The sequence below is a fragment of the Oncorhynchus nerka genome, linkage group LG3 (genome assembly GCF_034236695.1).
Source record: "Oncorhynchus nerka isolate Pitt River linkage group LG3, Oner_Uvic_2.0, whole genome shotgun sequence".
Taxonomy (NCBI): Eukaryota; Metazoa; Chordata; class Actinopteri; order Salmoniformes; family Salmonidae; genus Oncorhynchus; species Oncorhynchus nerka.
Window position 1 is genome coordinate 40,611,489 of NC_088398.1, and position 72,089 is coordinate 40,683,577.

Below are 72,089 nucleotides of genomic sequence, written 5' to 3' on the forward strand. Positions count from 1 at the left end.
CGGGCAGGTTGTTGGGCGGCCGGCCGTCACAAGACGCGAGATTTCATCTGGAGAGAGAGGGGAGAAAGAGGTCAGAGCACAGGGTAGGGCAGTGTGAGCAGAACCAGCGGTGTCGTTTGACTTAGCAAACGAGGATCGGATGTCGTCGACCTTCTTTTCAAAATGGTTGACGAAGTCATCTGCAGAGAGGGAGGAGGAGGGGGGAGGGGGAGGAGGATTCAGGAGGGAGGAGAAGGTGGCAAAGAGCTTCCTAGGGTTAGAGGCAGATGCTTGGACTTTAGAGTGGTAGAAAGTGGCTTTAGCAGCAGAGACAGAAGAGGAAAATGTAGAGAGGAGGGAGTGAAAGGATGCCAGGTCCGCAGGGAGGCAAGTACATAACGATAATATTTTATTTGAATGGTGAGATGGTATCTCTTGATAAAATAGGTAACTCAAGATGGCATAGACCTACTCAGAATACAAGTGAATGCATATCAGTGGAGGCTCCTCAGAAGGAAGGAAGGGAGGAAATTCCTACTCAGTGAATTTCAGAAAAAATGTTAGACATTTAAAAAAAAATTTTTTAGATAAAATAATGCTAAATTTCACATCACCAAATACCTGATTAAAACACACAATTTTGCGATGAAGGTCAACAGTAGTCTCAATAGCACCTTCTAAAGGTAGCCCCGGGAATTGCTGACTTTGAAAGTTGAGGTGCAAAAAATAATTTGAATTTAAAAAGAAAATTCCTGCAATTCTACACTGTTTTTTCAAGGGGAATCCATATTTATTAACAGAACACACCAAAAAAATTGTGTGTTTAAAAGAAAAACCTTTCTATCGCTGGAATAGAATTTGCAACCCTCGGAATCAGAGGCGGACGATTACACCCATCCACAACACCCTCACTGTTGACGCTTGTGACTGGTTTCCATGTCATCTCCCGATGTCCTCAAACATTGATGGACGTCGAATATTGACTTGTATCACTGGTGACCTGGCTGAGAAGTCAGAGTGCACAAGCACTTTACAACAAACAATTTCACACAGAGACATGGGGTGAACAGAGGGTTAAATACACGACAAGTAATGAGGGAATGTAAACCAGGTATGTGGGAAAACAAGACAAAACAAATGGAAAATGAAAGGTGGATCGGCAATGTCTAGAAGACCAGTGAAGTCGACCACCGAACGCCGCCTGAACAATGACAGGAACCGACTTCAGCGGAAGTCGTGACAGATATGTTATGTTTCATATTGTATGTATTAATTTGTGGATCTCCAGCACCCATTTCAGATGATATGTTACATATTACCGTTTGTATTATATGTTACAAATGAGAAAAATTTACAATAATTAAAGATTTTGCAAAAGGTACATTGTTACGAATTAGCAAAAACGTAAATCATTTAAGGATTTTGAAAATGTATGATATGTTACGAGTTATAGCTAGTCGGCTAGGTGGTTAACATTAGCTATCTGGCCAACGTTAGCTAGACTAGGGGTTATGGTTAAGTTTAGGAGTTAGGTTAACACAGAGTCTTATCAAAACTATGAAATAACACATGGAATCATGTAGTAAAACATATTGTTTCCACCGGTCTAATGTCCAGTGCTCACGTTTCTTGATCCAAGCAAGTCTCTTCTTCTTATTGGTGTCCTTTAGTAGTGGTTTCTTTGCTGCAATTCGACTATGAAGGCCTGATTCATGCAGTCTCCTCTGAACAGTTGATGTTGAGATGTGTCTGTTACTTGAAGTCTGTGAAGCATTTATTTGGGCTGCAATTTCTGAAGCTGGCAATTCTAATGAATCTTCTGCAGCAGAAGTAACTCTGGGTATTCCTTTCCTGTGGCGTTCCTCATGAGAGCCAGTTTCATCATAGCGCTTGATGATTTTTGCGACTGCACTTGAAGAAACTTTAAAAGTTCTTGAAATGTTCCACATTTAATAATGGACTGTCGTTTCTCTTTTGTTATATGAGCTGTTCTTGCCATAATATGGACTTGGTCTTTTACCAAATAGGGCTATCTTCTGTACACCAGCCCAACTGAATTGCTCAAACGCATTAAGAAGGAAAGAAATTCCACAAATTAACATTGAATGAGGCACACCTGTTAACTGAAATGCATTCCAGGTGACCACCTCATGAAGCTGGTTGAGATAATGCCAAGAGAGTGCAAAGCTGTCATCAAGGCAAAGGGTGGCTACTAAGAAGAATCTCAAATAACAAATGTATTTTGATTTGTTTAACACTTTTTTGCTTACTACATGATTCCATATGTGTTATTTCATAGTGTTGATGTCGTCACGATTATTCTACAATGTAGAAAAAAGTAAAAAATAAAGAAAAATCCTTGAATGAGTAGATGTGTCCAAACTTTTGACAGGTACTGTATGTTTTCATGTGTCTCACCTATCCACACATATGAGCGTGTAATCCAAACTGTCCGGACGCTACAGACGATTTTGTGAGAAGATCGATTTTCGGGATGTCTCATGATCTGACAAACATCGCTCTAGCTCTGTCACCTTTCACCCCAGATGTGACATCGGTGGATGCTGTAGATTGAGATTCCAATGCAAAGCAGATATCTCTGACAGATGTTTATGGGGATGTTTTATTATGCTAATTAGATTTACGCGGTGGCACGGACATTGACTCTAGGGGTTAAGGTTAGCTCACGGTTAAGGTTTTGGTTAGCTAACATGCTATGTAGTTACAAAGTAGCAAGTAGATGATAAGTTGCTAATTAGCTAAAATCCTAAAGTTGTCTGTGATGATATTTGAACTCGCAACTTTTGTGCTGATAGATGTTTGCTTTATACACCCACCCATCCACCCTGACCAAAGTATCCATTCGTCTTATTATGTTACGTTTATTATGGTTACATATCATAAGAATTACTAACTGGCGGAAACCCCACATCTCAGCCCTACTGAGATGCCTGGCTAACGACTCACGGCCCTGATTGTATTACTTTTGATGTTACCTGGAAATGTGTATATACACCCTGGCCCATCTACTGTTGCAAACCCCAATCCTGACTTGTGCTCTGATTTCTGCTTCACAGGTTTTCTGCACATTAAGCTTATTACCTAAAAATTATTAATTTAACGTGTGGGTTCACAGCTCCAATCCAGATGTGTTGGTCATTACTGAGACATGGTTAAGAAAGAGTGTTTTGAACACTGATGTTAACCTTTCTGGTTATAACCTTTTCCGGCAGACAGATCTTTCAAAGGTGGTGGAGTGGCAATGTTTACCAAGGAACACCTTCAGTGCTCTGTTGTCTCTACCAAGTCTGTCCCCAAACAATTTGATTTGCTGGTTTTAAGCATTAAACTTTCAAATAGCTTTTGGTTGACTGTTGAGAGTGTTATTGTCCACCATCAGCCCTGGCCTGTACACTACCTGCCCTAAACTCTCTCCTGGCCCCTTACACTAAGTCTGAATTTGTCCTGCTAGGTGACCTAAACTGGGACATGATTAAATCACCTGGACAGGTCCTAAAGCAATGGGATTCGCTAAATATTTCTCAGATTATTACCAATCCCACAAGGTATGACTCCAGAAAAGGCTACTCTCCTTGGTGTTATCCACACAAATAATCCTGATCGGTATCAGTCTGGTGTTTTCAGTAATGACCTTAGTGATCGCTGTTTACAGCCTGTGTTCGTAATGGCTGCTCAGTGAAACGACCTGTCCTGATTGGTCATAGACGCTTGCTAAAAGAATTCATGAGCAAGCCTTCCTTCATGACCTGGCCTCTGTAAATTGGTATAGAATCAGCTTGATCCCCTCTGTCGAAGATGCTTGGGCCTTCTTTTTAAATATCTTCAGTGGTATTGTTAACAGACATGCCCCCATAAAGAAAATGAGAATTAAAAACAGGTTCAGCCCCTGGTTCGACCGTGATCTGGCAGAGTTACTCCACCTCAAGAATTCTATTTGGCAAAAGGCTCAGCACATACATACTCAGGCTGACTGGCTGTCATTCAGGCAAATGAAAAATAAGTGTAATCAGGCTAGCTCAGTGCTGCCCCTTTTCATTGAGTAAAGTCGTCCGTCCGCATGTTTTCCAGCCGAAACAGTTCGGAAGAATTTGTGAATATACTGTATTATGACGACATTTTGTGACTTTTTTGTTTTGGATTTCAGTAAGGGTTTTTTCATCTGTACGGGCACACACATTTCATCTGTGATTGGTCAACAGAAGGAATTCATCAATAAAGTATTGTCATTCAACGAGACGACTCGTTTTCATGTACATGTTTTGGTTGAGGAATACAGCACCAAACATCTCAGTTCGATGTAAAATTGCACAACTAAGATCGCTTCTGCAACAACGTCAAAATGAATGACAGATTTATTGAGTTATCTTGGATTAATTTGGACTATTTTGAGGCTGCGGCATCTCAAAATGGAAAAACAGTAATATTGCCGCTTTTTTCTCATTTTTCAAGCGAAGGTCTTTTAAGTGAGTATTCGAGAACACTCAAATTGAAGGCCGACCGGGGTACTGCAGGCTACCAAATTATCTTTAGAACTTATTCTGTGTACGATTTTAAAATAATCGGTTCAAGGACACAGTGCATTCAGAAAGAGTTCAGATCCCTTCACTTTTTCCACATTTTGTTAGGTTACAGCCTTATTCTACAATTGATCAAATATTTTTTTCCCTCACCAATCTACACACAATACCCAAATAATGACTAAGCGGAAACACGTTCTTGCCAATGTATTACAAATAAAAAACAAATACCTTATTTACATAAGTATTCAGATCTTTTGCTATGAGACTCGATAATTGAGCTCAGGTGCATCCTGTTTCCATTGATCATCCTTGAGATGTTTCTACAACTTGATTGGAGTCCACCTGTGGTAAATTAAATTGATTGGACCTGTCTATATGAGGTCCCACAGTTGACATTGCATGTCAGAGCAAAAACCAAGTCATGAGGTCATAGAAATTGTCCGTAGAGCTCCGAGACAGGATTGTGTCGAGGCACAGATCTGGGGAAGGGTACCAACACATTTATGCAGCATTGAAGGTTTTAAGAACACCGTGGCCTCCATCATTCTTAAATGGAAGAAGTTTGGAACCACCAAAACTTCCTAGAGCTGGCTGCCCGGCCAAACTGAGACTTCAGGCCTTGGTCAGGAAGGTGGAGCTCTGTCACTCTGACAGAGCTCCAGAGATCCTCTGTGGAGATGGGAGAACCTTCCAGAAAAACAACCATCTCTGCAGCACTCCACTAATCAGGTTGTTATGGTAGAGTGGACAAAAGGAACACCTATGTGAGAATGCTATTCATGCTATTCAGACTACAACACAGTGTTCAACACCATATTGCCCTCAAAGCTCATCACTAAGTTAAAGACCCTTGGACTAAACACCTCCTTTTGCAACTGGATCCTGGACTTCCTGACGGGCCTCCCCCAGGTGTTTAGGGTAGGTAACAACACGGGGGCCCCTCAGGGGTGCGTGCTCAGTTCCCTCCTGTACTTCCTGTTCACTCATGACTCCAACACCATCATTAAGTTGCCAGATGACACAACTGGTAGGCCTGATTACCAACAACGACGAGACAGCCTATAGTGAAGAGGTCCCTTCCTAACCTTCTGCCAAACATCTGGCACATAATAACAATACAATTGCTGGAAAATATCCCAACATTATATATTTTTTAATGACTATTATTAGAGAAACATACTTTGGATCTTCTTCAAATTACTTTATTAGCTAAATCCTGTCATAGCTCGCATTAGTTAATATTTTGAGGAAAACCCTATTTTGCTTCTAACCTCTTGACAAGTTACTACGATATTCCTTCTTAATTGACTCAATAACCTTATGGAAAAAGGGTATATTGTATAACTATAGAAACTCCTCTCTTGCTTTGGGCCGTTTGTGGACTTTGGGTTAGACATTTTAGCTGGAACTGGCAACCCTGCACAGATCATTTGCAGCCGTTTACTGCTACTAGCTAGCTATGATAACTAGCTCAAAGGCAATGGCATTTGCTATCAAGCCATAAACATGCATAATATCTAACAAGGGGAGCGAGGGCAGGAAAAATTATGAAACGATGATCCACACTGAATGACTCATCTGCCCGTAGTTTGAGAAGTGCGAACGCGCGTCACCTGCTTCTGATCTGCAGCTTTATTGGTCTAATTATGTTGGTAACCAGTTTATAATAGCAAAAATGCACCCAGGGGGGTTGTGGTATATGGCCAATACGGCTAGATACAGCTGTTAATCGATAGAGAAGGGAGAGGCTAGACGGACACGCCTGGTGCCCAAATCAATGGCGTTTGTTGCGCAGCGAGTCGAGATGAACGGATGTTTCAGTCAGTCATCCTTTAGTTTATACTTGTGGCTAGAAACTTCAGCGAGAATTTGAAACGTGTCTGCCGAAACTGGGATTTGGGAGTGTTCTGAATCTTTCAGTTTTGATCAGTGATTATAATTTATTTAGTAAGAAAATTTTAAACGTTAATGCCGTAACTTTGGACATTTTCGGCGAAAAAGACAATACATCTTTGCCTACACTACCGAGCAACTTCATACTGCGGGCAAGAGGGAGCGAAAGACACTGCCCAGTGTTGTGTTGCAGGCATGCAGCTTAAACTCTCCCCATTGAGCAGTTGTAGACTATCATGGTGACATCAATGGTTACTATCAATATTACAAGTTATTTCTTGTGTAGGCTGCTATCCTAGAGATGGTGACCAATACAAGTTATTTATTCCTCTCCCATAAAAAATAAACATCACTTTATTTTACAAGTTTGAACTAGTACCATGCTGCTGTTGCTGCCAGTTGAGTCTGGGAAGGGATCTTCAGGATGACAGCCTGAACCAAATACATTAGTCTTCACACTCGACATGCATCATCAATTTGGGCACCAGGTGTGTCCATATAGTTTATCCCGATAGAAAGGGCCAAGATTATAAAAGGCCAATATCGGTCGTTCTTTTCCATCCTAATGTTAGCAGAGTCTACAGTATACCCCAAACCATACTCAATCTCAGACCCTCCTTGCTTATTGTGTAATACGTTTGTACTCTAATGAAAATAATCAAAAGGACATTCATTTCTTTTATTTAAATATAACCATTTCACTCCACAACAAAAATGACTCATTTGTGAACTGACACGGACTCAAAATATACATCATAGCTGTGAGTATGAAACAAATAGGACCATTTACACTATAAACTTTCATAAAAATACATGAAAATACTAAGCGTTCCCTAAATGGGCTTTGCAGGAAATTCAGTAAAACGTTTCCTTGTACAGTACGCCACTCAGTCTAAGACACTGCATCTCAGTGCAAGGGGAATCACTGCAGTATCTGATTCGAATCCAGCCTGTTTCACATCCGGCAGTGATTGGGAGTCCCATAGGGCGGTGCACAATTGGCCCAGCGTCGTCCGGATTTGGCCGGGGTAGGCCATCATTGTAAATAAGAATTTGTCCTTAACTGACTTGCCTAGTTAAAAAAAAAGGTTTTATATATATATATATATATTCCTTTTGGCAAGAATTAAGATTCAATTGCTCAAGCACTATATGTATCCTAATACCCTAGCAAATGCTCTTACTAAAGAAATTAGTGTTACTACACAGGTTTAAGAGCACATTATTATTTTGCAGTACAATGTTAACATGTACATTTGATGTGCTAGCTAATAATACTGATATGAAATGGATTAAAATCTGTATACAGTATTACTTGTTTACACTTGTGTAAGAAGGTAAATAACTATTTAAATGTAATAAATGTGCAGTTTGGTTCTGTATCCAATTGAAGTGACCGTTTTGGCTTCGTAAGTGAAACAAGTTCAGCACGAAAACTTTGTTATTTTCAGCATGGACAAATAAACATGTTAGTGTAAAATATTGGGTTGTTAGGGACTTAGACTGCGATCCACTTGTTTTTGTTTTTCATCTTCACATTTTCATTCATTAACCATATCGTGTATATTCTAGTGCAATTTCACCAGCATAAGTATGGCTTCATCTTATAAATCATTTTATAAATCATTGCTTATTCATCTTTTTTTTTTTTTTTTTAAATTTTTAAATCTATGTAAATTAAACTCCATAAAACATGTCATATTCACTAGGTGGGGATACGTTTTTCCCAAAAGCAATTCATATGAAATAGCAATCATGTTATGAACTCTGAAATCAAAGTAAACTATTTCCCACTAGTGTCTACAAATTGTCATCATAAAAACACGAGTGACAACTTATTCAGTTTTGCTAGATTTAGTCAATATTTTTTTTTTTTATATATACACACTAAAGGTCAAAAGTTTTAGAAAACCTACTCATTCAAAGGTTTTTCTTTAATTTACTATTTTCTACATTGTCGAATAATAGTAGACATCAATAATATGAAATAACACATACGGAATCATGTAGTAACCCAACATTTTTAAACTACTCTAAATATATTTTATATTTCGAGATTCTTCAAATAGCCACCCTTCGCCTTGATGACAGCTTTGCACACTGTTGGCATTCTCTAAACCAGCTTCATGAGGTTTAGAGAAAGGAATGAATTTCAATTAACAGGTGTGCCTTCTGAAAAGTTAATGCGTTTGAGCCAATCAGCTGTGTATACAGAAGATAGCCCTATTTGGTAAAATACCAAGTCTATATCATCGGAAGAACCTCAAATAAGCAAAGAGAAACGACAGTCCATCATGACTAAGAAATGGTCAGTCAATATGGAATATTTCAAGAACTTTAAAAGTTCTTCAAGTGCAGTCGCAAAAACCATCAAGCCCTATGAGGAACCTGGCTCTTATGGGGACCGCCACAGGAATGGAAGACCCAGAGTTACCTCTGTTGCAGAGGATAAGTTCATTCGAGTTACCAGCCTCAGAAATTGCAGCCCAAATAAAATGTTTCACAGAGTTCAAGTAACAGACATCTCAACATCAACTGTTCAGAGGAGACTGTGTGAATTAGGCCTTCATGATTGAAATGCTGCAAAGAAACCACTACTAAAGGACACCAATAAGAAGAGACTTGCTTGGCCAAGAAACACGAGCAATGGACATTAGACCGGTGGAAATTTGTCCTTTGGTCTGGAGTCCAAATTTGAGATTTTTAGTTCCAACTGCCGTGTCAGTGTGAGACTGACACAAATGACCTCAGCATGTGTATTTGTCACCGTAAAGTATGGAGGTGTTATGGTGTGGGGGTTGAAAGGGGTTCACCTAGGGGTCATGATAGGGGCTGTACCAAATGTTTGATGATGTTTTGGTCACTTTTGAATGCTGGCGGTGCTTTCACTCTAGTGGTAGCATGAGACGAAGTCTACAACCCACACAAGTGGCTCAGGTAGTGCAGCTCATCCAGGATGGCACATCAATGCGAGTTGTGGCAAGAAGGTTTGCTGTGTCTGTCAGCGTAGTGTCCAGAGCATGGAGGCGCTACCAGGAGACAGGACAGTACATCAGGAGACGTGGAGGAGGCCGTAGGAGGGCAACAACCCAGCAGCAGGACCGCTACCTCCGCCTTTGTGCAAGGAGGAGCAGGAGGAGCACTGCCAGAGCCCTGCAAAATGACCTCCAGCAGGCCACAAATGTGCATGTCTGCTCAAACAGTCAGAAACAGACTCCATGAGGGTGGTAGTATGAGGACCCGACGTCTACAGGTGGGGGTTGTGCTTACAGCCGAACACCTTGCAGGACATTTGGCATTTGCCAGAGAACACATTTACATTTACATTTAAGTCATTTAGCAGACGCTCTTATCCAGAGCGACTTACAAACACCAAGATTGGCAAATCAGTCATGGTGTGGAATTTCTTTGGGGGGGCCGCACAGCCCTCCATGTGCTCACCAGAGGTAGCCTGACTGCATTTAGGTACCGAGATGAGATCCTCAGACCCCTTGTGAGACCATAGGCTGGTGCGGTTGGCCCTGGGTTCTTCCTAATGCAAGACAATGCTAGACCTCATGTGGCTGGAGTGTGTCAGCAGTTCCTGCAAGAGGAAGGCATTGATGCTATGGACTGGCCTGCCCGTTTCCCAGACCTGAATCCAATTGAGCACATCTGGGACATCATGTCTCGCTCCCATCCACCAACACACACTGCACCACACACTGTCCAGGAGTTGGCGGATGCTTTAGTCCAGGTCTGGGAGGAGATCCCTCAGGAGACCATCCTCCACCTCATCAGGAGCATGCCCAGGTGTTGTAGGGAGGTCATACAGGCACATGGAGGCCACACACACTACTGAGCCTCATTTTGACTTGTTTTAAGGACATTACATTAAAGTTGGATCAGCCTGTAGTGTGGTTTTCCACTTTAATTTTGAGTGTGACTCCAAATCCAGACCTCCATGGGTTGATGAATTTGATTTCCATTGATCATTTTTGTGTGATTTTGTTGTCAGCACATTCAACTATGTAAAGAAAAAAGTATTTAATAAGAATATTTCATTCATTCAGATCTAGGATGTGTTATTTTAGTGTTCCCTTTATTTTTTTGAGCAGTGTACATGATTCCATAGGTGTTATTTCATAGTTTTGATGTCTTCACTATTATTCTACAATGTAGAAAATGGTTAAAAATAAATAAAAACAACAACCTTGAATGAGTATGACCGGTCGTATATATATATATATATAAAAAAATGTATCTATGAAAGTGTCATGTTACTTTTAACTTCAACGCTACTCTTTCAATGAGTGGACACAGTTCTATACTAACCCAATTTCTCAAAGCACAGTGGTGCTCGACTAGCCTGATCCCAGGCCTGTTTTTGATGTCTTGCTGACCTTGGCCAGAACGCACAAACAGATCTGGGACAAGCATAGTGGTTGACAGAAGGAAGAGTCAAAGGACTGCCATGTCTTCTGCTCGTGGCGTCCCTAGCTCCTCAGCAAACCTCAGATCTATTGCTTTGTACAGGCTTTGAAGAAGCTTCAGGTAAACAGAATTGTTAATAGACAGACATGTTAAAAAATGACAGATGTCTGTATCAAATGTGTATCAAGTAGATGTGGAGGGTATTGGCTTGGTCCATGTGCCCTTTGCTTGAAGCTGTAAAAGAACTCCAATGTCAAGCCTTAATTCCCACAACGCATATACATTGTAATGTCAAAAAACACAAAACTATACGGACCAAAAATATAAACGCAATATGTAACAATTTCAAAGATTTGACTAAGTTACAGTTCATATAAGGAAATAAGTCAATTGAAAGAAATTCATTATCCCCTAATTAATGGATTTCATATGACTGGGCAGAGTTGCAGCCATGGGTGGGACTGAGGGGGCATAGACACACCCATCGGGGAGCCTGGCCCAGCGAATCAGAATGATTCTTCCCCACAAAAAGGCTTTAATACAGACAGTAATACTTCTCAGCACCCCTCCCACCCCTCCTCAGACAATCCCGCAGGTGAAGAAGCTAGATGTGCAGGTCCTGGGCTGGCGTGGTTACACGTGTTCTGCAGTTGTGAGACTGTTTGGAACAACTGTCAAATGTTAGAGGCAGATTATGGTAGAGAAATGTACATTAAATTCTCTGGCAACAGCTCTGGTGGATATTCCTGCAGTCAGCATGCCAATTGCACGCTCCCTTAAAAGTAGAGACATTTGTGGCATTGTGTTGTGTGACAACCCTGCACATTTTAAAGTGGCTTTTTATTGTCCACAGCACAAGGTGCACCTGTGTAATAATCATGCTGTTTAATCAGCCTCTTGATATGCCACACCTGTAAGGTGGATGGAGAAATGGAGGAGAAAATAAGAAATGCACACTAACAGGGATCTAAACAAATTTGTGCATAACATTTGAGAGAACCAAGCTATTAGTTCATATGGATATTTTAATTTAATGAAACATGGGATTCAACACTATACATGTTGCGTTTATATTTTTGTTCAGTGTAGTAAAGGTGTGTCAATCACCTTAAAGTGGATGGAGCACTAGCAAAATAACATGCGTCTCTCTCCCTCCCTAGGGGGTTGAATTCGAACCCTCTCTCCCCTAACCAGTCAGTCAGTGTGGGTGTGTGTGTAAAAGTGCAGTTGAGGCCTCCATTTCGGACTTCACCAGACTAAGTAAGAACCAGGCTCACCCTGAATGCTCGGTCCTTTTTTAAGGGCGATAATCCTTTATTTGGACCTTGGCTCCCCTCATATTCGCGAGGAGAAGTTGATGCTGGTTACCATCTTCTGGATCTTGTCCTCATTCTTCAGGATGTTGGACTTGACGGCGCAGATCTTGTCCTGCTGCTCCTTGATCAACTGTTCAAGCTCGGCTAGCTCGGCCTTCAGAGGCTCCACCGCGCTGTCCGTCACTCTGGAAAAGATGTACACACGCCAAAATATAAATGTATGCCAAGTCGTGTATGTGTGAGAATGTGTGTTTTGGTGGTCTTCCAGATCTGTTGCTGCATCAGGGCCTGTGTGTGCTCCTTATTTTCCTACCTCCAGGCTTTAGTGCAGGGCTCTCCAACCCTGTTCCTGAAGAGCTACCCTCCTGTAGGTTTTCGCTCCAACCCCAGTTGTAACTAACCCGATTCAACTTATCCACCAATTAATTATTAGAATCAGGTATCTAGATTAGGATTGGAGCAAAAACCTACAGGATGGTAAATCTCCAGGAACAGGGTTGGAGTACCCTGCTTTAGTGTGTGTTTGTGTAAGATGTGTGTGTGTGTGTGTGTAGCCCGTCAAACCTCTGTTCATGCAGCAGGGCCTGCCCATGCTCCTTGTTCTCCCTCCTCCAGGTGTGCAGCTCATTCTGCATGGCGTCCATGTCCTCCTGGATGTAATCCATGATCTTGCCTAGGGGCAAGGCGCTGCGGCACACCGTCTGGATGGACGAGCGCAGCCGCTCAATCTCCTTAGACACCAGGTCCCGCTCCTTCTTCCTGGACACCTCCGACACCAGGCTCTGGGTCTGGAGAGAAGGAGGGATGATGGATAGATGGAGGGATAGAGATAAGGGGTGGATAGATGGATGGAGTAGGAGAGAAGCCAAGAAAGATTGTTACAATATAGAAAACTGGATTTTGGATGTTTGTGCTTTTCGAATTAATAATTTTCATGCTCGTGCAAGTGACTGATTGAACAAATCCTCACAATCAGTATCTGCAATTTGGCAGTTAACCCAGACCCTTGATTTAAGAACAAACAATCTCTCAGTTTCAAGGTCTCAGCTTAGAGAAGAAGCCTCGTGAGGTATTGGTCTGTCACATGCATGAACCAGTATTGGTCGGTCACATCAATGAAGCGAACGTTAATGATGAATTAATTGTGAATGATGAATAAAGCTAAATCATGCAAATATAACTTCTCTGCATTATATAAGATAACTAACGGGACTGCCCCGGTAGAGCTCCTGATGGACATGTGTATTTGGTGCATCGAGTTGGTTGGAACCTCTTCAGCACGCTGATAATAAAGAATGATTAATGTAAGATTGACTTAGAGTGTCCCTGTGTAGAATTTCCACAACAATTTGGCGTCAACGAACAGGATGATTGATTCTGCCTGCAGAGCTTTCCAGTGGGGGTCTGCGAGGATAACCGGTAGCGCAATTTTATGAAGCGTGAGGGAAATTTCAATCTGACCAAAAGACCCACCCAGACCAGATCCTTACTGTGAGCTGCCCTGGAGGAGACACATTCCCCGCGAGCAATTGAGGGACATGTCTTCTGATTTCAGTAAGTCAATTTAAATGAATTTGTAAAAAAAGAAGAAGCTTTTATTATCCAAATTTCAATCTACTTAGTAAGCAAATTTCTATCCTGTTATTATCCCAATTTCAATCATCTTAACAGTTTCCACTCTCACACAACGTTCACATCTACATTTGACTACACTCACACAATTCACATTCACTTTGTGCTGTCACTTGGAGGAGGGTACCACTAGTCCTAAGTCAAGTAACAGCACGAAGTGAATGTGAATTGTGTGAGTGTAGTGAACGTGAAAGCTTTGTGAGAGTGGAAACAATTAAGATAATTGAAAATTGGGACAATAGCAGGATAGAAATATTCCTATTAAGCAGATTTAAATTTGGATAATAAAAGCTTGAAATTTGGATATTAAGAAATCCAGTTCTGTGAGCTGAGTATTTTGATCTATAACGTTATCTACAGTTAATATAAACTCAGCAAAAAAAGAATAGTCCTCTCCCTGTCAACTACGTTTATTTTCAGCAAACTCATTTTGGATATATAATCGACAGAATTAATCGAACAAAAGGACCATTTGTGATGTTTATGGGACATATTGGAGTGCCAACAAAAGAAGCTCGTCAAAGGTAAGGCATGAATTATATTTTTATTTCTGTGTTTTGTGTCGCGCCTGCAGGGTTGAAATATGCTTTCTCTCTTTGTTTACGGAGGTGCTATCCTCAAATAATACCATTGTCTGCTTTCACCGAAAAGTCTTTTTGAAATCTGACATGGCTGGATTCACAACAAGTGTAGCTTTAATTTGGTATCTTACATGTGTGATTTCATGATAGTTTGATTTTTATAGTAATTTATTTGAATTTGGCGCTCTGCATTTTCCCTGGCTTTTGGCCAGGTGGCTAGCGTCCCACATATCCCAGAGAGGTTTTTAACGACCATCCCACAGGTGCATGTTCAATAATTGTTTATGGTTCATTGAACAAGCATGGGAAACAGTGTTTAAACCCTTTACAATGAAGATCTGTGAAGTTATTTGGATTTTTACGAATTATCTGACGAGTTTATATGTATAGAAAGTGGCGGCAAGCTAGTCTTCAGAGAAGGCTAGAGTGAGGGCAGGAGGCCCCACTGACAATTGTTGGCATTTATAAAGAGAAGTGTCTACGTGGTCTGAAAACCACTGAAGATACATATGGTAAATACCGAAGAAGTGTCTCTGTGTGTCTGCAGCCATTACTAATAGCACAGTGTTATTTTATATGTATAGGATGTTGTGGCAAAAGAACCGTTGAAGATACATATGGCATAGGATGTAACGATAGTCTACGTGGTCTGAGAACCACTGATAATCGCACAAGGTGTTACTGTCGGCATTTTGAGTCGTTGAAGATGCACATAAGTGGTGTGATGTCTGTAGGGATTCACGTTGATCTGTAACATTTTATAGGGAATCTGTGTATGTGAGAGATATGAAAGGAGAACGTACGATTCCTGAATATGCTGTTAAAGAGAACAACTAGTGTAAATATCTAAACCCCTGAAAGAATAGAACACTAGTCTAAAAGGAGGAATTGGTGAAGTATACTGGGTTACTAGAGATTTGATAAAGTAACTATGGAGAAAAATAATAAACAACTTGCACACCCACACGTAGGAGTACGTAAGTGCTGCAAAAAGTATTTTGAGAAATGTTCAGAGGGGTCCCTCTATGGATCATTTGATAAAGAAAAGGTTAAAGCATTGTAGGACTGTCTAAAGGGTCTGGGAAATAGAGTCTCAGACAAAGATTGGCGTATATCCACTTTTGGTAAAGTTACACGACTTGACTTACCCCTAACCAATAAAACTATGAATTAATGTTGAACATGATTCTGTTAACTAAACTTAAGGCTACAATTTATTGATATAAATTATGACATTCTAAATCAAATTTGTGAGTAGGAAAAACGGAAACTGCCTATTTCCCTGTCTATGCTGTCTCAGGTGCCAGTCTTATTATGGGCAGAGTGTGCCATCTACAGGGGACTGTTACAGTGCCAGCCCAGTAATTGCGAAAGTGATCCCAGAAAGAAACTAGTTGAGAGCTACCTCCAAAGTTTCTCTTCCCTCCTTATTGGCCGATGCATTTGATAAATTCAGAGCATTACATGTTAATCTTAAAATAGACTTTTAATACATTTCAGTACAAGGTCACACATATGTTGTGATGTGCTGCAAAGCAACTCTTCATAGCTTTTGGATGTCTGTAATAATGCTAAAATTCTCTACCAAATGTGAATGCACACACTCCTCAACTCTACTCAACTCTACTTAAAATGCAGGGCTGCATTTAGTGGTTTAGGATTTCAAGGCTAAAAATGTTAGGCAGGAATTATATAAACCTAGGCTGTATATATAAATATCAAACGCGTGGCTGAATTATGCTGGCTAATGTGGGGGGACTGGCTGGTGAAGGCCTCTTTATGGTATGTGGCTAGGAAGTCCTGCTCTGCCCCAGTCACCCCTCAGCCCCAGGATGGGAGGGGGGTGGAGGGCCTCCCCTTGGCACAGTGAGGGCCAGGGACGTTTACTCAGCTGGGTCTGCAGGCTGGTGTGTGTGGCACTGCAGGCGCGCGCACACACACACACACTAAATGGCACCCACCCACACTCCTGTGGAATTAAAACCCCTTGTTTATTTTAGTAACAGGCTGTGGCAGTGAAGTTATTTTACTACAGTATTCGGTAACAACTACTACAATTATGTCCCTTTCAAGTTCAACTCTTGGGCCAATGTGTCATTCTGGCCTCGAGATTGAAACACCTGCCTTCACGGGTCTGTAAAAAAAATCACATTCCCGCTACATGACAGTGTAAACTAACCAATAACGTCCCCTTCAAAACAGACCAACCATCATAGACTCAGGTATTAGGCCAGATAGGTGGGCAAAACTTCACGTTAAGCGCCACTAATCCAACTTTCATTACGAGCTAGCTTCTTATCATTTCGCTTATAAAAACAAGCCAACTCAATAATTACAGCTTAGAAACACGCTAAACTACATAAAACTAAACTGTAAAAAATGTCAACTGTCTTCCTTTCCTTCAGGAAGCCAGCAAAAATGTCTGACAAGCTGCCTCATCACCCCCCCCCCCCCCCCCCCTCCCTTCGCTCTGTGGTTTGCAAAGTGTGCGAGGATTGAAATGTCTAATCGTCGTCTGCAATGTGGGTGGCTTTCCCCTCGACCCCGTGAACACTGTGGCTACACAAACACGCCGCGGCTCAGTCAGTCCGCTGGCCACGGTGGAGCGCTGCGGAAGCTCCGCGCTGTTTTCTGTCCTCTTGCACAGCCTCAACCCCTCAGAAAACCAGTAATATAAAGAAAACCCGTCCCTGGTCTGCATGGTGCACTCTGTCCGGCCGAGCATATATCAGCACTTTATAGTCAGGCTCTACAAGTCCAGCGCACTCCTACTTTCTTCTTTTTCACCCCGACCCAAGAACATGATTTGTTTTGAGTCCGGTGGCTGGAGGAAGGGTGAGGAGGGTGTGGGGACAGGTTCTTCCATTAGCTCATGAAGTCAGTAACAGAAGCGCCGTTGGCCGTGGAGACCAGTGGAGGCTCCTCGGAGGAGGATGGGGAGGACCATCCTACTCACTGAATTTTATCAACAAAATAGTGGAACATTTTATTTGTTAAAGTTGTCCTTTTTATATAAAACTATGTAAAATGTATTTACGTCACCATTTAACCTTTATTAACTAGGCAAGTCAGTTAAGAACAGAGTCTTATTTACAATGACGGCCTACACTGGCCAAACGACACTGGGCCAATTGTGCGCCGCCCTATGGGACTCCCAATCACAGCCAGTTGTGATATAGCCTAGAATCGAACCAGGGTGTCTGTAGTGATGCCTCTAGCACTGAGATGCAGTGCCTTAGACCACTGCGCCACTCGGGAGCACAAATTAAAAACACACTGTTTTGCAATGAAGGTCTACAGTAGCCTCAACAGCACTCTGTAGGGTAGTACTATTGTGTAGCTGGAGGACAGATATATTCCGGCCTCCCCTGGGTACATTGAATTCAATACAAAACCATGAGCCTCCTAGGTTCTCACCCCCTTCCATAGACCTACACAGTAACAACTTCCATGAATCTAGTACTAAATGCATAAACTACAGCTAGTTAACACTGCAGTGCATAACATGGTGAATAGTTGACAAAGAGAGAGAAAGACAATAGTTGGACAGTTATGAACAAATTCATTTCTTTAAAAATTAAGTAGAAGCAGGACAGAGATATTTAGTTTTTAGTTTTTCCAGTTTCACTTACGCTATTAATGATATTAATGTTAGCTAGCTGGCTAAGGCTATCCAACACTTCCAATTCAAGGTAAACTTTCAATTTTATAAATGTATTGCCAGCGGGGCCTTCCAGTGTAACTGCTAAACTGCTTTCTGTACACTACTGTGGGATTGTACACATGCATTGGATTGTGGGTTTACTAATGCGTTAGTTCTAGTAGCTATGTTGACTATGTTAACTATGGTGACAACAATGCAGGTTGTGTGTAGCGGTTATGGTATGGTATGACGTTTTGGCTTGGAGAGGTATTTTCACCTGATCAGACAGCTGTTGTGTTGTGCACTGAAGTCCACAAGCGAAGGGACAACGTAATAGGAGGAAAGCACGTAGATGTGATGTTTGTATATGGCTGTTATGAAAGTGACCTGTGTGTGTGTGGGTGATAAGGGGTTCATTCCACCAATTCTGTTGCAAAACATTTTTTCAACAGAAGCAAACAGCACGAAATGGGGATGGACTACCGTTTTGCAACATTTTGGACTAATGATTACACCCTAAATCATCGAGAAGCAGGCGAGAGTGTGCAAGGCGGTATTGAACGGGTCACTGTCAGTCACCTTGATTACTCCAATTTGTCTCTCGCCCTGTGCACCTACGTTATAAACGTTCATTTGTAGGCTAGGTTGTAGCAACCTCATGATGGGTATAGGGCAAATTTGAGTATCATGTAGTGGCCTAAACCTATCGATGTTACATTGAACTGGGTGAATGGAATATGAAAGAGTCATCCGATATGCTGTAATAAGGCCATGCTCACACAAAAGAAAAAGAGGAAATCGTAAAACGGCACCGACCGCCACTGGTGGAGACCCGAGCCAATGGCACCCAGAGACAGCTGAGTGTTGAACATCAATTCCCTTTCTATCGGTCTTTCATGGTTTTTCCTAGGAGCCCCTAGTCAATCCATACAGATCAGAGCGTGTCAGGGATATGTCATTAATTGCAATCTTGCTTTTCCTTGCAGAAGAAAGTTCCCTCTGGTTTCGCATAGTAAACGATGCGTTGCTGAGTATATCAATCGAAAACGTGCACTCTTGTGTCAGAATGTTTTACCATGTCTTGTGGAAACTCTTGATGGGCATCTAGTCTCATGCCGGCGACTAAGAGCAGGATCTAAACCCCTCACAGACCTGCTAGGCCTGGCTGGCAGGGCAGGCTGCAGCGCTGCAATGTGGAATTCACCCTGAACCCTCTGATGCCTAATTTGCTTAAAGGAGGGAACACATGCAAAGCACATGATTTATGGAGCGGTAATAAGGAGCTGGTGAGAGGTGGTGGGAGAATAACTGTCAACAAAGTAATAAGGCTTTTGAAAAGAAGAATGGGTTGCCGGCGTGAAACCTGTTAAGAGACCTACCAACCTCTTGGGCGTCTTTAATTACATAATTCATTTACCCACCACTGGACCATTTCAGGGCAGAGTATTGGCTTCCAGACTGATGTAATAAGCCGCTTCATCTACCTCAATTGTGGGTCAGATGAAATGTCCGGCGACAAACATATAAACTGCACACCGCAACGGTGTAACAACATTTCCGTGGTGAATGGTATGACACACTTAGGGTATATGACAAATTCAGTTTCCAGTGTCGATCAGGTGAATGTACAGCATGTTTCCTCATATTTTCTGATCATTACTACGGTCCCAATAGTGTCAACTGGATTTCCTCGTCTCGTCTTATTTCCTTCATCCCCACGTTATTAATATATATATATATATATATATATTATTTTTTTTGACAGATGAACAAGTCTTCTGGCTCTCTCGGGTTTCTGCGATAGATTTAAAAAAATAGTCGTGTTCAGAACAGAGCAGGCAAAGAAAAGGAGACGAGGAGTTGATGACGTCACTTTAGACCCATCCACCTCCTGGCTACTGGCTCTAAGTTGGAGACAATGTAGGCTACCCAAGGGCCCTGAATTGTGTCCCCAGAGAGGGTTTCAGAGGTAGGCCAAGGAGCTAGGTATTACAGCATGATGATGATTAGTCCAGTATTGTTCAGAGGTTAGCTATTTTTTTTGGGGGGGGGGAGAAAGACATCATCCAAATGTCCAGCCAGATCATAAAAATAGCTAGGAGTCAGTGAGGTGAAGAGTGAGGCTAAGGGCGAGAGGGGTTACAGGATGTTAGGGTCAGTGTGTAGCCCCCTGAGGGGGTCACAGCTGAGCCCCCTGCCCTGAACCCAGGGGTACAGGGGAGAACCCCTACCTCTGAACAAGACTGGGGACAGGGAAAAGGGCTTGATTCAATTGTTTGACCAAGTGGGCTACACCACAAAGGTTGAAACTGCTAAGAACTCTAGCTTGTAAGGTTATGGGGTTTGACTCGATTGGTGTGATCGAAGCGACTTAAGAAAAATAGGACCTACTACGCCACGGTCTGCATTGGAGTCCAGTCTCAGAAAGGTATTTTTCAGAAACCTTTCCTCATTCCACTGGAATCTCAAAGTGCAGCTCTTGCAAGGGCAATATGGCTAATGGAATGCTGCAGGGTCATTTCATTTACGTTTCCACAAAAAAAGGTGAATGTTTACGAAGACACGGGCCTGGTGGGTATTTATTTTCCTGCCGATTCTGCCGCAAGTATTCTGGCACTCCTCCTCCGTGACTCTAACTCAACCATCCATGTGTGCCACGGGGTTTATTTATACATTGTAAACTTTCATCAAGGCTAATTTGATGGGGTAAGAAAAGGGAGAGACAGTCCGAAAACATTGTGTGAAAACGCAGCTGCTACGAGGGCCCGATTCTATCTAAATAAAAAGGCCTCAGAAGTATCTTAGAATAATACACAAGTGTTCTGAAAGGTCATGGGGAAGGTCGTACCTATAAACAGAGAATAATTTGCTCTATGGTGCACTTTTTGTGTGGCGGGATACGGCAAAACGATTGATAAAGCATTTAAGAAAGAATCACGTCCTGCTGTAATTCCAGACCTCACACCGGGGGATGGGGTAAGCTCAATGTTTACATGTTTTAACCCTCCATGTTCCTCCGTGATTACAAGAGAGCAATGTCTCTATTACACTGACCGTCAACCCTTTCATGTCAGGAAGGAAGCCATTATACTCCTTCCTACAGCGAACGAGGCAAGGCCAGTAACGAGGGGGGTAGCACATAGCGTGGCTTGTACAAGTACACCTACCTTCCAATCAGACTGCAGAATGCCCCAGCAATACAGCCCCCCCCAATTAGATGCCCTATAATAAGGGGCCTGGAATCCCAAAGCTCATTAAGTCAATTACGATAACCCTGTGGGCTGTGCTCAAGTTGAACCGGAAACTTATTTGGAAACCAAAGGGAAATCCAGTCTGATTATTTTGAAATTAAAACTACAAGGGGCGCGCAGTGAAATCTGACCTATTGGGGCGGGTGGGGGAGCCGTCCATCCGAAGGCAAGCTGGGAATGGGGGACTTCATCTGAGTTGCTATGAGCTAAATGCGCCTCGGAGCCGGAACAACGGATGGAGCCTGGCGCACACCTTGCAGATAGGAGCACTCATTCTCCCCGCTCATCAGCAGCTGACCAGGGACAGGCGACATCGTTGGGGAAGAGGGATGGGGTCAGGAAAGGGGGGCTAGACAGAGGCTTTTAGCATGAAAAACAGGCAAAAACCCGGCATCCATCAGAGTCGGGTGGTCAGCTGGGCAGGGAGCGGAGGGAGCAGCACGCTTGGGCAGAAAAGACCACCCAAAACAGGCAGCGCCGTACAACCCACACCGCTGGAGCATGAAAAGAGGCCTTCACACCGATTCCCTGTCCAAATATTGACTGTGGGAGCCCTCTCTGGCCAATAAACACACTCAGGGGGAACAGAAGAGGGGCAGCAATAATGGCGTTACATCAGACTGGAAGTCATGTTCAGAGTAATGAAAAATCTATCAACTATGAAATGTGGAGAGAACAGTTTATGGTTGAATCACAGGGAGAGGTAGGGCAGGAGGCCAAGGTAGAAAAGTGGGATATAGCATGGCCCCAAAAAAGGAAGATTTTCTTTCTGAGGAAGACTTAAATCACACCAGAAAGGAAATGTAGTCAAGTTTAGTAGTTTTAGTCAAATCCACGTTATTGCTTTTGTCTCATTAAAATGATGCAGCTGGTGTAAAATCGGTGCAGCCGATTGAAATCTATTTTCCATTATAATGATCAAATGTATTCATTAGGCATGTGAACTAGACAGAAGAAAATAAAACATACTTTCTCTCAAACTGGTTGTTGAGACATCGAGCTAGATAAGCCTAATTTGGATGCATTTTTTTGCAACGCTTTCTGAGGCCAAAAACACTTCCAAAACATAAAATGAGAAACAACCACATTAAATTACAACAAAGAGGTGGAGATTTTTTGCTGACTTAATCTTCATTCTCGCTGATGTAATCAACCCGCATGATGCTGTTTTTCTAGCTCCACTGAGGAGATCAAAATGTTCAATGTTTTTTGCAATTTTGCAAACTTTGTCACTCCATTTGCAAGATTCTTTCTTTAGCTAATAAGACCGTATGCTATGGGGTTTTGCAACCCCACATGCGTAAGATACTGAATGTCGAGAAACAACGGTGTGTGTACGCTCCGTGAGAGGTAGTAAAATGTCTAGAATTGAGTCACGGGAGAGGAATGAGAGAGGCAAATACTTGGAACACAGTCGTTCGTTATGCTGTCATTGCATTGCCCTCTAGTGGAGATCAAGATCACTACATCTGTAGGACACCATTGACATTTTACCTGGTCTTGGGACTTTGGAGATGATGGTGATGTTTCAAAGTCTTTCTTGGTTTCAAGGATTTTTTTCACCAGCCCACCTGGGGATGAAAAAAGGTTCATTCGTTTTTCAAAATGTTGGCCATGTTTAACCATCCTTAAAGTGGCAATCTGAGGTTCAAATAAGTGGGTAACCCTCCACTGTTTTGGTAAATAGCTGAGGAATGGGGCTTGAGAAATGTGACCAGGTAAAGATGCAAGGACTGACCATTCATGAGATCAAACTTGCAGTTTATTTATATGTTATATTTTTCAGGAATCAAATCAGTATATCATTAATATAAAAGTCTGAAAATGGATATAAAGAACTGCAGACTGCTCCTTAAGATACAAACCCTGACCAAAGGTCTAGCAATTTGTACTAGAATTATAAGCACCTACAGTGTCAAATGTGAGTGATTGTTTGGCTTGTAGGATTGCTCACCATGATTCTCATCGCCTTGGAGATCCACTGTTGGCTCCTGTGGAAGGACCAAATCATGAAGAAACCATAAGAAAGACGCTGAATGACCAACACTGCTGCTGCCTTCTCTTGAACAGATACAGTGCAGTATATGCTCGTGGGAACAGCACAACCAAATTCAACCTGAATGACCTACAGTGCAGTCGGACAGTATTCAGACCCCTTTCCTTTTTACACATTTTGTTACGTTACAGCCTTATTCTAAAATGGATTAAATAAAACAAAATTCCTCATCAATCAACATGCAATAACCCATAATGACAAAGAAAAAAACATTTAGAAATTTGTGCAAATGCATTAAAAATACAAATAAACACAAATAAGTATTCAGACCCTTTGCTATGAGACCCGAAATTGAGCTCAGGTGCATCCTGTTTCCATTGATCATCCTTGAGATGCTTCTACAACTTGATTGGAGTCCACCTGTGGTAAATTCAATTGATTGGATTTGGAAAGGCACACACCTGTCTATATAAGGTCCCATATAGTTGACAGTGCATGTCAGAGCAAAAACCAAGCCATGAGGTTGAAGGAATTGTCCGTAGAGCTCCAAGACAGATTGTGTTGAGGCACAGATCTGGGGAAGTGTACCAAAATATTTCTGCAGCATTGAAGGTCCCCAAGAACACAGTGGCCTCAATCACTCTTAAAATGGAAGTTTGGAACCACCAAGACTCTTCCTAGAGCTGGCTGGCTGGCCAAACTGAGCAATTGAGGGGAGGAGGGCCTTGGTCAGGGAGGTGAACAAAAACCCAATGGCCACTCTGACAGAGCTCCAGAGTTCCTCTGTGGACATGGGAGACCTTTCCAGAAAAACAACCATCTCTGCAGCACTCCACCAATCAGTCCTTTATGGTAGTGGCCAGATGGAAGCCACTCCTCAGTAAAAGGCACAGCCCACTTGGAGTTTGCCAAAAGGCACCTAAAGATTCTCTTGTCTGATGAAACCAAGATTGAACTCTGGCTTGAATGCCAAGCGTCACGTCTGGAGGAAAACTGGCACCATTCCTACGGTGAAGCATGGTGGTGGCAGCATCTGTGGGGGATGTTTTTCAGCAGCAGGGACTGGGAGACTAGTCAGGATCGAGGGAGAAATTAACGGAGTAAAGTACAGAGAGATCCTTGATGAAAACCTGCACCAGAGCGCCCAGGACCTCAGACTGGGGCGAAGTATCACCTTCCAACAGGAAAATGACCCTAAGCACACAGCCAAGACAACGCAGTAGTGGCTTCGGGACAAGTCTCTGAATGTCCTTGAGTGGCCCAGCCAGATCCCGGACTTGAACCCGATCGAACATCTCTGGAGAGACCTGAAAATATCTGTGCAGCAACGCCCCCCATCCAACCTGACAGAGCTTGAGAGGATCTGCAGAGAAGACTGGTAGAAACTCCCCAAATGTACGTGTGCCAAGCTTGTAGCGTCATACCCATGAAGACTTGATGCTGTAATCGCTGCCGAAAGGTGCTTCAACAAAAGTACTGAGTAAATGTGATAGTTTTACATTACTTATAAATTAGCAACAAATTCTAAAAACCTGTTTGGATTTGTCATTATGGGGTAAAAACTAATTTAATCCATTTTAGAATAAGGCTGTAGCGTAACAAAATGTGGAAAAAGTTAAGAGGACTGAATACTTTCCAAAGGTACTGTACGTATGTGCTCTCTCACCATCTCGGGCATGTCGGGGGGAAGAGGGGCGGCCTCCAACACCACAAACTGTTCATCTTCATCCTCAGAAAGCTTTTTCCCCTCCGTGATGACGGCCGCCGGGGGCTTGGCACTGGTCAGCCTTACACACACACACACACACAATTTAGAGGAAGGAGGCTATGGAGCAAAGTACAACATTTTCTCAGCCTGGTTCCGCAGGTAAACACTGTGGAACGTAGCAGATAGAAATGTCACAAATAGAGCTGATGTGACTCCTAAATCTACATGTCAGAGAGGCATGATTGTTCTACGTCATATATTTAGAAAAGCTCCAAAATGCTGTGCACTGCTAAATACAGAGCTTCTATGCTGACTACTGTATAATTCATAGTGACACAGGAAGTAAGAAGGTATGAGGGGAAGTCACCTTTCAGCTGGGGTCACGTCAGTGTAGCTCTCCTGCGTCTTGACCCGAGGAGGGGCGGGCCGGGCGCTGCTGGGCCGAGGTATCCTCCTGTTGGGGAGATAAGACGGTCCACACTAATGACCAGCCAGCCAGTAAAGCAACTTTTTCACCAATAGCCTCATTTACAGTGCTTCTCAAAACTGATCCCGGGGACCCGCTATGTACACTATATTCTTCACCAATTGATAACCAATAATTAGTCATCTGTTAGGATGGTTAAAGACAACCATTTAACCAAGAGACACTGAGAATCACATCTTCAAATAATCACAAATATTCAAAGACCAGTAGACAGGAACAGGACAGGGTACAAAGTTACTGTATTTAGTTGGAATAATCAAATAAAATAGACCAGAGTCTAATGGCTGTATTTGGTGGTAGTGAGAACCTGAACATACAGAGGTTCCCAGGACTAGAGTTGAGAAACCCTGCTGCTCTACTGGCCCTCAACAGTCGACAACACTCACTCTCATTCAGTCAGTCAGTTATTCCACCATGGGATAGTCACGCGTTTGACGTTACACTGAGAAAATGATAAGTGGGGACTAGCGGAGCAATTTGTTGTGGTGTAAAGAGAGAGTACTCCAGCTGAGTGTTGCGGTTGATCAAGAAGAAAGTGGAGGATTTGCGTCAGTGAATGGAGAGCTGTAGCATGCAAACGCACATTGCTGCAAGTTACACAACTTTTTCGGTCACACAGAGGAAATGGGCAGAAAGACGGTTCAAAGTTGTGAGGTTACAGGAGAGACCGTTTCCATTGTTGCTGAATGTGCAAATCGAGCAGTGCCCTCAAACCCTGCTAATTTGCTTAGTCAGTTGTCGACACACACACACACACACACACACACACACACACACACACACACAGAGTACAGACCTGTGGGCCATGTGGGCTGGCACTGCGTCTGTGGCATCTCCGTTCTCCAGGGGAACCGGCCTCTGTGCCAACGGAGTGTCTCCATCTACAACATGATGCTGACATGAGAACACCCCTTCTAACACGTTTTATTGGAACAGCCGATGAACTTGATGGCAAGAACTAGAAATACTGACGGCTAGGGCTTTTAGAACAGAGACGTATAGAAATGTCCACCTGGACTACTAAATGGGAAAAAACTCCAGCACTGTTGGTGCAGTGAGAAAAACACTCACCTTCACTGTCAAACTCTTCTGGAAAAGAGGAAACAGAACAATTATTTGTATCTATTCATATTATGGTGTAAAAAGAAGAATGAAAGGCCGGAGGGGTTGAGGGGTGCTTGGGGTTACCTTGTTGGGCTCCTGCTTTGGGCCAGCGCCTCTGCCCCTTGGCAGATGAAGGCCGAGGTATTCTGGCTGGACTGTCAGACTGAGGAGAGGAGATGGGAGGGGAAGATGACTGGGTAAGTGTGTCCCATTTCGGATGGAGAGCATGCGTACACACTTAGAAACATGCACACATGCAGGGTCATTCGTAGGAAAAGGAGGACACAGGCAGCCCCTCTTTAAAAATAAGAGGTTACCTGCTTGTATGTGACTTCCGCTGTCTACAAACAGAGGAAGACAGCGTTGAGTAAATATCAATGCAGACCTATCTCCAAACCTTCCACCGAGGGGGGCTACAAAGCAAGTAAAACAGTAGGAAAACCAAGCTGCTAGGATTATTATCATTTTTTCCTAGAGCATGGAATGACAAGTTATGCTAAGACAGCCAAACAAACTACTGAAGATGCTCACAGCGCTATGTTAAAGTAGGTGAACCTATATCAGGCAGCCATGCTGCACTAGCAAGTTCTACACAGTTCTGAATCTGCTAAATAGCTAGAGGCAATAGAGGCAAAGGAAGGATACCTCTTCAGATGCATCTTCAATAGGCTTCGGTGGATAATTCCAGCGGTAGCACAGAAGCACAGAATGAACCATTATCACACTAATAGCAGCATAGAAATAGACTTTATTAGCCAGTCTAATATGTTATATTGGCCCACTTTTCTATTTCTATGGATGGCACCCTAGTCCTAACCTATGACCATGTGGTACTACATGGGTTCCATCTTAGCTAAGTCAAATCTGTGCCACACAACTAAAGCATATTCAACATCAGCTCATGGACGTAGCAGTAGCCTATATCCGTCTCAGAAACAACAGCAGTCTTATGACCACCTAAAATATGTGCCATGGTTCGTCTTCCCAAGTATAAATTAAGTTTCTATTTTTTGTTTTATAGCAAATATAGACTAGCATAGACAAATAATGATGAAATTCTACTGAAATGCTGAAGTTGAAAACGGAAGATAAAGCAATAGACTGGAAACTCTCACAAACCAAGCGTGTGCTAAATATAACTAATCTCTCAATGACTGCAGAGCGCTGCAGATGACAGCTGTCTTGGTCAAAGTTGCAGAAAAAAAAACAAATGTGTTCTATCCTAGCAACAAGCAAGGAGTAAGGGCCCTTGAAGTGAAATGAAGCGAGCGAGCAAATTAGCATCTATGCTAATACAAATGCATTCAGAGCAACTACATTACTATTAGGTATGTAGCTACCTCCTGTTCATCATCTTCAGCCTTGGGGTTGAAGGTGAGAGTACAAATGCATTAAGGCCATGACACACACACGGTGATGGGGCAAGGTTATAAATGGGAGCATAAACAAGGTATTGACATAAGGGTCATTGCTAAGGCCAAAACAAAAGTGAACAAATTATTATTCTAAAATGAAAGTAAAAACATATAGTTGCAATAAACTATGTCTAAACTATTCAAAGTGTTGTGGCCACCTTTGATTGAATTTTTTGAATCAAACTTAATTAACCATTTCATTCATTGAATTTGTCCTTAGTTTACTTGCTTATTAAGCCGTTACTTGCCTCATGCTTCATTTTTACATTTTGTTCAAAACACCTTTTATTCCCCCTTTATCAATTGGCATCACTCCATAGGACATTATATCACACCGATGGACAATATACAACAGGCAGTCAAATTAACTGAAAGGTCGCTAGTTTGAATCCCTGAGCCGACTAGGTGAACAAGCTGTCAGATGTGCCCTTGAGCAAGGCACTTAACCCTAATTGCTCCTGTAAGTCACTCTGGATGAGATAATAAATTACTAAAATGTATAAAAAAAAAAAAAATATATATATATATATATATATATATATATAAAATGAACTCCTGTATAGTTATTTTTCATCACTACCTCCCAGGGTCAGGAATGGGTCATTTGCACACCTAGTGCCTTCCGTGGATATTGGTAGCCGTTTCTTAGGCTCCCTACCCAGAATCAAACCCTGTTTCCCCGTTACCCGTGGTCACTATTGTATGCACAGAAAGTACCATTGAAAGCTGACAGGGCAGACATTTGACTTACATGTCAGTACGTCACCAGTCGAGGCAATAAAGTCATCAAAAGCGTCTGTGGTGCCTGAGAGTAGCCAACATTGATTTTGGGTCTGACCCATGCGCACCGAGGGGGAGGCCCTGACAGCTGATGCAGTGGGAGCCATAGGAGCCGAGGCACGGCTTGATAGGTGTTCCGTTTGAGGGTTTTTGGAGTATACCGTACAATGGAGCCAATGACAGGGTTTGAAAAACACAACGTATCTCTGATGTTGGTGGGTAATAGGGTGACCCCCGTTCCAGGCATCACTGCACTGGCGTGCCATGCCCCGCGCCGGAGAACCATCACCGGAAAACCATCGGAGGAAAACTGAGACACTCAGAGTAAGACTGACTGGGGCGTATAGGAGGCAGGGTGAATAGTCTTCAAAAAAGAGGCTCTGCCAATGGGGGCCCTCCCAGAGGTACTACATATGCCAATCGGTCAGTGGGAGTGAAACTGATTTGACAGAGAGGGATCAAGAGGATGGATGGTCTAATGCAGGGAGTGAAAACCAGGACTTTGAGGCACCACAGCCAGTCCCTAATATGGGCCTGCACCATCACTAGGGCCAGGTAAAATAACCAGACCCTGCCCAGACGGCAGAGAGAGACACAGAGGTTGCCTGAGCAAAGGTCACCTGCAGGGTGTGAGAAACCAGACGTGGGAGAATGAAAATGTAAATATTGCACTCAGAACCACTTAAAATGATCAACATTTATACAGGATAAGTCTAATACAAATAGGTGTTATTTGATGAGAAATACATCTAAAAAGGCAATTACAGAAGTTTATTAATAGGTTATGTCCCCCAGGGTGACAGCTATTTCCTCTGGGTTGTCACCATCTTCAAGTCACACCAAGGGAAAAAAGTTGTCACGCCTGTAGAAATCTCAGGCTGGATTGGCTTTATTGTTAACAGTAAGCTATTTATACTTAGAATTAATTATTATTTTCAATTATATATTCAAAAGACGTCACACCAAAGGACTAAGGAATTTGCCCCTTTTTATGGTAATGGCAGAAAAGTGCAATATTTTGATAAATATTTTTGATAAAGCTCACAATCTGTCCAGAACAGGTGCTCCAGCAATGACTTCCGTTCTTTCTCATTGTAAGAGAACCCTCCCCCGCGCAATGGTGACCAAATGCTGGGTCGTTCTTCAATCAGAAAAATGTGTCACACCATGTGGACATAGATTTTGAGATCAAAATGTAATCAATCAGAACTATTTTGAAATGTCATGGACTTTGGGACTACGGTTTCCGGGAAATAAACTTACACTCCATGACCAAAAGTATGTGGACTCCTGCATGTCGAACATCTCATTTCAAAATCATGGGCTTTAATATGGAGTTGGTCTCAAACGTGTCACAATTTTAACCAATTTATATTTGAAATAAAAGAAAATGTAATAAAATTCTAAAGGGCATCACGTCAGGAGGCCAAAGTTCATGTTCACTTGACTGAAAATATAAATGAGCTATTTACACACAGAAGTGCCATATTTCCTTTCACCTACACATAGTGGAGGAATCAGAAAGATAAGTGCAGGAATCCCTTTTATTTGGGTCGTCATCAGTAAAAAAGTTCTCATAGCTGGGATAATTTGTCTGACTGCCATTAATGCCATAAATTGTGTCTTTCACTTAAACAATGGTGAGGAATCGGAAATATCAGTTTTAGGCTACTATAATTCTTTGTAGTTTGGTTGTTTTCACTTTCATTTTATTTTTTTATCACCTGCCCAATGGGGCAACCTCAAAGCATACTCAATTTGCAGAAATGCTTAGTTCACTTGCCCCAGGTATTAGGTGAACACTTAAAATCAATCCCTTATCAACACTCTTCTACATACTGCAAGTCTTAACCTTAATATCCTCCATTAATATAATGACAAATCGGAAATGTTTAAATGTCATGGGTTGACATCACACATTCATATGCTATTGCAACTGCCAAACTGTAAACACGTTATTTATGTTGTGTTTTGCTCGTCTTCAATGGGACTTGTTGCTATGGACTGTACGATGTTAACGAATGACCAGTCACTTTCATAATGTACTGATTACATTCATTTCCCAAACTAGACTTAACATGAACATGTAGCAAAAATACAACCATGGAAAGGACTGGCATGAGAAATGTAGGCATTGGTTGAATATGAAAATGACTGACAATAGTAGATACTGCTCATTGGAGAGAAAGTGGGTTGGAGTCATTTAAAGCTTACCGCTGGTTCAGGTTTGGCAGTTTTACTGGGCTCCTCTTGATGTGGTCTGTGTTTTGTTTCCTCTGACACTCTGGCCTAAACACACACACACACACCTCAGGATCTCATAGAAGCATTGTTGCGGCCACTGTTATATTGAGGACCATTTGGCACAAAGCCACAGAATGACAGACATACTCTACCTTTTTGTCACCCTTCTCTGGCACTTTGGTTTTCTCCTCCCCCTGTTTGTGTCTGAGCTCTCTCTCCTTCTCTCGCCGTTTATCCCGGTCTAAATCTTTCTCCTTATCCCTCTCTCGATCTCTCCCTCTGTGCAACTCCTTGTCTTTGCTCTTTTCCCTGTCTCTGTCCCTCTCGCTCTCCTTGTCTCGTTCTCTGTCTTTCTCTTTTTCATTGTCTTTGTCCCGGCTCTTGTCCTTGCCACGGTCTTTGGTACGGTCTCGATCGCGGCTCTTTTTTGACCTTTCTCTCTCACGGTGGCGCTCCTTTTCCTTGTCGCCCCGTCTGCCCTCTTGCTCTTTGGGCAGGTCTGGGTCCTTCTGCTCCCAACCCCCGGCGCTGTGCTCTCGGATCGCCTTCTCCTGGAGAAACACACACATATATAGCAAAGCATATACACACACAAAAGCGTACATACACACAGATACATGAATGTGACCATAGGGACACCCTCAAAACACAGTGGCACCAGGCAAACATTAGCCCTGTATGACAAACCTTTACGTTAGAGGTTGAAGTTACATACAGAACAATAATTGAATTTACATTTTTTTAAACGATGGTGACTGATTTCTAGAATTTCACTAAGCTAAATGTACACTCCCCTACGTACAGTGAAGGTAAAATGTTACATGTGGCTCTCTCTACACGCCAGCAGTTTGGATTTGAGATCAAACGTTTGATATGAGGCAACAGTACAGAATGTCACCTTTTATATGAGGTTATTTTCACGAAAGTGCTTTGTCATAAGTGTTTGGACAAATTCACTTAAAGTGTATTTGGTCCCAAATTCCTAGCACCCAGTACATCAAGGTTGTGACTACTAGCTCGTTGGATGCATTTGCAGTTTGTTTAAGTGAGTAGATAAGAGGTTTCTGAACACTTCTAAATTAATCCTGATAATGCCATGATTAAGAAAAAACATGAATAATGATGAGTGAGATGCCATTCAGAGGCTACAATAAAACATGCTAACCTCTCATTATTACCAATGAAATGGGGAGTCAAGCGTTTTTTGTGGGGTGTTCGTCATCATTCAAAACAACCAAAACAAACTGGAAATGCATCCAACAAGTTCGTAGTCACAAGCTTGATGTAGTCATTGCGTGCTATGAATATGGGACCAAACACTACACTTTTGACTACTTTAATACACAAGTGAATTTGTCCAAATACCTATGACCTCTTCAAATGGAGGGGACTATATACATGAAGTGCTTTCATTTCTAAAACAGTAACACCGATATCTATGGAAATACTTAAATCCAAAATGATGGAGTAGAGAGCAAAATATAAAATCTTTGCTTCACTGTTCCAATAAAGTCTGGTGGGAATATATCCTGTCCAGTCTGAATTGTGTGTGTCTGGGCCGTATTCGTAAATCACCTCAGAGTAGTATCGCTTATCTAGGACCAGTTTGAGATCATAATTAATAAGATTATATGGACAGGTTGGGACCTGATACTATATCAGAATTTCACTTCGAGAGGCTTTGTGGATGGAGCCTCTGGTCTCACCACTTGGTCTCGTTGGCGCTCTCGTCCCTCCCTGTTCTCCTTGTCCTGGGACCGGGAGGAGCTGGCCTTCCCCTTGGGGTCCAGCTTGTCCCCGGCCAGCACCCGCTTTACCGCCTCCTCACTGGACAGCTGGGGACGACATGACACAGGGGACAGATGTGATTGTCAACTCACTTTCAAATCCAAATGTATTTATCACATGCGCCAAATACAACAGGTGTAGACGATACCGTGAAATTCTTGCTTACGAGCCTTACCCAGTGATGCAGAGTAAAAAAAAATAGTAACACAAATTGTAAGCTATATACAGAGATTACCAGTACCAGACCAACATGTGGTATTTGAGGTAGATACAGTATGTACATAAAAGGCATCCACTTCTGCCCTCAGAACAGCCTCAATTCATTGGGGCATGGACTCATCAAGGTGTCGAAAGCATTCCACACAGATGTTGGCCCATGTTGACTCCAATGATTCATTGCAGTTCTTGACACCGGTGAGCCTGGCACCTACTACCATACCCTGTTCAAAGGTTCTTGAATATTTTATCTTGCCCATTCACCCTTTGGATGGCACACATACACACAAGCCACGTCTCAAGTCTTAAAAATCCTTCTTTAACCTGTCTCCTCCCCTTCATCTACACAGATTGAAGTGGATATAACAAGTGACATTAATAAGGGATTATAGCATTCACCTGGTCAGACTGTCATGGAAAGAGGTGTTCCTAATGTTTTGTACACTCAGTGTATAGACTTGAGTATGCATAGAGGCAGTTGTGGTCCTTGTTATAATTAAATGTTGTGCTAGCTAGCTAGTTTACATGCATGTGAACAGTTGTCATGATGAGACCCTTCGGGAGGCATGGCAATGATCCCCTGAGCTCGAAGCCCTTTATTCGAACTGGCTGTCTTCAGAGTCCAATTCAAATGTGCTAGACTGTAATTGATCCTCTTCAGATTTCACCCACAAGCATCATTAGTGTGTGTAAACATGCATGGCCTCATCTGGAGCATTTGGTTTGTGTGTTGATAGGTGACAGCCACTGAAATGCACAAACATATGCTCATAATGTTTGCAGCAAGAGCTACATTTTCACTTTTCTTTGCGGCTGTGGCTATGTAAAATATTTTATTTCTTGGCAACTTTGGATTTTGTGGACTGAAGATTGCGCTACAATTCCACACAAACGTGTCTGCAAATTTGGTTGCATGTGTATGACAATCTGGACAGAGTGCGCGTGCACATGCGTCTGTCTGTCTGTCTGTCTGTCTGTGAGGGTGTATGTCGTGTAGTTACAGGCGTGCGCATGTGAAACAGATGCCAATGTACAGTTTAACTTCCTCCACTGTCCCTGTCCCCATACTGTGCTCGCCCTCTGCGTCGCAACACACATGACCACCCTCCTTGACAACGTGTGAACCAACTGAGCTATACAAAAGTTACCAATTTGTAACTCCGTTACACATGTACATGGGACTTTCCAAGCAAACAGACCTTGTTGAGGCAGCACTTGGCGATGGCCTGTAGCAGCTCGTTGGTCCTCTCAGGCTCATGGCCGGCTACAATGCGCGCTGGCTTGACCGAGAGGGGCTCGCCGTTCACCAGCATCACCACATCTAGGGCCTTCTGCAGGAACGCTATCTTAGCATCCTTATCCTGCAGGAGAGAGGAAGGATGAAAGGGATTAAAAGAAAGAGTGAGAACAACGGCTTTAGGAAGACCGTCTAATGGGAATGTTTTTGTTTTTTCCTCTGAGGTTAGCATAACAAAACTGCTTCGACCGGTTTCTTTGCATCGGTTTTCTTGAGTGGATCCTCCATTAACATCAGAGTACACATGACCACTGGAGAGTTTATGCAGACATGCTTGTGTGAAACCCCTCTTCATCATGTGCACTTGAGGGAATTCTCAACATTGTATAGTTACGTGCCAACGCACAAATGGAACTAAGGGTGTTGCGCTGCACAGACCATTCCAAAACGGTGTCCTCATCTGTTATCCATTTCCAGATAAGCACAGTTGAGACCACAACCTAAGCTCCATGCCAACAGTGTAACATTAAGCTGGCCACTAACTTGACGTATAACAAGCTCAAAATCCATTCAGCCCCTGAGCTCTCCAGGCCCTGTATTTCACAACACAGCTGGTATTCAGGCCTGAAAGAAAAGAGCGGTTAACGGGCCAGAGTAAAGAGTACAGTCGCACCCCTAAAAACAAAACAATTGTCACAAGAAATTAGCTCCCTGGAATACAGAAAATACCAGAGCCCTGAAGAAAACTGGAAAGACGCTCCACCAAACGAAGTCTTCCGACTAGCTTGGAAAGACAGCACCGTGTAACATCGAAGAGCCCTCACGGCTGCTCGATCATCCTATTATTCCAACCTAATTGAGGAGAATAAGAACAATCCGAAATGTATTTTTGACACTATCGCAAAGCTAACTAAAATGCAGCGTTCCCCAAGAGAGGGTGGCTTTCACTTCAGCAGTGATGAATTCACAAACTTCTTTGACGAAAAGATCATGATCATTAGAAAGCAAATGACGGACTCTTTAAATCTGCGTATTTCTCCAAAGCTCAGTTGTCCTGAGTTTACACAGAACTGCCAGGACCTAGGATCAACAGAGACTCTTAATCCTGTCTCTCTTAACATATTCATGAAAATAGTCATGGCCTCTAACCCTAAAAGCTGCATACTGGACCTTATTCCAACTAAACTACTGAAAGAGCTGCTTCCTGTGCTTGGCCCTCCTATGTCGAACGTAAATGACTCCCTATCCTCTGTATGTGTACCTAACTCACTAAAAGTGGCAGTAATAAAGCCTGTCATTAAAAAGCCATACCTTTGACCTTGAAAATGTCAAAAAAATAACTCCTATTCCTCTCAATTGTTTTTTGAAAAAGCTGTTGGGCAGCAACTCATTGCCTTCCAGAAGACACATAATGTATATGAAATGCTTCAGTCTGGTTTTAGACCCCATCATAGCACTGGGACTGCACTCGTGAATGTGGTAAAATACCTTAATGGTGTCAGACCACGGGTCTGCATCTGTCGCCGTGCTCCAAGACCTTAGTGCTGCTTTTGACACCATCAATCACCACATTCTTTTGGAGAGACTGGAAACCCTAATTGGTCAATACGGACAAGTTCTTGCCTGGTTTAGATCTTATCTGACGGAAAGATATCAGTTTCTCTGTGGATGGTTTGTTCTCTGACAATTCAATTGTAAGTTTCAGTGTTCCTCATGGTTCCGTTTTAAGACCACTATTGTTTTCAATATATATTTTACCTCTTGGTGATGTCATTCGGAAACACAATGTCAACTTTCACTGCTATACTGACAACACACAGCTGTACATTTCGATGAAACCCCAAAATTGCCTACCCTGGAAGCCTGTGTTGGAGATTATTATAATCATTTTTTACCTTTATTTAATTAGGCAAGTTAGTTAAGAACACATTTTTATTTTAAATGACGGCCTAGGAACAGTGGGTTAACTGCTTTGTTCAGAGGCAGAACGACAGATTTTTACATTGTCAGCTCGGGGATTCGATCTTGCAACCTTTCAGTTACTAGTCTAACGCTCTAACCACTGCCTGCCTAGTGGTTAGCGTGGATGGCGGCAAATGTTTTACTTTTAAACTAAGACAAAACAGAAATGCTAGTTCTAAGTCCCAAGAAACAAAGAGATCTGCTGTTGGATCTGACAATTAAATCTTGATGGTTGTACAGTCATCCCAAATAAAACTTAAGGTCCTCTGCATTACTCTGGATCTTGATCTCTCTTTTGACGAACATATCAATAATTTTTCAAGGACAGCTTTTTTACATCTCGTAACATTGCAAAAATCTGAAACTTTGTGTCAAAAAATGTGGCAGAAAGGCAAACATCTTTTGTCACTTCCAGGCTAGACTACTGCAATCCTCTACTTTCGGGCTACCTGGATAAAGCACTAAATAAACTTCAGTTAGTGCTAAACACAGCTGTCAGAATCTTGACTAAAACCAATGCTCCAGTGCCAGCCTCTCTACACTGGCTTCCTGTTAAGGCTAGGGCTGATTTTAAGGTTTTACTGCTAACCTACAAAGCATTACATGGGCTTGCTATCTGTCCGATTTGGTCCTGCCGTACATACCTACACGTACGCTACGATCACAAGATGCAGGCCTCCTTATGCTCTCTAGAATTTCTAAGCAAACATCTGGAGGCAGGGCCTTCTCCTATAGAGCTACATTTTTATAGAATAATCTGCCTATCCATGTAAGAGACGCAGACTCGGTCTCGACCTTTAAGTCTTTATTGAAGAGTCATCTCTTCAGTATGTCCTATGATTGAGTGTAGTCTGGCCCAGGGGTGCGAAGGTGAACGGCAAGGCACTGGAGCAACGAACTGCCCTTGATGTCTCTGCCTGGCCGGCGCCCCTCCATCCAATGGGATTCTCTGCTTCTGACCCTATTACAGGGGCTGAGTCACTGGCTTACTAGTGCTCTTCCATGCCGTCCCTAGGAGGGGTGCGCCACATGAGTGGATTGAGCCCACGTGATTTCCTGTCCGGTTTTGCGCCCCCTCTGGCTCTTGCAGTGTAGGAGATCTTCATGGGCTATACTCAGCCTGGTCTAAGGGTAGTAAGTTGGTGGTTGATGATATCCCTCTAGTGTTGTGGGGGCTGTACTTTGGCAAAATGGGTGGGGTTATATCCTGTCTTTATTTTTTTGCAAATAAATAAATTTGTTAAAAATCCTACAATGTGATTTTCTGGATTTTTTCTCTCATTTTGTCTGTCATAGTTGAAGTGTACCTATGATGAAAATTACAGGCCTCTCATCATTTTCAAGTGGTAGAACTTGCACAATTGGTGGCTGACTAAATACTTTTTTGCCCCACTGTAGAGGCTCGACACAGAAACATTGAATTGTTAACTGCAAGCTGCGCACACAGCTTTTTTTGAGGACATATTCTGTAACTTAAACGGGTTAAATCTGCAGTTAGAAGGAAGAGGGAAACAGTTGTGGACATGGATAAACTTGAGGCCTTTACTAGGAAGCTTGAGTTGTTTGATTTGGACCAGGCCGCAGCATTGTCACAGAGGTGATAGAAGATTTCATCAAGCAGCTGAGGGACAATTTATCCACCAGATTTGAAGACTTCAGCATGCCCAAGGATTTCATTGCGTTTGTACGTGATCCTCTCACAGTCTGCCCAGGTGGAGAATACTTCTCCCTTACTAAGAAAACTACAACCCTCGCTGAATGAGGCCGCAATTCAAACTGAGCTCATTCCAGACATCGAGCCAAACCAGGGCTACGGCTCAGGAGTGCCGAGTCCCTGTGTGCGTTGTGGGTGGGATGCTCAGAGGAATACAGCACAATAAAGAAACTGGCATTTTATGTGCTAACAATGTTTGGATCGACTTACAACTGCGAGTCCTCATTTCCCTCTATGAACGCAATATAGACTCACGACAGGAACCGGCTTTCACATAAGTTAATCGAGGACTGCCTGCACATCAAAATCACAACCATCCATCAAACCCGACATCCACAAGATTGTGTCAGAGGGGAAATGCAATTTTTCTCATTGAATAAGTAACTTAGCGGCCGATATGACTGTATTTAGTCAATTCTAATGCTACTGTGAGAGGTTATATTGACATCTAAAGCTGACAGTATGTTCTGTTTGTTCTGTCGTTACAAGAGCAGGCTATCCCGAAGCAGACAGACTTTTTTTCTTTAAATACTTGTATGTAGGATGCTACATTTTTTTGATCAGTTGCAATTGTAAGTAGGCTTAATAAAAAATCCTACTTCTACTAGGCCTCATAGCCTACCTCAGCCAGTTAAGTTATTTTAGATAGGTCTAGGCTCCAAAGAAATAGACTGTAATTAGGCCCTCTTGTTGTTTGTAAAGTCAAATTCAAATAAAGCTTATTGGTGAAATTAAATTGCTAGACTGGTGTAGGTTCTCCATCTGTTGGTTTTTGGACAAGAACATCCCGGCCAGCCAAACCCTCCCCTAACCCGGACGACGCTGGGCCAATTGTGCGTTGCCTCATGGGTCTCCTGGTGGCGGCCGGTACGGGTATCGAACCAGCATCTGTAGCGACGCAGAGAATGGTTTTGACTGTTAGGACTTGCAGGAGGAACGGGAAAACTGCGTGTCAATTCGTAAACCATGTGCCATGGAATCGCTTCCCAACTTTTTCCTCGTCATTTTATTAAGGAAAGCAGAAAGATGTCGATGTTGAAATATTGTACTGCTGTTTTGAGTTACAAATGCAACACTTTAGAGTACCTAAGCATCGACTACATTGCAAGTTGGGGATTTTCACACCTACAGTAGCCGGGCTATAAAGAGTCTATTGTCCTGCTAATAGGGTTACACCTGCTACAGTACACTTGTGAAAAACAAGTGTTTGAAAACCTGCTTTCAAAATGCCTCCAGCTGTCCATTACTACTGTAAATAAAAACACAGCATCATGTGTATTCTTTATTGTAACCACAATGGCACAAATCATTTGTATTTACCTTTCCAATTACTTTTAAAGTTTGTGATTTACAAATGTGCGCTTTTCATGTCATTTTTCGTTAAATCCAGTTCGGATTCAAGTATAACTTTTGACTGAAGCCTTTGGTGAGAGGTCTAATGCTTTACTATGTAATCATTTCTGCCCTCCGAATTCATATATAAGGGACATTTTCCACGCCATTAACATTGTTTTAGTTTGAACGTGCAGACTGGCTCTAAGAACAGTGGGAATGTTTTCCTAGTCAGCGCCATTATTAGTGCAATGCCCCTTAAAGTGTCCCTCTGTGCTACCCGGTGGGGCAGGGTGTGGGTTCACCCCATTCCTCCTCCTCCCTTCCCCATGGGCTAGGACCGTCTTCTGTGCGCTGCTCTGCGGCCCATCCCGTGCCCTCGTGCCTTGAACCTCGCACGCTCACCACTATCTCAGTGGATAAAGCTGGAGAACTGCAAGGCAACCCCATTGTTTGCCATTCGGGAGCCATGACAAATATATGCTAATATGCCAATATCCCGCTAACAGCCCATCCTAGAAACATTTTTGTTTTGGCTGAATTCACAGTCTGCTACGCTTGTGAAAAACAGGGTTAATAATATATCTGTGAGAATATCTAATGGGCTTTTATATAATTCGAAGTTATCATTATTATTAATAAACTTTGTTTAAAAAATAACGACATTTTGGAGATTATTTCCTTTTCAAATAACCTAAAGTGAGCGAGAAAAAGGCCATTCTTGAACATGGGGTGAGACTTTCTTACTAATTTGTAAATAAAGCCAGTGTGTTATTTAGAATGATTTATTTCTGTTTTTAGAGGGAGAAAAACCAAAAGCCACCATAGCCTCAATTATCTCCCGGTCACGGCCGGCACGGGTATCGAACCAGCATTTGTAGCAACGCTGTGCTGCGATGCAGTGTCTTAGACTGCTGCGCCACTCGGGAGGCCCCATCCACAAAGATTTTAATGCTGATCAATTGCCTTGCACAAAGTATCAAAATACAGAGAGGTGTTGGCAAGAGTGTCCTGCTAATAGCCCATAATGGACTATTATAATACATGGTGTCCAGGTCAGGATAACCAAAACATTTATTTATTCAAGTTTATCAGAACGAACGTTGCTACTTATTTTTTTGCTCCAAAGCCATGAATGAATGAGTCACTCAGCTTTATCTAGGTGCCGAGGCTATATAACTGCGCCATCAACTTGATTATTTAGCAGACATCACTTGATTATATTCAGTCAACACATATCTTAAGAATATCATGGAATATAATTGCACATTTTCGTTTCTCTTAGAATAAAAACCTTAAGGCTAACAGATTTAGTAAGTAATACTGAGGAGTAGAAAAAAAAAGGGAAAAAAAAGTGTATTTTTCACTTACACTATTGTTCTAAATTCAATCACCTTCATCCTCATCATTCAGTTCATAGAAATTCAGTATTGAAGTCGTGCACAATTATCAGTTTCTACTTGGTTTATGTCGCCCATTCATTGTCAGTTAGAGACACACATTAGCGCCTTGGGACCCAAACGCATTATCAGTGCTGTAACTCCCCTTGCGCTGGTCTGGAGCAATGAAGCAGTAACGCAGGGTACCTTACTAAACCACAAAATACCTCTAAGTCCTGCAGCATAATCTCCAAACTTTTTGTTGAGGAACCACTGAAGGACCATGCCTCTGGACTACCTGGCCTGATGACTCCTGGCTGTCCCCAGTCCACCTGGTCCAGTTTCAACTGTTCTGCCTGCAGCTATGGAACCTTGAACTATTTACCGGACATGCTACCTTGCTGTTTTCGACTCTCTCTCGCTCTACTGCACCTGCTGTCTCAACCTCAGAATGCTTGGCTATGAAAAGCCAACTGACATTTACTCTTGAGGTACAGACCTGATGCACCCTCTACAACCACTGATTATTATTTGACCCTGCTGGTCATCTATGAATGTTTGAACATCTTGAAGAACAATCTGGCCTTAACGGCCATGTACTCTTATAATATCCATCTGGCACAGCAGGAGGAGGACTGGCCACCCCTCAGAGCCTGGTTCCTTGCTGGGTTCCTTCCTAGGTTCCTGCCTTTCTAGGGAGTTTTTCCTAGCCACCATGCTGTTTGGGGTTTTAGGCTGGGTTTCTGTATAGCACTTTTATTTTACCTTTATTTAACTAGGCAAGTCAGTTAAAGAACAAATTCTTATTTTCAATGACGGTCTAGGAACAGTGGGTTAACTGTCTTGCTCAGGGCCAGAACGACAGATTTGTACCTTGTCAGCTCGGGGGTTTGAACTTGCAACCTTCCGGTTACTAGTCCAACGCTCTAACTACTAGGCTACCATGCCGCCCCAAATGTCACTCTGTGACATCTGCCCATGTAAAAGGGGCTTTATAAATAAAGGGGATTGATTGATAGGTGTCCCTTTCAGGTGCTGCCAGCCAATTACAGGCTTTGTGTGTGTCCTTTCATTATGCATGCTGCTAGGTAAATCCATTTGAATTAAACTTTTCAACAGCACCAGGTTTGATTAGAATGAAGCCTTCCCTACACATAGGTGCTCAAAGTCGACCGATACCATGAGACGTCCATGTCTTCATAACTGGAAAATGTAAAAATGGTTGAGGGTTATATAATGTAAAAACGTTAATTTATCCTTAAAAAGTGCATCAACTCTGACTGTCTTCATATTCGCATATGTTGCAGCTTAGACCCTATTTGACCCTATCGGAGGTTGTGTTGTGCCTGCCAACGATTGAGACAACATGATCTTGAATACAGGGTGGGTGTCATGTTTTGGCTGATAAATGTACTGAAATGGGATTGAAATGTAAACTTTCAAATGGTACCACAAAGACTGTTGGAGGTCCACGAATCAGAGAATGTTGACTTGAAATGGGAATATCAGTAGTTTTGAATTATACTGTCAATCCCCAATAGGAAACCTATTGAAGTCTATTGAAGTAGATTTTTAGATATTTGAACATGCATAACCATTTAAGTTGACATTTCGACGGTGGGTGGACTGGCGGCCATCTTTGCGGAAGTACTTAGAAGTTACAATTTCTATTCACTTTACAGTACCAGTCAAAAGTTTGGACACACCTACTCATTCAAGGGTTTTTCTTTTTAAACTATTTTAAATTAAACTTTCATGAAAATGTGCATGTGAAAACCATAACTGGCATGTAGAATGGAAGAAATGGTAAGATACATTGGCATTCTACATGAGAAAAGGTTGCCGACTCCTCGTGTAGCCCATTACTGGTAACTTCAGGAGAGTAATGGCAGAAACTGTGAAAGCTAGCAAGAGTGGGAGGAGAATACCTGGTCAGGTTAAGTTTTTTCTTCTTCTTGTTATCTAGATCTCTGGCACCCTAGAGGCATTTGTCTTATTTCATCAAAGCTAAAAGCATATTGTTGATTTTATTAAAACACATAGGGTGTGTCTATAAGGGTAAATAGACATTTATTTTTTATACCAAATCAGTCGACCAACATATTGTTTTGGTCGGGGACAGCCCTACCTTGTTCCCTCTCTGGGTTTCTATTCTCCTCTTGCCACATCTACCTACTGTTCTTAGGCCAGACTCTCATACTGACCTAAGGCCAGTTGGAGAGGAAAAGCGCCTGAAAACTGATCGACACAGGTTGCGTGTCTGTAATTATGTGGGTGAGTATGGGTTTACTCTTCTAAATTGTATGTGCCAGCTCCAAAAATTACAAATGGTCTCTCAAACTGATCTAAGGTCAGTTAGGAGGACAGACGAGGCCACCCTATGGGTTTACAGTCTCCTGCCCTATTGGGTGAGAAGATGGTTGCCTCGCTAAGAATCTGACACTGATCCCAGGTCAGTCAGTGATGTGATAACACAGCAGTGTGACGTTACACCACCTCTGATACGGCCTGAGTCACAGCCCACTCTAGTACTGAGAGTTTTAGGTTATATAACTACGAGAAAAAATAAGAAACCTGCACACTGCTCTTGATAGTATCCCTGTTCTTTAATAAGCTTTACGTGTCGGCCTCACGGCCTTCGTCAGAGAATTGAGGCCGATACGTAAAGCTTATTAAAGAGCAGTGATACTATCAAGAGCAGTCTGCAGGTTTCCTCTTTTTTCTCGGGTTTCAACATTTCTCTCATTTTATTCAACTGTTACCATGCACCTGCAAAAAAAGATAGCTCAGACGTGCGAGTGCAATTTGATTTACAGGTTATATAACTACACAAGCCGTTTTGGGTTACACTAATCATGTCATGTAATGGCTGGATGCTTTTCCACACCCAGGCAGGGTGCTGGAAGTGATGCACACACACATAAGTATGGGCAGAAGCACACTTCAGTGAGATGATATCTATCCACTTAGTGTTAAAAAGGCCCCAGCTAATCAGATAGTGAGTGTGATTCATTCCTAGCTCACAGAGAAATCACTGTATGAAACAGGCCTAACAGTTTCTACATGCGTCGGTTTGGCTGCCACCTAGTCGAACTCAGCTAGCCGAACGAGTCTGCTCGCACACTTAAAGAAGACCTTTGCTTGAAAAATGAGAAAAAAAAGCAGCAATAGCACTGTTTGTCCATTTTGAGACGCCGTAGCCAGTACACAGTTCCTCAAATAAGTCATTAATGTAAGATAAAATAAGACAGATCCTTTGAGTTGACGTTTTTGCATTGGAGATCTAACTAAGATGTTTGATGTAGTATTTCCCAAGTAATTATTTTTCTTCATGTAAACGGGTAATCTATTGTTGAATGACAACCAACACTTCATTGAAGAATCCCTACTGTTGACCAGTGAAGGGGCTTAGACTTCGACTCCGAAATTGTTGTGAGCACGACCACCCGAAGACCAAAACATCACAATTTTGGCATAATATATGAATGAACTGTTCTAGTTGGGAAGCACGCGGACACCTTAAGAGCTAGGCTATGTATCATTTATTTTATAATGACTAATGACAATTACTCATTAGATCTGTCACAGTGCAGTATAACAATTAGGCCAATGCAACACATTCAGTCTGTTCTGGTATTTCACAAATTCCTCCAAGTGATCATATGGAGAAAATGTCTTACCTTGACATTGTCTGACTTCATCTCAGTCTCTGCATAGAGTCCCTTCATGAAGCCAGTGGTCCGGATCACCTATAGGAGAAAAGGTTAGGATACATTGCCAAATGAGTCAGCGGTTAGCCACTATATGGATGTAATTATCAATGCAGTACAGCATGACTGATTTTAAGCCGTTCATTTTGAGCATATTTTTTGTGGAGGGAAAACCAAATAAAATAGTCAGTTAAGTTATATTCAATACACGTATGCTAAATTCAGTGGTCAGTAACTAACCCTTTGCTAAGCCCCCTTGTTTACTGTTGCAACCTCTGACAACATTTCCACAGGAAGCTCAATTTCCCATTCAACCACTGGAAAAATCCCCTCACAATGATCTCAAACTGTGTTTTCATAAAACACAAATTACCCATTGCTAATCAGGAAACTCCTGGGTATGTTGTGGTGGGCTGTCATTACATTGGGGAAGGTGCATGAAGACTGAAGAATTCTGAGATGGCATTGTTTTTGAACACTACCCACAGAGATCTTAAACTACGGCCCGCAACATGGCTCAATGTGCCAGTAAATCAGCACAATCTGATTTTCTTCAAATTGCCGCCGTCTTGGAGCTAGAGTAATGTACATTGCTCAAAAAATAAAGGGAACACTTAAACAACACAATGTAACTCCAAGTCAATCACACTTCTGTGAAATCAAACTGTCCACGTAGGAAGCAACACTGATTGACAATAAATTTCACATGCTGTTGTGCAAATGGAATAGAACACAGGTGGAAATGATAGGCAATTAGCAAGACACCCCCAATAAAGGAGTGGATCTGCAGGTGGTGACCACAGACCACTTCTCAGTTCCTATGCTTCCTGGCTGATGTTTTGGTCACTTTTGAATGCTGCCGGTGCTTTCACTCTAGTGGTAGCATGAGACGGAGTCTACAACCCACACAAGTGGCTCAGGTAGTGCAGCTCATCCAGGATGGCACATCAATGCGAGCTGTGGCAAGAAGGTTTGCTGTGTCTGTCCAGAGCATGGAGGCGCTACCAGGAGACAGGCCAGTACATCAGGAGACGTGGAGGAGGCCGTAGGAGGGCAACAACCCAGCAGCAGGACCGCTACCTCCGCCTTTGTTCAAGGAGGAGCAGGAGGAGCACTGCCAGAGCCCTGCAAAATGACCGCCAGCAGGCCAAAAATGTGCATGTGTCTGCTCAAACGGTCAGAAACAGACTCCATGAGGGTGGTATGAGAGCCCGACGTCCACAGGTGGAGTGCAGGACGTTTGACATTTGCCAGAGAACACCAAGATTGGCAAATTCGCCACTGGCACCCTGTGCTCTTCAGATGAAAGCAGGTTCACACTGAGCACATGTGACAGACGTGACAGTCTGGAGACGCCGTGGAGAACGTTCTGCTGCCTGCAACATCCTCCAGCATGACCGGTTTGGCGGTGGTTCAGTCACAGCCCTCCATGTGCTCGCCAGAAGTAGCCTGACTGCCATTAGGTACTGAGATGAGATCCTCAGAAGCCTTGTGAAACCATATGCTGGTGCGGTTGGCCCTGGGTTCCTCCTAATGCAAGACAATGCTAGACCTCATGTGGCTGGAGTGTGTCAGCAGTTCCTGCAAGAGGAAGGCATTGATGCTCTGGACTGGCCCGCCCATTCCCCAGACCTGAATCCAATTGAGCACATCTGGGACATCATGTCTCGCTCCATCCACCAACGCCACGTTGCACCACAGACTGTCCAGGAGTTGGCAGATGCTTTAGTCCAGGTCTGGGAGGAGATCCCTCAGGAGACCATCTGCCACCTCATCAGGAGCATGCCCAGGTGTTGTAGGGAGGTCATACAGGCACGTGGAGGCCACACACACTTCTGAGCCTCATTTTGACTTGTTTTAAGAACATTACATCAAGGTTGGATCAGCCTGTAGTGTGGTTTTCCACTTTAATTTTGAGTGTGACTCCAAATCCAGACCTCCATGGGTTGATACATTTGATTTCCATTGATAATTTGTGTGATTTTGTTGTCAGCACATTCAACTATGTAAAGAAAAAAGTAGTTAATAAGAATATTTCATTCATTCAGATCTAGGATGTGTTAGTGTTCCCTTTATTTTTTTGAGCAGTGTACAATACAGCAAACATAGCATTTGTGGTAAGTACATGGGGACACTCATGTTTATGCACCTTTGTCATTGCTTCACAGGAACCTGGTAAATGTTTGTAGTGTAGTTAGCCACTAAATAGCTGACTGAATTCACTGTAAGCATGCAGTCAAAGCTATAACCAGCAGCAGATGGGAGTTGTAGTCATAACACCGCTAAATTAGCTCACTAAAATAAATTGAGAAAACAAGTTACATTAATCCTTAAGAGGCTTATTGACGCACACATGCGTCAATCTAAGTAACAAAATTGAAAAAATCTCCAAAATCCATCAGTTTAAGCTAGAAATGTATATGTTTTGCAGGGGCTGCGGCTCAATCCATTGCATCCGCCTATGTCGGCCTTCCGCATATGCGGTGGAAGGCGGGTGAGCTATAGTGGTGTTTGTCAGACCATGAGACATCCCAAAAATCGTTCTTCACGAAAATGTCTGTTCAAGCTATAAACTAACATGATTGTGTTCTCCGTTTTGCTCTACGACTGCCACAAGTGTAAATGGACTCATCTGAAGGTAACCCATACAAACAATTGAAAGTATGGAGGTAGTTTTGTGGCAACAAAAATAAGGGGTGAAATGTGTCAAAAATATATATATATATTTCCTGAGCTTTCTTATAACTCCCAGATATAGGAGACACCCTTTCCCACATTTTGTTTAGTTACAGCCTTGTTCTAAAAATGGATTAAATTAATAAATATCTTCTCAAAATATATTTTCATTTGTTAAACACTTTTTTGGTTGCAACATGATTCCATACACCGTTATTTAATATTTCTGATGTCTTCAATAGTATCTATAATGTAGAAAACAGTAAAAATAAAGAAAAACCTTGGAATGAGTAGGTGTCCAAACATTTGACTTGTAAATATTGGTTTTATAAACAGCAAAAAAGAGAAAAATCCTCACTGTCATCTGCATTTATTTTCAGCAAACTTAACTATTAACTAAATATACTTAACTAAATATTTGTATGAACATAAGATTCAACAACTGAGACATAAGTTCCACAGACATGTGACTAACAGAAATGGGATAATGTGTCCCTGAACAAAGGGGAGGTCAAAATCAAAAGGAGGAGTCAATGCAGCTGGTGGCCACACCAGATACTAAGTACTGCAGTGCATCTCCTCCTCATGGACTGCACCAGATTTGCCAGGTCTTGCTGTTAGATGTTACCACAGTCTTCCATCAAGGCACCTGCAAGTTCCCAGACATTTCTGGGGGGAATGGACCTAGCCCTCACCCTCCGATCCAACAGGTCCCAGATGTGCTCAATGGGATTGAGATCTGGGCTCTTCGCTGGCAATGGCAGAACACCTGTCTTGCAGGAAATCACACAGAACAAGCAGTATGGCTGGTGGCATTGTCATGCTGGAGGGTCATGTCAGGATGAGCCTGCAGGAAGGGTACCACATGAGGGAAGAGGATGTCTTCCCTGTAACGCACAGGGTCGAGATTGCCTGCAAATGACAACAAGCTCAGTCCGATGATGCGGTGACACACTGCCCCAGACCATGACGGACCCTCCACTTCCAAATCGATCCTGCTCCAGAGTACAGGCCTCAGTGTAACGCTCATTCCTACGACGATAAATGCGAATCCAACCATCACCCCTGGTGAGACAAAAAAATACACGACTCATTAGTGAAGAGCACATTTTGCCAGTCCTGTCTGGTCCAGCGACAGTAGTTTGTGCCCATAGGCGACGTTGTTGCCGATCATGTCTGGTGAGGACCTGCCTTAAAACAGGCCTACAAGCCCTCAGTCCAGCCTCTCTCAGCCTATTACGGACAGTCTGAGCACTGATGGAGGGATTGTGCATTCCTGGTGTAACTCGGGCAATTGTTTCCATCCTGTACCTGTCCCACAGGTGTGATGTTCGGATGTACCGATCCTGTGCAGGTGTTGTTACACGTGGTCTGCCACTGCGAGGACGATCAGCTGTCCATCCTGTCTCCATGTAGCGAAGTCTTAGGCGTCTCACAGTACAGACATTGCAATTTATTGCCCTGGCCACACCTGCAGTCCTCATGCCTCCTTGCAGCATGCCAAAGGCACATTCACACAGATGAGCAGGGACCCTGGGCATCTTTCTTTTTGTGTTTTTCCGAGTCAGTAGGAAAGCCTCTTTAAGGTCACAGTTATGAAAACTTAGGACACTAATTGCCTATCGTCTGTAAGCTGTTAGTCTTAAAGACCGTTCCACACGTGCATGTTCATTAATTGTTTATGGTTCATTGAACAAGCATGGGAAACAGTGTTTAAACCCTTTACAATGAAGGTCTGTGAAGTTATTTGGATTTTTACCAATTATCTTTGAAAGACAGGGTCCTGAAAAAGGGAAGTTTTTGCATTTCCCTAAAAGGGTCCTACAATTCAAAATCGAATCGCTAAAATATCTTTAATGCGATTTAAACATGAGCTTGTCCGAGACGTCGGACTCAACAACAGTTGCTATCCATTGGAACACTGAGATTGGTGCCCTAAATTCTGAGGTGGGGCTTAGCGAAGGGTCAATTGCGTCATCCACGCAAACACACTTGTCAAATATGCATGACCATTTACTGAAAGGTGAGAAACTTCACTGGAGGAGGAGAGAGACTACTAATTGAATGGGATTAAGACTGTACTCAGCTCTTCTGCTCGTGGGAACAGCAGTGGCCAAAAACAACCTGAATGACCTTTAAGTCAGACTTGCTCAGAGAGTGTGTTGTGTCCAGAAGATGTTGTAGTCTAGTGCAGGTGGATCTGTCAGTCTGCTCTGCCTGGATAATCTTCGCTGAGCCTGGTATAGCCTGTGGCACAGACCCAGCCACTGGCAAACCTTCTAGCGAGGAAGCCATTCTCAAAGCATAACATCCTATGTTCGTACAGTGCTTCCAGAATGAATCACACCCCTTGACTTATTCCACATTTTGATGTGTTACAGCCTGAATTCAAAATTATTTCAACTTGTTTTCTCATCCACCTACACACACACACACACACTAGCCCATAATGGCAAAGTGAAAACATGTTTTTAGACATAAAATAAATATATAACACAGAAATATGTCATTTACTTAAGTATTCACACCCCTAGGTTAATACTTTGTAGAAGCACATTTGACAACTGGGAGTCTTTCTGGGTAAGTCGCTAAGAGTTTTCCACACCTGGAGTGTGCAACATTTGCCCATTATTCTTTTCAAATTTCTTCAAGCTCTGTCAAATTGGTTGTTGATCATTACTAGACAACCATTTTCAGGTTTTGCCTAAAATCTACTTGAAAATCTAAGTCAAAACTAAAACTCGGCCACTCAGGAATATTCAATGTCTTCTTGGTAAGAAACTCAAATGTAGATTTGGCCTTGTGTTTTAGGATATTGTCCTGCTGAAATGTGAATTAATCTCCCAGTGTCTGGTGGAAAGCAGACAACCTGGATTTCCTCTAGGATTTTGCCTGTGCTTTGCTCCATTAAGTTTATTTTTTATCCTGAAAAACTCCCCAGTCCTTAACGATTACAAGCATAACCATAACATGATGCAGCCACAACCATGTTTGAAAATATGGAGAGTGGTACTCCGTAATGTGTTGTATTGGTTTTCCCTGAAACATAAAACATTTCGTATTCAGGACAAAAAGTTGCTTTGCCACATTTTTTGCATTATTACTTTAGTACCTTGCTGAAAACCAGATGCATGTTTTGGGATATTTTTATTCTGTGCAGGCTTCCTTCTTTTCACTCTGTCAATTAGGTTAGTATTGTCACAGAACTACAATGTTGTTGATCCATCCTCAATTTTCTTATATCACAGCCATTACACTAACTGTTTTAAAGTCCTCATTGGCCTCATGGTGAAATCCCTGAGTGGTTTCCTTCCTCTCCAGCAACTGATTTAGAAGGACGTCTTGATCATCCAAAATGTAATAAATAACTTCACCATGCCGAAAGGGATATTCAATGTCAGATTTGTTTTAGCCCATCTACCAAAAGGTGCCCTTCTTTGCGAGCCAATTGAAAACCTCTCGTCTTTGTGGTTGAATCTGTTAAATTCACTGCTTGACTGAGGGACCTTACAAATAATTGTATGTGTGGGGTACAGAGATGAGGTAGTCATTCAAAAATCATGTTAAACACCATTATTGCACACAGAGTGAGTCCATGCAATTTATTAAGCAAATGTTTACTCTTGAACATATTTAGGCTTGCCATAACAAAAGGGTTGAATACATGAATCAAGAACAGAAAGAAAAGAAAAAAAACACTTGGAGATTATATGGTTTGGTGTGTAGACCAGTGAAACTGTAATCCATTTGAAATGCAGGCAACATTTGGGAACCGTCTATGGGTGTAAATACTTTGAAGGCACCATTTATGAGGGCATGTCCCTGCCTGCCCCATGGCCCTGCCATCATGATACTTGTTATGTCAAGTACAAATTACAATGGACTTAGAACCATGATCTGCGGCCTCCTTTTTATATTATTTGGCTATAACAAGCAAGCACCACCCTTCCACAGTGTCATGCCTTCATGTTGCCATCCTAACTAGTTAGTTAGGGAAGAGCCCAATTCAAACAAGCAATCCAGCTGCATTTAGGGATAAGCTCATTGACCGTCACCTAGAATAGAAGGTTGGGAGGTCTCATTTCATAACAGGGATGACACCCTCACAAAACTTCGGTGACAAAAAAATGTAACTGTACCTGCTAACTAACTAGTAAATGTTAACTAGAGTTAACTAGTGCTGGGGCAGAAATGTAATTTGTTGGAAGATAATGTTTTTAACCTTTTCATGAGTAAATAGCCAAACAGTTAGCAAATCATTTCATATTTTTGTCATAGATACAGTGAAAAGTCACATTTCCCGGTGCCGCGACTTGGTTTTGTTTACTAAAACAAGCAGACAGTAGTGCCTAGCAACGAAAAAAAATCTGATTGATGGCTGGCTACTGTTAGGTAAATTGGCTAATTATCATGCCTCAGTCTCAATGCTGAAAGGTTAGTTGGCTGGTTTTAGCAGGGGACAAATGGTAGCTAGCTATCAAATCCAATCTAACTAGCAAGAACTCTTTGTAGCTAGTAGCCAATGTTAGCTAATCACTCACCTCACTGAATATGTCGTGCAGATACCTAAACGGCGGTTTGCTGAGCAGTTTTTCAGTAAGCGGCGGTTTCTTTATAACTCTCCCTAAAGTGTCTTGGGTCTTTTTGGCCACTGACCCGTTCATGGCAGCTGCTGAAATGACAAATTCCCCAAAGTTATTGATGAAAACAAGACTGTTCTTCAATCGACAAACCTGTCGCTCTGTCAATAGCATCCAATCCCACAATGCATCATTCATCTGAAATGCGCTTGTGCTAAATCAGAGATACTGGATATAATGGCGAGATGCTTGCGTCCCATGCCCAACAGTGGGGACGGGACAAAGTGTTTTTTTCTCAAAGTTGCCGGGATGTCATGTGCACTGGCGACCCGTCATTCAGGGCAGGTGTGGCTTTTGAGCCCCACATTTTTAGCATGCTTGCCTGTTTTGCATGTTATTTTGGCATTAATACATGTCACGTATCAGTTTGCAAACAATGTAAAAAAATATATATATATATATCATTGAGTTAATAAAGCCACATACAAACATGGTCTCTTTTTTGTTTTCTTGATGTAAGGCAGCTCCAAAATGCAGGTGTTTCAGCCTAACACAGTGCTTTCTGTGGTGGGGCAAGCCAGCAGAAAATACAGTGTTGCTCCGTGATTGGCTCAGTGTTCTGTCACTCATGGGGACACTACGTCACCAACAAGTCAAAGGGTAGACCAAAAAAATTCTATCCCCTTGGGTTCTGCAATAGAGTTACATTAGAAGTGCTGATCCAAAAAGGCTCAAGGTCATTGGCCACAGATAAAATTATATCAAATCACTTTCTGTCATGTCAACATCATACTTTCAAAATCTCAGCTAGCAGTCATCATCATGAATCACGTCGACAATCTACTGGCAAATCCTTTTTAATCCTTGTCATGTAAAATGTATCAGTGCTCATCTGCCATTGGACATAAACATTACACATAAAAATTACACAACAAGTTGGAAATAGCAAATTCAACAATGAGTGGTTTGGAAGGAATCAGTGGCTAACTGCAAGCTTGGCAAAGCAATCACTAGCCTGCTATTCAGTGGTGTGGCTGTGGCGGTGTGGTCCCAAGTCTAAAATTAAGGGTCTCTTTTCCTAGTTTAAATTATAACCATTCAACATGGGCTATGCTGTCAATGAAGCATGATTTGTGACGTGCTCAAAACAACTTAACTAGGAACTCTAATATCTGACTTTAGTGAGTTCAAGACAACTGCGAACTCGGGACAAATGAGCTACGACTGGGAAAATATGTAGGTGTGCTGACTGTGACACACTGGATTTTCAGTTGTCTTGTTTGCTAAATTAACAACTGAAATAGGCAGTGCCATGGTGTACAGTATATAACCATAGAAACACTGTGATATATGCCTCATTGCAGTCATATTGGCCAGTTAAGACATTTGCATCCCGCCTATCCTTAAGAGGTTGGCTTATTAGGGATGTGGCTTTCAGGTAACTATTATTGGCAACCCATTCCATGAGAGTGAATGTCATTCCAGTTCATCTCTTCAGTTATATTTGATCAAATATGACTAAACCAGTGCACTGCTTTCTATGAATTCTGATGGTGTTTAGTGTTTAGGCAAAAAGAAAAATGTCCTGTTTGGAACACTGACAAGTAGAGAGAATAAAATAATAATAATTGGATAGGCCTGGCTTCCCATACCTGTTTGGTGAGTTCTGTTGTCTATAAAAATAACTGCAAATCAAAACCAAGTTACTGTCAGCTTGGAGATAGGTTGCAGACACTCCTCCTCTGCCTGTGCAATAGGTAAGATATCAAAATCATTGAACATTTCTTAGTGTAAACTTGTAATGTTATTGTGTTGACTTGATGCAGCATTTGAATAACCTGGTTGGTGTACAGGCCTATCTCTGTCAACATTCAATCGTGTTAAAATTTCATTTTGCCTTTGGCAATTTGGCCGAAGAATAAACAGACTGACACCAAAATCGGTTGTTTGAAGTTACACACACATCAATATGATCTGTACAAACTCTAAAATACTTGTACATGGTTTTATTTTAGAATTTAAAAAAAATACTAATAGACAAATGACAAATGCCATAATCGAGAAAAGGAGTAGTTTGGGGAAATGTGGCACACATAACCAAACAGGTTTGGCCTGTTTTAGTAAGCAGACGAATATCTCTACTATTCATTTAGGCACTTGTATTGAAATAGGCCTACCCCTAAATGGCACAAGGCAGGTGTTTCTTGGAAGGGGTTCCTTTTTATGGCACTTGGCTTTTATATGGTCAAGGCTAGAGATACATTGCTATGTTTTCATTTATAAAGCCCTTTTTACAAAAAGTCGATCCATACCTAACATCATTACTAAACTTCAGACATACGAGTTACCACACCCGGTCGCAGGGATGGCTAACTTAAGAAATTCCTTTGGTCTCTACTGAGTTAGGTAAATCAGCTTTTAGTTCTCTTGCACCTTATTTGAGGAATGATCTTTAAAATGTTCTTAAATTTGATGTTCTGGTGCCTCTAGGGCAGTTCATTTTATGACTGTGTTTTTCTTTCTGCTTGCAATTTGTATTTTGCTATTTTGATGTGTGCATTTTCTGTAATGCATGTAATTCAGGGCTCATCTGTAAAAGATACCTTGGTCTCAGTATGACTCCTTGGTCAAATAAAGGTTAACTAAATAAATAATAAACATAAGAACTACATATAAGTATTTTTCAGCAGTTTGACTTGACTGCCTCCTCTTCACTCTACCTTAGAACGGATGACAACCATGTATCGCTGGTCTCTCTTTGCATTGCTCTTTGTCACCTGTATGGAAGTTTCCCTACAGAAGAAAACAAGGAAAGGCCCTCAAACTCTCTCAAGAGGTAAGAATTATGTCACAATGTATCCTCGCCCCACCCCTAACGTCTATTTGAATTTACTACACTCAGAAAAAAAGGTCTCTTCAGCTGTCCCCATAGGAGAACCTTTTTGGTTCCAGGTAGAACCCTTTTGAGTTCCACATAGAACCCACTGTGGAAAGGGTTCTACATAGAACCAAAAGGATTCTACCTGGAACAAAAAAAATATTGTTCAAAGGGTTCTCCTATGGGGACAGCTGAATAACTCTTTCATGTTCTAGAAAGCACCTTTTTTTTCTGAGTGTACGAAAACAGTTCTCCATCCCCATTACATTAACACCAAATCCTTCGTTCTGATTTCCATCCTCAATTTTGTCTCAGGATGGGGAGATTACATTGCCTGGGTCAAGACCTATGAGGAAGCCCTGATGACAATGAAAGAAAGGTAAAACAAGATTAGACAAAATACACAACAAGACATCAAATTGCAATTGTGTTGTTTGGTTAGTGGCATATGTTTGACAATTAGAGCAGTCTTTCAAATGTCTGAGAGTAAAACATTTCATTAAAGCTATCTGCTTATGTTACAGCCATATCCTCACAATTATTATATTACAATTGACATTTCAGTCAATTATCAGGCACTTTTATCCAGAGTGACTTACAGTTGGTGCATTCATCTTAAGATAACTAGGTGAGAATCACATATCAATGTGCCCCATTAATTCAACATGTCCAATTAAACGAATCAAACTGTAACGGAAATCCTCATATTTATTATATGGTTGCATCCCAAAATGGCACAGGCACCATATTCACTACACAGTGCACTACTTTTTACCAGGGCGCTATCAAAAGTAGTGCACAGAATAGGAAATAGGTTGCCATTTGGGACACACAAAGCCTATTTCTTTTCTTATCTCCATAATGACACTAGGGACTTAAGTTTGGTACAATCCCAGAGACGTTGTACTTCTCTGTAAGCACATCCACCCACTACTTATTCTGCAGTGGAATGTGTTCTTGTTTTGTCTGTGTCCTCATGTTCCCACAGTAAGAAGCCTCTGATGGTCATTCATCACATGGAGGATTGTCCTCATAGCCAAGGTAATACTGCTGTGCTTTCATACTCACACAAAATACCAGTCAAAAGTTTAGACACACCTAGTCATTCAAGGGTTTTTCTTTATTTTTTACATTGTAGAATAATAGTGAAGACATCAAAACTATGAAATAACACATTTGGAATCGTGTAGTAACCAAAAAAGTGTTAAACAAATCAAAATATATTTTATATTTGAGATTCTTCAAAGTAGCCACCCTTTTCCTTGATGACAGCTGCACACTCTTGGCATTCTCTCAAACAGCCCCATGAGGTAGTCTCCTAGAATGCATTTAAATTAACAGGTGTGCCTTGTTCAAAGTTAATTTGTAGAATTATTTTCCTTCTTAATGCGTTTGAGCCAATCAGTTGTGTTGTGACAAGGTAGGGGTGGTATACAAAATATAGACCTATTTGGTTAAATTGTTCAGAGGAGACTGAGTGAATCAGGCCTTCATGGTCAAATTGCTGGAAAGAAACCACTACTAAAGAACATCAATAATAAGAAGAGACTTGCTTGGGCCAAGAAACATGATCAATGGACATTAGACCGGTGGAAATCTGTCCTTTGGTCTGATTAGTCTAAATTTAAGATTTTTGTTCCAACTGCCATGTCTTTGTGAGACGTAGAGTAGGTGAATGGATCATCTCCGCATGTGTGGTTCCCACCGTGAAGCATGGATGGTGTGGGGGTGCTTTGCTGGTGACACGGTTTGTGATTTATTTTGAATTCAAGGCACACATAATCAGCATGGCTACCGCAGCATTCTGCAGCGATACGCTATCCCATCTGGTTTGTTCGTAGTGGGAATATCATTTGTTTTCAACAGGACAATGACCCAAAGCACACCTTCATGATGTGTAAGGGCTATTTGACCAAGAAGGAGAGTGATGGAGTGCTGCGTCAAATGACCTGGTCTCCACAATCACCTGACCTCAACCAAATTGAGATGATTTGGAATGAGTTGGACCGCAGAGTGAAGGAAAAGCAGGCAACAAGTGCTCAGCATATGTGGGAACTCCTTCAAGACTGTTTTTATTTGAAGAATCTCAAATATAAAATATATTTTGATTTGTTTAACATTTTTGGGGGTTACTAAATGTTTCCATATGTGTTATTTCATAGTTTTGATGTCTGAACTATTATTCTGCAACGTAGAAAATAGTAAAAATAAAGAAAAATCCTTGAATGACTAGGTGTGTCCAAAATTGACTGGTACTGTACTACATCTAACCAAGGGACCAACCAAGGTCTTTGTTGCCTTACAGTTGGTCTCGTGGTATCAACATTTCTTTAGACATTATCATTTGTCAAGGCTTGTATGACAAAAGAATAGCAATACATACAAATTCCACTCTGAGGATAAAGTGTGTTGAAGTTAAAGGTGAGGTTCTCACTGATTATCATTCTGTCACACTTCCCTCCACAGCTCTGAAGAAGGCGTTTGCTGTGGATAAAACCGTACAGAAAATGGCCCAAAAGGATTTTGTTATGCTCAATTTGATGGTAATTGATCATCAAAACAAAACAAAATCAACATACACGCAATGGAAGCAATGAAATGATATAGTTGTAACCATATCCCAATCACATATTGTACATTGCATCATGCATTTCATTATTTCATCACTTGGAGGTAAATGTTTGAATTTAGTTGTTAAATAGATGATTAGAAATGTACATTTTGATGTCATTTTGATTTCTTTTTCAGCATGAGACTACAGACACGAATCTGGCAGCAGATGGCAACTATGTTCCAAGAATCATGTTTGTTGGTGGGCCTCTTCTTCTACCATGCCATCTCACTTAGGAAATAAACCACCACTTATTCTGAATCCCCAACACATCACTCAGGTCCAACGCTTGCTGTGAGATCTTTGATGTACCTGTGTTCAGTCGAATACATTTATTTTAAATCAGTAGCAATTTGCCTAAGAACCACCAAATAACTTACAGTACATGTGTGGGTCTTGATCAAGGGATCAATGTCATTTATGGGTCGTCATAGTGGTAGAAATGGAATAGTATGAATAAAGCATTACAATGTAGTTATACCTACATAATGATGTATTATGTTTTGAAGCGTTGGCAAAGTCCTCCAAAATATCTCTCCGCCCACAGATCCATCCATGACTGTCCGTTTAGACCTTGTTGGGAAGTACAGTAATCGCCTGTACACCTACAAGCCAAGCGACATCCCATACTGTGAGTGTCCCTCTTCTTCCCTAATGAGGTCCTATGAGAGTCAGATATCCTTCTGTTGCCTCCTTCACACACACACACACACACACACACACACACACACACACACACACACACACACACACACACACACACACACACACACGTTTTCCAATAACACAGAATGCACTTACTTGGTTCTACTCTTTCTTCCACCCCTTCACCTAATTCCCTAACTAGTTGAGAGGAGAGATTTGGGAGATGCAACTGCAAAATAATGAGAATGTATAAGGACAGTTCTTAGCGACTAATGGCTCAAAGTGTAAAACAAATAATTGCTTGGTCCACTACTATCAGAACAACATAAAGCAAGGTTGGGCCATTTAACTTCAGTCAATTCCCGAATTGAATTCCCAAATCTCTTCCTGACATGAAATGGAATTGACCACTTCCCGGGTAAACAGATTCTTACCCAAGCTTCTTGTCCCTCTCTCCATAGTGGCCAAGAACATGAAAAAAGCCAAGCTTCTACTGCACACTGAACTGTGACCTCACAGCCTTATAAACTCTGTACCAATAGAGCAACAACCAGAGTGGTTCACTGAGTCTTGGACATCCATCTGTTTACACAAAATGTATACAATTGATGATCAATAAAGATGAATGACAGGGTGCAGTGTACTGAATTTGTTGATGTTCATTTGCTTTTGACTCAAAATGCTTACTTAAACAGACAAAATATATACATTTAACATTATATAGATATTCTCTTTGAGGGTTGTTGACATGACTTAATTGTTGCAGAATGCAAGAGGATACAAACATATTCAAATATGAATTTAATAGATTGAAGACTTATTGGCTCAGTGCTTAATAGATTTACAATGAGGGCATGGACAGTGAAGCATTTTTCCTTTTGTCTCTGTACTCCATGAGGTGAATGAATCGTGAATAATGATGAGTGAGAAAGTTACAGATGCACAAATATCATACCACCAAGACATGCTGACCTCTCGCCATTACAATCACATGGGAGGTTAGCATTTTGGGGGGAATATGATATTTGTGGGTCTAACTTTCTCACTAATCATCATTCATGATTAATTCAGTATTAACTGTAATCAGGGTAGCATCCACATTAATGCTGAAGTGTTTAGAAACATATTCTATTCTTATTTACAATAAAAGTGACTCCAAAATGACACAATACATTATTTACCATTCACAAGCTTGATGCAGTCCATTAATCACATCATTTCCTGTTGAATGCGGAATGAGACAGCGTTTGGTATGTTGTTTTGGAAGTGTCTGAAAGTGTTCTATTGGAAAAAATGTGGTTACTAGATAGATACCTTTTGATTTTGGATCCCGCTGCACCGTTGGCATCAGATGCTGGGACCCTGCGGTCTGTTCGCGGATCATTCCGTCCGAGGGGTAGCTGTCTATAAAGCAAGCAGGGTTTCCTTGAGGGCTGGAATGCAGCCTGAGTCGCGGTTAGCCCTTGTGGCTTTGAGCGCGGATTTTCCCGGGCTTGTGGCTGTCTAGATCCCTACTGTTTGTTGCTGTTCCCATCTTCCCTGTGACCTGCCCTGTCTGGAATTGTGGGGAGTAACAGCGTAGCCTACGTTGCTACCATGACAAAGACCAAAGCCGGTGGGAGTACCGTGGAGGACAGTGGCGTCACTATCGCAGTTCTACAAGCAGTTGTTACAACAAGAAAATAGCTTCAACTGTTGTGTCCAAATACTGGTGGAATAAACAAATTTAAAAAATGGACGACCTGACCAGAGAGGTCCAGGACCTGAAGAACAGTTTGCAGTTCTCCCAGGGTCCGCTCGATGAGTTTATACAGGAAAACGGCAAGAAGACAATCTGTAAATCATTGAGAGGACATTAGTTCTGTATGTGAATCCATGATAACAACGACAAATAAATCAGATTATCTCGAGGGACAATCTCCACATGAGACCGGGATGGTGGACAAAGTGAGGGAAATGATCTTGAAGAAACTGAAGATGGAGATTGAGTTGGAGCACGCCCAAAATACTGGAAAACCCACCACCGGCCCGGCCCACGTGACGTCAAGTTCCTGAGGTTCAAGGACAAGGTAGTGGTTCTGGAATGAGTCAAGAACTTGAGGGGAATGTACATCTTCCTCATTGAGGACTATCCTGAAGCTGTGCGCCAGAAGAGAAAATAACTTATCCCGGCCACGAAAGCTGCCAGAGCACGGACATTGCTTACATTCGAATGACTGCCTCATTGTTCACCCTTCCTCTGAAAAGCCTGGAAGGGATGAGAGAGCCAAGCCTATGGGTTTGTAGCTTTAACCCCGCAACACACACACTTACACACACTTACACACACCAACTGATGAATGGACGGCTAAATGTATGTTTTTGTTTCTCTTGCTTTGTTTGCTTGTGGAAGGGATGCCTGGAAGGGATGAGAACACCAGCTGTTCTGGATGACTGTGTGATCACTGTCTTCGTAACCGATGTCAGCAAGACCTTTAAACAGGTCAACATTCACAAGGCCGCAGGGCCAGACGGATTACTAGGACATGTACTCAGAGCGTGCCCGGACCAACTGGCAAGTGACTTCACTGACATTTTCAACCTCAACCGGAGTCTGTAAAACCGACATGTTTCAAACAGACCCCCATAGTCCCTGTGCCCAAGAAAGCGAAGGTAACCTGCCTAAATGACTACCGCCCTGTAGCACTCACGTCGATAGCCATGGAGTGTTTTGAATGGCTGGTGATGGCTCACATCTACACCATCATCCAGGAAACCCCAGACCCACTCTGATTCAAATACAAACCCAACAGATCCACAGATGACGCAATCTCAATCGCGCATGTACAAAAGTAGCACCTATGTGAGAATGCTGTTCATTGACTACAGCTCAGTGTTCAACACCATAGTGCCCACAAAGCTAATCACTAAGCTAAGGACTCTGGGACTATAAACACCTACCTCTGCAACTGGATCCTGGACTTTCTGACAGGCCACCCCCAGGTGGTAAGGTTAGGCAACAACACATCTGCCACGCTGATCCTCAATACGGGGGCCCTTGAGGGATGCGTGCAATAGTCTCCTCCTGTACTCCTTGTTCACCCACAACTGCGTGGCCAAGCACGACTCTAACACCTTCTTTACGTTTGCTGATGACACACCGGTGGTTGGTCTGATCACCGACAATGATGAGACAGCCTTATAGGGACGAAGTCAGAGACATGGCAGTGTGTAGATACCAGTTGAGGTATAGCATGTTTTAACCACTCCTATGTAAATGGTAGATTATCAGACACTCAACAAGGTCTAATTTCATTATTACTGAAACAGGATACAAGTGGGAAATATAAAGATCAAGTCCATTTAAAAAAATTGTAGGCCCCAGTGTTGTGATGAAAAAATGTAGAGAAAAATGTATACCGCATAGAAATTAAAAGGTATTGTCGGACATTATTCATTCTAATAAGACAGGTTTTTTACATGGACGATACATTGGAGATAATATAAGGCAAGTACTGGAAACAATAGAACACCATGAAAAATCTGGGAAACCCGGCCTGATAAAGTATGACTGACGTTTATAAATAAATGCCTGGAGAATTTCAATTTTGGAGAAAATGGGTTAAAATCATGTATAGTAACTCTAGGTGTAAAACAGTAAATAATGGCTACTTCTCAGAAAGTTTTTCCCGTGCTCCTACTTTTCTATTCTCTTGAACTAGCTCCCCCCAGTTTTGACCTTTGCCTGTTTTCTGGACTCTATTCCCGCCTGCCTGACCATTCTGCCTGACCTGACCTCGAGCCTGCCTGCCATTCTGTACCCCTGGATCTCTGAACTGGGTTTGACCTTTTGCCTGTTCACGACCATTCTCTTGCCTACCCCTTTTGGATTGTTAATAAACATCTTGAACTCCAACCATCTGCCTCCTGTGTCTTGATCTCGCCTTGTGCCCTTATAGTTAGCAAAAATAGATAAGATCTTGCTACCATGGAAAGGTAAATACATTTCTATTTGTGGAAAAATCATCCTGATTAACTCTTTAGTTAAATCGCAGTTTACAAGTTCTCCCACTTAAAAAGATGAGAGAGGCCTGTAATTTTCATCATAGTACACTTCAACTATGACAGACAAAATGAGAAAAAAAATCACATTGTAGGATTTTTATGAATTTATTTGCAAATTATGGTGGAAAATAAGTATTTGGTCAAAAACAAAAGTTTATCTCAATACTTTGTTATATACCCTTTGTTGGCAATGACAGAGGTCAAACGTTTTCTGTAAGTCTTCACAAGGTTTTCACACACTGTTGCTGGTATTTTGGCCCATTCCTCCATGCAGATCCCCTCTAGAGCAGTGATGTTTTGGGGCTGTTGCTGGGCAACACGGACTTTCAACTCCCTCCAAAGATTTTCTATGGGGTTGAGATCTGGAGACTGGCTAGGCCACTCCAGGACCTTGAAATGCTTCTTACGAAGCCACTCCTTTGTTGCCCAGGCGGTGTGTTTGGGATCATTGTCATGCTGAAAGACCCAGCCACGTTTCATCTTCAATGCCCTTGCTGATGGAAGGAGGTTGTCACTCAAAATCTCACGATATATGGCCCCATTCATTCTTTCCTTTTCACATGTCGGGTCAGTCGTCCTGATCCCTTTGCAGAACAACAGCCCCAAAGCATGATGTTTCCACCCCCATGCTTCACAGTAGGTATGGTGTTCTTTGGATGCAACTCACCATTCTTTGTCCTCCAAACACGACGAGTTGAGTTTTTACCAAAAAGTTATATTTTGGTTTCATCTGACCATATGACATTCTCCCAATCTTCTTCTGGATCATCCAAATGCTCTCTAGCAAACTTCAGACGGGCCTGGACATGTACTGGCTTAAGCAGGGGGACACGTCTGGCACTGCAGGATTTGAGTCCCTGGCGGCGTAGTGTGTTACTGATTGTATGCTTTGGTACTTTGGTCTCAGCTCTCTGCAGGTCATTCACTAGGTCCCCCCGTGTGGTTCTGGGATTTTTTGCTCACCGTTCTTGTGATCATTTTGACCCCACGGGGTGAGATCTTGCGTGGAGCCCCAGATCGAGGGAGATTATCAGTGGTCTTGTATGTCTTCCATTTCCTAATAATTGCTCCCACAGTTGATTTCTTCAAACCAAGCTGCTTACCTATTGCCGATTCAGTCTTCCCAGCCTGGTGCAGGTCTACAATTTTGTTTCTGGTGTCCTTTGACAGCTCTTTGGTCTTGGCCATAGTGGAGTTTGGAGTGTGACTGTTTGAGGTTGTGGACAGGTGTCTTTTATACTGATAACAAGTTCAAACAGGTGCCATTAATATAGGTAACGAGTGGAGGACAGAGGAGCCTCTTAAAGAAGAAGTTACAGGTCTGTGAGAGCCAGAAATCTAGCTTGTTTGTAGGTGACCAAATACTTATTTTCCACCATAATTTGCAAATAAATTCATTAAAAATCCTACAATGTGGATGCCTAATTTTGTCTGTCATAGTTGAAGTGTACCTATGATGAAAATTACAGGCCCCTCATCTTTTTAAGTGGGAGAACTTGGTGGCTGACTAAATACTTTATTTTGCACTACTGTATATAATTAAAAGGAATTCGGAGGGCAGGATTTATTAAATATTAAAGCATTAGACCTCTCCCTAAATGCTTTAGTCATGCAAAATGTATACTTAAATCCGAACTGGTTCTCTAGCAAATTAGTTCGAATGTCTCACCCTATGTTCAAGAAAGGCCATTTTCCCTTTATTCAGACTACAACCTCTCACTTTCAGTTATTTGAAAAGGAAATCATCTCCCAAATATCACTATTTTTAAAACAAGCCATAGAAAGTTGGTTGCAATTTCTATTTAATCCAGCAGAAAAGACAGAACAAATAATACAACAAATATTATGGTTAACCTAATGGATAATAAAACATTAAAAACAAAGGTATAATCTTCGTAAATGATATCACAAAGACGGCTGGTGGAGTTATGTCATACATGCAGCTAACTAAAACATGTGGAAATGTCTTCTCTACCCAAAATTACAACCAAAAAATTGCAGCATTACCGCAAAAATGGAAGAGGAAAGTGGACGGGGGAAAAGTAATGAACTGTTGGCCCTGCATTAAAGACCATCATTGGTTAAAGAAAATTGTGATAAATGAAAAAGTATAATAATATATACTTTATAATACCTTTGGCAAACATGTTTAATTTCAACTTTCAATCGAGAATAGAAAGGTTCAGAATTTTTGTGAAACATCACAGCACAGTTAAAAAAATATATGGTAAATAGAAATCCAATATGGATGGTGTTGAGATATAGATGGGAGGGGTTGAATGGGATTAATAACAACAAGATAACTAATGTAAAACATACTGTGTCCGTAAAACGTATATACATCAAAACTATGAAACAACACATATGGAATTATGTAGTAACCAAAAAAGTGTTAAACAAATCAAAATATATTTTTTATTTGAGATTCTTCAAATAGCCCCCCTTTGCCTTGATGACAGCTTTGCACACTCTTGGCATTCTCTCAACCAGCTTTACGTGGAATGCTTTTCCAACAGTCGTGACGGGATTCCCACATGTGCTGAGCACTTGTTGGCTGCTTGTCCTTAAATCTGCGGTCCGACTCATTCTAAACCATCTCAATTTGGTTGAGGTAGATGATGCAGCACTCCATCACTCTCCTTCTTGGTAAAACAGCCCTTACACAGCCTGGAGGTGTGTTGGGTCATTGTCCCGTTGAAAACAAATGATAGTCCCATTAAGCGCAAACCAGATGGGATGGTGTATCGCTGCAGAATGCTGTGGTAGCCATGCTGGTTAAGTGTGCCTTGGGGGCACAGCACTCCCACACTATAACACCTCCTCCTCCATGCTTTACGGTGGGAAATACACATACAGAGTCGCATCTCACCCACAACGCATCTCACCTAGACATGGTAGTGGGAACCAAATATCTCCAATTTGGACTCCAGACCAAAGGACACATTTCCACCGGTCTAATGTCCATTGCTCATATTTCTCTTTTCTTATTGGTGTCCTTTAGTAGTGGTTTCTTTGCAGCAATTCGACCATGAAGGCCTGATTCACAAAGTCTCCTCAGTTGATGTTGAGATGTGTCTGTTTCTTTAACTCTGTGAAGAATTTATTGGGGCTGCAATTTCTGAGGCTGGTAACTAATAAACGTATCCTCTGCAGCAGAGGTAATTCTGGGCCTTCCATTCCTGTGGCGGTCCTTATGAGAGCCAGTTTCATCAAAGCGTTTGATGGTTTTTGCTACTGCAAGAAACTTTCAAAGTTCTTGAAATTGTCCATATTGACTGACCTTCATGTCTTAAAGTAATGATGGACTGTCATTTCTCTTTGCTTATTTGAGCTGTTCTTGCCATAATATGAGTCACGCCCTGACCTACTCTACCATAGAAAATAAAGTCTTTCTATGGTCAGGACGTGACATAAGGAGATTTGAATTGAACATTGAGCTTCAGTCAATGCCTACCCATAGTAATGTATGAGTGCCTTTTAATCATGTGTGCTGTGTGTAGTTTACAACGATTTCCTTTCATTTAACTCCTTACATTCTCACGAGTGAATTCGAATTGAATCGCATGGACTATTTTCCTTGCTTGTATGGTGTGCTGTGATTCCACAGATTGGCATAGACTAAAGTGACGTTTAGACAGCTATTGAGAATTCCCTATTACCTCTTCCTTCTCCAAAATAATTGCTAAACACGCCCAAGAACTAGTCTAGAGTATAAAAGACCTGGAATTTACCTTCAGGGTGACTACATACAAAGGGGACCCGCATGACGCAGCTGCGAGAGGCTACACCCAACGCTACAACCCAGCAGGCCCAGTGCATTGCAAGAGACATCCCAGCAAGCTGCCATCGACAACCAAGCCATGCTACCAAGAGCTCAACTCATACTACGCTATCTATATCTATAACTCCAATGAGTGTGACTCCAATTGTCGGCCAGTACATCAAATCAAATCTAACTTTGTCACATGCGCCAAATACATGTGTAGACCTTACCTTGAAATGCTTAGTCACAAGCCCTTGAACAAACAGTGCACTTCCAGAAAGAGTTAAGAAAATATTTACCAAATAAACTAAAGTAAAAAATTATAAAAATAACAATTAAATAACAATAACGAGGTTATATACAGGGGGAACCGGTACTGAGTCAATATGCGAGGGTACACGTTGGACCGGGTAATTTGTACATGTAGGTAGGGGTGAAGTGACTAAGCATGAATAATAAACAGCGTAGCAGCAGTGTAACAAACAAATGAGGGAAGGGGGGGGGTCAATGTAAATAGTAAGGTGGCCATTTGATTAATTGTTCAGTAGTCTTATGGCTTGGGGGTAGAAGCTGTTATTAAGGAGCCTTTTGATCCTAGACTTGGCGCTCCGGTACCGCTTGCCGTGAATTTGTTGGTGCTTTCCTCTTACACCGCCTAGTATATAGGTCCTGGATGGCAGGACCCTCTTTAGCGCCTTACGGTTAGATGCCGGGCAGTTGCCATACCAGGCAGTGATGCAACCGGTCAGGATGCTCACGATTGTGCAGCTGTAGAACGTTTTGAGGATCTGAGGACCCATGCCAAATCTTTTCAGTCTCCTGAGGGGGAAAAGGTTTTGTTGTGCCCTCTTCATGAATGTCTTGGTGTGTTCGTACCATGATAGTTCGTTGCTGATGTGGACACCAAGGAACTTGAAACTCTCGACCCGCTCCACTACAGCCCCGTCGATGTTAATGGGGGCCTGTTCGGCCCGCCTTTTCCTGTAGTCCACAATCAGCTCCTTTGTCTTGCTCACATTGAGGGAGAGGTTGTTGTCCTGGCACCACACTGCCATGCTCTAATTGTATGTGTGAGGTTGACCCATCGGTGAGGTAGCTGACAATAGCTCGGTTTCCATCCAATTGGTGACAGATTTTAATGAGAATATTCTAAAAACTGACTTGTTGCAGAAGAAATAAATCTGTGCATGCTGACGTAGTACACACAAAATGTACTTTTTCGCTTATATTTTTATGTACTGAATAGAAATCTTAAATTCACTGTGTTTCCATCACATTTTGAACTCTACCGATAGTTGTCACAAACTGTTGCGTTAAATAACAAATGTGCCTTACTCTGGTCTTGGCTTGTGTGCTCTAGCCAACAGGTCGCAGATACAGTGCTTGTAGGCTGCGCAGGTAGGCTAGTCTACATTCTGAGATTGTCATGTGTAAGACAATTTTGATTTGTCAAACGACAGTCAAGAATCGATCATCATGTCACCAGAATAAGATTGTTCATATTTATTTTAAAGGAGAATCAAGATCACATTGCACTTTCACCACTGCCACATTGTTTGCGTTATTACTTTAGTGTCTTCGTTGCAAACAGGATGCATGTTTTGAAATATGTTCTATTCTTTATTGTGGAGTTACTACAACTGGTGCTCCGGAGTGGCACAGCGGTCTAAGGCACTGCATTGCAGTGCTTGAGGCATCACTACAGACCCTGGTATGATTCTGGGCTGTATCACAACCGGCCATGATCGGGAGTCCCATAGGGCAGTGCACTATTGGCCCAGCGTTGGCCGTCATTGTAAATAATAATTGTTTTTAACCTAAATTACTTGCCTAGTCCATCCTCAGTTTTCTCCTATCACAGCCTTTAAACTCTGTTTTAAAGCCACCATTGTGCTCATGGTGAACTCCCTGAGAGGATTCCTTCCTCTCCGGCAACTGAGTTATCCTGTATCTTTATAGTGATTGGGTGTATTGATACACCATCCAAAGTGTAATTAATAACTTCACCATGCACAAAGGGATATTCAGTTTCTGCTTTTTTATCTTTACCCATGTAGCAATAGTTGCCTTTCTTTGCAAAGCATTGGAAAACCTCCTTGGTCTTTGTGGTTGAGTCTGTGTTTGAAATTCACTGCTCGGCTGAAGGACTTTACAGAGAATTGTATGTGTGGGGTACAGAGATGAGGTAGCCAGTGACACAACCTCAATTTAATCAATTTGATACTTTCTGAAAGCACTTTAACTGCAGGATCTGTTTTGTTTGTGTTTGGTTGCTAGGTCACGGGCGGTGTGACTGCAACCGCTGTGCTTTTGAGGAGGGGTTTATGGGTTCTGAATGCGAATGCTCTTCAGAGATGGACTGTTGCCGGGATCTAAACGGAAACCTCGGTAACCATGGAAACTGCCTGTGTGAACGGGGTGCGAGCATGAGGAGATGTACTCCGGACTTTTGTGTGAGCGACGTGCCACGGTGGAGGGTTAATCACAACATCAACATGAAGAAAAATGCAGTGCTTCCCTATAAGAATCATGTTTCTAGGATTTGATACTTAGAACCAATTGATTCAAAATACAGTGCAAGTCTAAGAATATACCTGTCCAAAAGGTTTTGACCACTCTAACATCTGTGATTCTCAGAAATGTAATAACCTGTACATTTCAACCTATAAACGCTGATGTTCAGTGGGTTGGGATGGTTAAAGATTGAATACCCAGTAGAGGAAAGCACCACTGTCCGCCCCACCACTGTTGTTTTATTGTTTTGACAAAGGGGGAGCTAAGGAGCATCACACATTGGTAAAATAAAATAGCAGTGCATATTCAAATCAAAGTTTGTTGGTTGCGTACACAGTTTAGCAGATCTTATAGTAGGTGAAATATAGATCTTATAGTAGGTGCAGTGAAATGCTTATGTTACTAACTCCTAACAATGCATTAGAAATGTCAAACAAGTACACAACAGGCCTCCCAAGTGGTCTAAGGCACTGCATCGCCGTGCCACTAGAGATCCTGGTTCGAGTCCAGGCTCTGTTGCAGGCGGCCTCAACTGGGAGACCCCATGGTGCGTCGTCCAGGTTAGGGGAGGGTTTGGCCGGCAGGGATGCCCTTGTCCCATCCGCTCTAGCAACTCCTGTGGCGGGCCAGGCGCACGGACACGGTCGCCAGGTGTACGGTGTTTCCTCCGACACATTGGTGCAGCTGGCTGGCTTCCGGCTTAAGTGAGCATTGTGTCAAGAAGTATTGCGGCTTTGCTGGGTTGTGTTTCAGTGGACGCACGTCTCTCCCGAGTCCGTATGGGAGTTACAGTAATGGGACTGTAATGACTAATTGGGGAGAAAAAAATTTACATTTTTAAAAAGTTAACACATCTTAAATCAAAAAACAGAAATCATCATTGTCCAGACGAAATGCAATGTAGTCATAGAGATTAGATATTATAATGAGCTTTGTGAATAAAGTATGTGAACTGTGTTCATTGTTTGCGATAACTCTTTGTTGTTGTAATTTTGCAAACGGATGTGATAGTTTTCACCATTAACGATTCAAATTTTAATCTCATACAAAACCTCGTTAGATGTAATTATCTGTTTTATCCGCTAGATGGCAATGTGGTACAAAAGAAGAGGCTCAAGTGATAGTACTCTCCACTGCTACTTTTATTGTTGCGGTTGGATTAGGTGTATTCACATAGATACCTCAGTATATGGGGATTATTTGCAAGATATATCACATTGAAAAATAATATAATGCACTTTGAAATGATTATTTTCCCATTTAAAGTGGTATCTTACTTTTGTAAACCATTAAGGACTTAGAAAACATTTAATGTTACACTTCTCAATCCATGAAAAGCACCTTTGATGCTAAGCACTCTTCTGCCTTTTGTGAAAACTGTTTGTAGTACATGTAGTGCTCTCCCTAACCACAGTATTGTAACACAGTACATATACTATACCATACAAGACTCAGCCTTGCCACAAATTCTAATTTACAGATCTACAAATATATTACCGGTAAATTAGCTATATTTGATTAACATAACCACTTAATCTTCTGCACATCTACCATTCTAGTGTTTAATTGGTATATTGTAATTACTTCGCCACCATGGTCTATTTATTGTCTTAACTCCCTTATCTTACCTCATTTGCACTCACTGTATATAGACTTTTTGTTTTCTTTTTTCTACTGTATTATTGACTGTATATTTTGTTTATTCCATGTGTAACTCTGTGTTGTTGTATGTGTCAAATTGCTATGCTTTATCTTGGCCAGGTCACAGTTGCAAATGAGAACTTGTTCTCAACTAGCCTACCTGGTTAAATAAAGGTGAAATAAAATACATTTAAAAAATGTAGAAAACCACTAAAGGTAGCCATCAAAATTTGTGGAAGTAAAATTTTCAGAGGAAGCACAATAATCAACATGTGTTCATAAAAATGTGTTTAATAAGGAAATGTGCCTTCCAGATCACGTTCATTTGGTGGGTCATTTAGCTGTGCAGAGGAAATAAAAATGTTGCTGAGGGAAAATGTCTCCCTGGAATAGGAAAATAACATTTCATACTGTGGAGATTCCCCCCCCCCCCAAAAAAAATGTACCATCAATGACATTGATTGAATTATTAAGTCTCTCCATCTCTCTAGCTCTGCTTTTAAGTCATTTGCTTTCCCTCCCTTATCGCTCATTTTCTTTCTCGCCTTTGAGCTGGGCAGAGTTGCACTCAATGCTTCTAGTGTTGTTCCCAAGATGTTTATATAATCTTTATTTTATCCGTTGTACAGGTTCACTCTCTGCTGCAACTAGCAGATTGTTATTGTTACAAAATGTTATTCCTGGGAACCAGATAGACATATTACTTAGCATCCTGTTATAGATTCAGACAGACATATGTAACATGTGCAAACAAATGAAAAGAAACTCTGTAGACCACCTTTACGCCACACAGAGACACATACCAAGCTCTCTCCCGCCCTCCATTTGGCAAATCTGACCATAATTCTATCCTCCTGATTCCGGCTTACAAGAAAAAACTAAAGCAGGATGTACCAGTGACTCACTCAATACGGAAGTGGTCAGATGATCCGGATGCTACAGAATTGTTTTGCTAACACAGACTGGAATATTCCGGGATTCATCCAATGGCATTGAGAAGTATAGCACATTAGTCACCGGATTTATCAATAAGTGCATTGACGACGTACATATCCCAACCAGAAGACATGGATTACAGGCAACATCCACACAGCTCTAAAGGCTAGAGCTGCCGCTTTCAAGGAGCGGGACACTAATTCAGAAGCTTATAAGAAATCTTGCTATGCCCTCAGACAAACCATCAAAGAGGAAAAGCGTCAATACAGGACTAAGAATGAATCCTACTTCACCGGCTCGGATGCTCGTCGGATGTGGCAGGGCTTGCAAACTATTATGGACTACAAAGGGAAACCCAGCTGTGAGTTGCCCAGTGACACAAGCCTACCAGATGGGCTAAATGCCTTTAATGCTCGCTTTGAGGCAAGCAACACTGAAGCATGCATTAGAGAATCAGCTGTTCCAGACCACTGTGTGATCACGCGCTACATAGCAGATGTGAGCAAGACCAACGTTTTTATTTCACCAGGTAGGCCAGTTGGGAACAAGTTCTCATTTACAACTGCGACCTGGCCAAGATAAAGCAAAGCAGTGCGACAAAAACAACAGGGATAAACAAACGTACAGTCAATAACACAATTTTTAAAAAAGTTTACAGTGTGTGCAAATGAAGTAAGGAGGTAAGGCAATAAATAGGCCAATAGTGACGCAGTAATTACAATTTAGCAATTTACCCTGGAGTGATATATGTGCAGATGAGGATGTGCAAGTACAAATACTGGTGTGCAAAAGAGCAGAAAAACAAAAACAAATATGGAGATGATGTAGGTAGTTGGTTGGATGGGCTATTTATAGATGGGCTGCAGCGATCGGAAAGCTGCTCTGACAGTTGACGCTGAAGATATGTCTCCAACTTCAGCGATTTTTGCAGTTCGTTCCAGTCATTGGCAGCAGAGAACTAGAAGGAAAGGCAGCCAAGGCAGGTGTTGGCTTTGGGGATGACTAGTGAAATATACCTGCTGGAGCGCGTGCTACGGGTGGGTGTTCCGATGGTGACCAGTGAGCTGAGATAAGGCGGGGCTTTACCTAGCAAAGACTTGTAGATTATCTGGAACCAGTGGGTTTGGCGCCGAATATGTAGCGAGGACCAGCCAACGAGAGCATACAGGTCGCAGTGGTGGGTAGTATATTGGGCATTGGTGACAAAACAGAGGGCACTGTGATAGACTGCATCCAATTTCCTGAGTAGAATGTTGGAGGCTATTTTGTAAATGACATCGCCAAGTAAAGGATCAGTAGGATGGTCAGTTTTACAAGGGTATATTTGGGAGCATGAAGGAGGCTTTGTTGTGAAATAGGAAGCCGATTCTAGATTTAACTTTGTATTGGAGATGCTTAATGTGAGTCTGGAAGGAGAGTTTACAGTCTAACCTGACACCTAGGTATTTGTAGTAGTCTACATATTCTAAGTCAGAACCGT

General features: G+C 42.1%; 2 protein-coding genes across 4 annotated transcripts; one reads left to right on the plus strand and one right to left on the minus strand.

The window, feature by feature from the left end:
- Positions 1-7,078: 7,078 nt before the first annotated feature.
- LOC115107830 (TRAF3-interacting protein 1-like) lies at positions 7,079-51,755 on the minus strand. Of its 3 annotated transcripts, none has more exons than XM_029631503.2 (18): positions 51,539-51,755; positions 44,292-44,360; positions 34,187-34,348; positions 32,690-32,818; positions 31,136-31,534; positions 30,954-31,028; positions 27,885-27,905; positions 27,190-27,213; positions 26,862-26,885; positions 26,629-26,707; positions 26,512-26,526; positions 26,237-26,321; positions 25,321-25,407; positions 24,912-25,032; positions 23,204-23,240; positions 22,744-22,820; positions 12,707-12,930; positions 7,079-12,327 (listed from the first exon to the last, which is right to left on the minus strand). In XM_029631503.2, exons 1-18 carry the CDS (start codon positions 51,749-51,751, stop codon positions 12,162-12,164), a joined length of 2,007 nt encoding a protein of 668 aa, XP_029487363.1. In that variant the 5' UTR covers positions 51,752-51,755; the 3' UTR covers positions 7,079-12,161. The 3 variants fall into 3 exon arrangements, with proteins under 3 accessions (XP_029487363.1, XP_029487354.1, XP_029487427.1); XM_029631494.2 differs by having other exon boundaries at positions 26,512-26,529; XM_029631567.2 differs by lacking the exons at positions 26,862-26,885; positions 27,190-27,213; positions 27,885-27,905 and having other exon boundaries at positions 26,512-26,529.
- Positions 51,756-53,244: 1,489 nt separating this feature from the next.
- LOC115115265 (anterior gradient protein 3-like) lies at positions 53,245-58,345 on the plus strand. Its single transcript, XM_029643766.2, has 8 exons — positions 53,245-53,334; positions 54,303-54,413; positions 54,771-54,834; positions 55,444-55,496; positions 56,922-56,998; positions 57,204-57,267; positions 57,614-57,697; positions 58,173-58,345. The coding sequence occupies exons 2-8, from the start codon at positions 54,308-54,310 to the stop codon at positions 58,220-58,222; spliced, it is 498 nt and encodes a 165-aa protein (XP_029499626.1). The 5' UTR covers positions 53,245-53,334; positions 54,303-54,307; the 3' UTR covers positions 58,223-58,345.
- The last annotated feature ends 13,744 nt before the right edge of the window (positions 58,346-72,089 follow it).

Coding starts and splice junctions, on each gene's coding strand:
- LOC115115265 (XM_029643766.2), top strand. CDS start 54,308: ATGACAACCATGTATCGCTGGTCTCTCTTTGCATTGCTCTTTGTCACC. Junction 55,497..56,921: donor GGATTGTCCTCATAGCCAAG/GTAATACTGCTG, acceptor TTCCCTCCACAG/CTCTGAAGAAGGCGTTTGCT. Junction 57,268..57,613: donor TCCAAGAATCATGTTTGTTG/GTGGGCCTCTTC, acceptor CTCCGCCCACAG/ATCCATCCATGACTGTCCGT.
- LOC115107830 (XM_029631494.2), bottom strand. CDS start 51,751: ATGCTATTGACAGAGCGACAGGTTTGTCGATTGAAGAACAGTCTTGTT. Junction 27,214..27,884: donor CTGAAGATGATGAACAGGAG/GTAGCTACATAC, acceptor TATCCACCGAAG/CCTATTGAAGATGCATCTGA. Junction 26,708..26,861: donor CGGAAGTCACATACAAGCAG/GTAACCTCTTAT, acceptor TCCTCTCCTCAG/TCTGACAGTCCAGCCAGAAT.